General features: G+C 40.8%; 1 protein-coding gene across 1 annotated transcript; it reads left to right on the top strand.

Annotated features, from left to right (window-relative positions):
• The first annotated feature begins 34,318 nt into the window (after positions 1-34,318).
• TIMD4 (T cell immunoglobulin and mucin domain containing 4) lies at positions 34,319-67,870 on the top strand. The gene is made up of 8 exons (XM_065875343.1): positions 34,319-34,376; positions 40,049-40,387; positions 42,582-42,848; positions 44,391-44,471; positions 63,829-63,875; positions 65,353-65,446; positions 66,824-66,863; positions 67,798-67,870. Exons 1-8 carry the CDS (start codon positions 34,319-34,321, stop codon positions 67,868-67,870), a joined length of 999 nt encoding a protein of 332 aa, XP_065731415.1.
• Positions 67,871-72,089: the final 4,219 nt, after the last annotated feature.

Genomic DNA, 72,089 nt, shown 5'->3' with positions numbered 1-72,089 from the left:
TAGATTTGCACCTATTTCTCTTTTTTGAGCAATTTTAACTGGTATATTTTAAATTTTGGTGTCTCTGTGTTCCTTGCTAGTAAATAGAAATAAAATAGTGTATAGAAATAAAAACAATTTTTGTATATTTATCTTGTATCTTGCATCTTTGCTGAACTCACTTATGAGTTCTAGGAGTTCTAGGAGGTTTTTTTTTTTTAAGATTCCTTGCGATTTTCTACATAGGTAATCAATCATGTTATCTACAAATAGGGACAGGTTTTTTTTGTTTGTTTTTTTAACATCTTTATTGGAGTATAATTGTTTTACACTGTTGTGTTAGTTTCTACAGTATAACAAAATGAATCAGCTATATGTATACATATATCCCCATGTCCCCTCACTCTTGCATCTAACTCCCACCCTCCCTACCCCACCCCTCTAAATGGTCACAAAGCACCAAGCTGATTTCCCTGTGCTATGTGGCTGCTTCCCACTAGCTATCTGTTTTACATTTGGTAGTGTATATATGTCCATGCCACTCTCTCACTTCGTCCCAGCTTACCCTTCCCCCTCCCCGTGTCCTCAAGTCCATTCTCTACATCTGTGTCTTTATTCCCGTCCTGAGCCTAGGTTCTTCATGACCTTTTTTTTTTTTTTTAGATTCCATATATATGTGTTAGCATACAGTATTTGTTTTTCTCTTTCTGACTTACTTCACTCTGTATGACAGACTGTTTGTCCATCCACCTCACTACAAATAACTCAATTTCATTTCTTTTTATGGCTGAGTAACATTCCATTGTATATATGTGCCACATCTTCTTTATCCATTCATCTGTTGATGGACACTTAGGTTGTTTCCATGTCCTGGCTATTGTAAATAGTGCTGCAATGGACATTGTGGTACATGACTCTTTTTGAATTATGATTTTCTCAGGGTATATGCCCAGTAGTGGGATTGCTGGGTTGTATGGTAGTTCTATTTTTAGTTTTTTAAGGAACCTCCATACTGTTCTCCATAGTGGCTGTATCAATTTACATTCCTACCAACAGTGCAAGAGGGTTCTCAGGGACAGTTTTAATTCTCCCTTTCTGATCTGTATATCATTTGTTTCCTTGTCTTGCCTTATTGACCTGGATAGAACTTTAGGTCTATGTAGCATAAGTATGGAGAGAGTAGGCATTCTTCCCTCCCCCCCAATCTTAGTGGGGAAAATTCAGCCTTTTCCCTTTAGTATGACTCTATTTGTAGGGATTTTTTTTTCTTTTGTACATGCTTTTTATTAGTTGAGAAATTTCTCCTCTCTTCCTACACGTCTGAGAGCTTTATTCACACATGGGTGTTGAATTTTATCCAGTGCTTTTTCTGGATCAATTGATGTGATTTTATGAGTTTTTTTCTTTAGCCTATTGATATGGTAGATTACATTCATTGATTTTTTAATGTTGAATCAGACTTGCACCCTTGAAATTAACCCCATTTGGTAATAATGTGTAATTCCTTTTATATGTGGCTGAATTGTATTTTCTAATATTTTATGAAGGATTTGTGTATCTGTACTCTTGAGTGTGGTTTCCTTTTTGTAGTCATTACCTGGTTTTGGTATCAGGGTAATACCAGTTTCATGAAATGAATTGGGAATGTTCCCTCCTCTTTCATTTTTTGGAAGAGATCATGTAGAATTGATGTTAATTCTCTTCTAAGTGTTTGGTAGAATTCTCCAGTGAAATCATCTGTGCCTGGAAATCTTTTGTAGGTATTTGTTTTTTAATGGAATGCATTTCTTTTATTTATTTATTTATTTTATTTTACTTTTGGCTGTGTTGGGTCTTCGTTTCTGTGTGAGGGCTTTCTCCAGTTGTGGCAAGCGGGGGTCACTCTTCATTGCAGTGCGGGGGCCTCTCACTATTGCAGCATCTCTTGTTGTGGGGCACAGGCTCCAGACACGCAGGCTCAGTAGTTGTGGCTCATAGGCCTAGCTGCTCCATGGCATGTGGGATCTTCCCAGACCAGGGCTCGAACCCGTGTCCCCTGCATTAGCAGGCAGATTCTCAACCACTGCGCCACCAGGGAAGCCCGCATTTTTAAAATAAATAAATAAATATTTAATTAATTATTTATTTATTTTTGGCTGCGTTGGGTCTTCGTTGCTGCACGCAGGCTTTCTCTAGTTGTGGCGAGCAGGGGCTGCTCTTTATAGTGATATGCAGGCTTCTCATTGTGGTGGCTTCTCTTGTTGCGGAGCATGGGCTGTAGGGGCATGAGCTTCAGTAATTGTTGAACGTGGGCTCAGTAGTTGTGGCGCTCAGGCTTAGTTGCTCTGCAGCATGTGGGATCTTCCCAGACCAGGGATCGAACCCATGTCCTCTGCATTGGCAGGCAGATTCTTAACCACTGAGCCACCAGGGAAGTCCCTTGGAGGCATTTTAAAATTATGAATTCAATTTCCATAATAGTTGTAGAGTTATTCAAATTATCTATTCCAAATTGTGTGAGTTGTGATAGTTTGTGTTTTTTGAGGAATTTGTCCATTTCATTTAATGTCAAGTTTATCTGTTTATCTCTGTAAAGTTATTCTTAGTTTGTTCTTATTATCATTTTCGTGGCTACAGGGCCTATAGTGATAGCCCTTGTTTCATTTATGTTATTGGCAATTTGTTTCTTTTCTGTTATTTTTTTGGTTGGTCTTGCTAGAGGTTTTTCAATTTTGTTGACCTTTCAAAAAACCAGCTCTTTGTTTCCTTGATCTCCTCTATTGTTTTTCTGTTTTAAATTTCATTGATTTCAATTCCTATCTTTATTATTGTCTTCCTTCTTTTGGCTTGGGTTTCTTTTGCTTCCTTTGGGTTTCCTTTTCTCATCTTTTTCTACGTTCTTGAGTTTAGAGCTTAGATTACTAATTTGAGTTTTTTCCTGTTTTCTAACGTATGCATAAAATTTCTATAAATTTCCCTCTTCATGTTGCTTTAGCTGTGTCCCACAAATTCTGACATAATTTTTATTCAGCTCAATATATTTTTTAATTTCTTTGATGCTTCTTCTTTGATCCATGGTTTATTTAGAAGTCTGTTGTTTATTTTTGAAGTGGTTGAAAATTTTCCCGTTATCTTTTTATTATTGATTTCTGGTTTGATTCCACTGTGAGTAGAGAACATACTCTATATGATTTCCATTATTTTAAATGTGTTGAAGTTTGTTTTATGGCTTAAGATATAGTCTGTCTTGAAATGTGTTTTGTAGTAACTTGATGAGAATGTGTATTCTGCTATTTATGGGTTTTATAAATGTTGATTATATCCTGTTGGCTGATAGTGTTGTTGAATTCTTCTGTATCCTTGATGAGTTTATGTCTAGTTATTCTTTCAGTTATTGAGAGGTGGTGTTGAAGTCTCCAACTATAATTGTGAAATATTCTACTTCTTTATGTTCAGTCAGTTTTTGCTTCACATATTTTGCAGCTCTGCTGTTTGATGCATATGCATTTAGGATTACTGTGTCTTTCTGGGCTGGTCCTTTTATCTTTATATAATGTCTTTTTTTGTGTCTGGTAATATTCTTTGGTCTGAAGTCTACTTTATGTGATGGTGTTAAAACAACACATGCTCTCTTTGATTAATGTTTAGATTGGTATTTGCTTGGTGTCTATATTCGTTGGCTAGGGCTGCTAAAACAAAATATAGACTGGGGGGCTAAAAAAATAGAACTTTATTTTCTAACAATCCTGGAGGCTAGAAGTCTGGGACCCAGTAGTAGCATGTTTGTTTATTTCTGAGGCCTCTCTCTTTTGATTATAGATGGCTGCAAAATCTCACTGTGTCTTCACTTGGTCATCCATCTGTGTATTTTTGTGTTCTAACTCACTCTTCTTTAGGGACACCAGCCATATTGGATTAGGGCCAATCCAAATGATCCTCTTAACTTAGGTTTCTTTTTAAAGGCCCTATCTCCAAGTACTGTTATATTATGAGATACTGCAGATTAGAACATCAGCATTGACTTGGGGCAATATAATTCAGCCCATAACAGTGTATTTTTCTATCCTTTTATTTTCAAACTGCTTATATTTGTATATTTGAAGTGTAGACAACGTATAAATTGGTCATGTTTTTTAATCCACTCTTCCCATCTTTCTTCTTAAAAATATGTATTTAGACCGTTTTCACTTAATGTAATTATTGATACGTTAAAGCCTGTCTCCCTTTGCTTTCAAATTTTATTTTATTTATTTTTTATACAGCAGGTTCTTATTAGTTATCTATTTTATACATATTAGTGTATACATGTCAATCCCAATCTCCCAATTCGTCCCACCACCAACCCCCCTACCACCTACCCCCTACCCCATTGGTGTCCATACGTTTGTTCTCTACATCTGTGTCTCTATTTCTGCCCTGCAAACTGGTTCATCTCTAACATTGCTGTAGGTTCCACATATATGCATTAATATACGATATTTGTTTTTCTCTTTCTGACTTACTTCACTCTGTATGACAGTATCTAGATCCATCCACCTCTCAACAAATGACCCAATTTCGTTCCTTTTTATGGCTGAGTAATATTCCATTCTATATATGTACCACAGCTTCTTTATCCATTCATCTGTCGATGGGCATTTAGGTTGCTTCCATGACCTGGATATTGTAAATAGTGCTGCAATGAACATTGGGGTGCATGTGTCTTTTTGAATGATGGTTTTCTCTGGGTATATGCCCAGTATTGGGATTGCTGGGTCGTATGGTAATTCTATTTTTAATTTTTTAAGGAACCTCCATACTGTTCTCCATAGCGGCTGTATCAATTTACATTCCCACCTACAGTGCAAGAAGGTTCCCCTTTCTCCACACCCTCGCCAGCATTTGTTGTTTGTACATTTTCTGGTGATGCCCATTCTAACTGGTGTGAGGCGATACCTCATTGTAGTTTTGATTTGCAATTCTCCAATAATTAGTGATATTGAGCAGCTTTTCATGTGCTTCTTGGTCACCTGTATGTCTTCTTTGGAGAAATGTCTATTTAGGTCTTCTGCCCATTTTTGGATTGGGTTGTTTGTTTTTTTAATATTGAGCTGCATGAACTGTTTATATATTTTGGAGATTAATCCTTTGTCCATTGATTCGTTTGCAAATATTTTCTACCATTTTGAGGGTTGTCTTTTTGTCTTGATTGTAGTTTCCTTTGCTTTGCAAAAGTTTTAAGTTTCATTAGGTCCCATTTGTTTATTTTTGTTTTTATTTCCATTACTCTAGGAGGTGGATCAAAAAAGATCTTGCTGTGATTTATGTCAAAGAGTGTTCTTCCTATGTTTTCCTCTAAGAGTCTTATAGTGTCCAGTCTGATATTTAGGTCTCAAATCCATTTTGAGTTTATTTTTGTGTATGGTGTTAGGGAGTGTTCTAATTTCATTCTTTTACATGCAGCTGTCCAGTTTTCCCAGCACCACTTATTGAAGAGACTGTCTTTTCTCCATTGTATATCCTTGTCTCCTTTGTCATAGATTAGTTGACCATAGGTGCATGGGTTTATCTCTGGGCTTTCTATCCTGTTCCATTGATCTATATTTCTGTTTTTGTGCTAGTACCATATTGTTTTGATTACTGTAGCTTTGTAGTATCATCTTAAGTCAGGAAGTCTGATTCCTCCAGCTCCATTTTTTTCCCTCAAGACTGCTTTGGCTATTCAGGGTCTCTTGTGTCTCCATACAAAATTTAAGACTTTTTGTTCTAGTTCTGTACAAAATGCCACTGGTAATTTGATAGGGATTGCATTGAATCTGTAGATTGCTTTGGGTAGTATAGTCATTTTCACAATATTGATTCTTCCAGTCCAAGAACATGGTATATCTCTCCATCTGTTTGTGTCATCTTTGATTTCTTTCATATGTCTTATAATTTTCTGAGTACAGGTCTTTTACCTCCTTAGGTAGGTTTATTCCTAGGTATTTTATTCTTTTTGTTGCACTGGTGAATGAGATTGTTTCCTTAATTTCTCTTTCTGATCTTTCATTATTAGTGTATAGGAATACAAGAGATTTCTGTGCATTAATTTTGTATCCTGCAACTTTACCAAATACAATGATTAGCTCTAGTAGTTTTCTGGTGGCATTTTTAGGATTCTCTATGTATAGTATAATGTGATCTGCAAACATTGACAGTTTTACTTCTTTTCCAATTTGTATTCCTTTTATTTCTTTTTCTCCTCTGATTGTCCTGGCTATGACTTCCAAGATTATGTTGAATAATTGTGGCGAGAGTGGACATCCTTGTCTTGTTCCTTATCCTAGAGGAAAGGTTCCCTCTATGCCCACTTTCTGGAGAATTTTTATCTTAAATTGGTGTTGAATTTTGTCAAAAGCTTTTTCTCCATCTATTGAGATGATCGTATGGTTTTTATTCTTCAGTTTGTTAATATGGTGTGTCACATTGATTGATTTGCATATATTGTAGAATTCTTGCATCCTTGGGGCAAATTATACACTTGATCATGGTGTATGATCCTTTTAACGTGTTGTTGGATTCTGTTTGCTAGTATTTTTTTGAGGATTTTTGCATCTATATTCATCAGTGATATTGGTCTGTTCTTTTCTTTTTTTGTAGTGTCTTTGTCTGGTTTTGGTATCAGGATGATGGTGGCCTCATAGAGTGAGTTTGGGAATGTCCCTTCCTCTGCAATTTTTTTGGAAGAGTTTGATAAGGATGGGTGTTAGCTCTTCTCTAAATGTTTCATAGAATTCACCTGTGAAGTCATCTGGTCCTGGACTTTGCTTTGTTGGAAGATTTTTAATCACAGTTTCAATTTCAGTGCTTTTGATTGGTCTGTTCATATTTTCTATTTCTTCCTGGTTCAGTCATGGAAGGTTATACCTTTCTAAGTGTTTGTCCATTTCTTCCAGGTTGTCCATTTTATTGGCATAGAGTTGCTTGTAGTAGACTCATGATGCTTTGTATTCCTGCCATGTCTGTTGTAACTTCTCATTTTTCATTGCTGATTTTATTGATTTGAGTCCTCTCCCTCTTTTTCTTGATGAGTCTGGCTAAAGGTTTATCAATTTTGCTTATCTTCTCAAAGAGCCAGCTTTTAGTTTTATTGATCTTTGTTATTGTTTTCTTTGTTTCTATTTCATTATTTCTGCTCTGATTTTTATGATTTCTTTCCTTCTACTAACTTTGTGTTTTGTTTGTTCTCCTTTCTCTAGTTCCTTTAGGTGTAAGGTTAGATTGTTTATTTGGGATTTTTGTTTCTTAAGGTAGGATTGTATTGCTATAAATTTCCCTCATAGAACTGTTTTTTGCTGCATCCCATAGGTTTTGGATCATTGTGTTTTCATTGTCATTTGTCTCTAGGTATTTTTTGATTTCTTCTTTGATTTCTTCAGTGATCTCTTGGTTTTTTAGTAACGTGTTGTTTGGCCTCCATGTGTTTGTGTTTTTTACGTTTTTTTCCCTGCAATTGATTTCTAATCTCATAGTGTTGTTGTCGGAAAAGATGCTTGATATGATTTCAATTTTCTTAAATTTACCAAGGCTTGATTTCTGACCCAAGATGTGATCTATCCTGGAGAATGTTCCGTGTGCACTTGAGAAGAAAGTGTAATCTGCTGTTTTTGGATGGAATGTCCTATAAATATCAATTAAATCTATCTGGTCTATTGTGTCATTTAAAGCTTGTGTTTCGTTATTAATTTTCTGTCTGGATGATCTGTCCATTGGTGTAATTTATGTGTTAAAGTCCCCCACTATTACTGTGTTACTGTTGATCTTCTCTTTTAGAGCTGTTAGGAGTTGCCTTATGTATTGAGGTGCTCCTATGTTGGGTGCATATAGATTTGTAATTGTTATACTTCTTCTTGGATTGATCCCTTAATCATTATGTAGTGTCCTTCCATGTCTCTTGAAACATTCTTTATTTTAAATTCTATTTTATCAGATATGAGTATTGCTACTCCAGCCTTCTTTTGATTTCCATTTGCATGGAAGATCTTTTTCCATTCCCTCACTTTCAATTTGTATGTGTCCCTAGGTCTGAAGTGGGTCTCTTGTACACAGCATATATATAGGTCTTGTTTCTGTATCCATTCAGCAAGCCTGTGTCTTTTGGTTGAAGCATTTAATCCATTCATGTTTAAGGTAATTATCTATATGTATGTTCCTATGACGATTTTCTTAATTTTTATGGGTTTGCTTTGTAGATCATTTTCTTCTCTTGTGTTTCCCACTTAGAGAAGTTCCTTTAGCATTTATTGTAGAGCTGGTTTGGTGGTGCTGAATTCTCTTAGCTTTTGCTTGTCTATAAAGCTTTTGTTTTCTCTGGTGAAACTGAATGAGGTCCATGCCAGGTAGAGTAATCTTGGTTGTAGGTTCTTCCCTTTCATCACTTTAAATATGTCATGCTACTCCCTTCTTGCTTGCAGAGTTTATGTTGAGAAACCAGCTGTTAATCTTATGGGAGTTCTCTTGTATGTTATTTGCCATTTTTCCCTTGTGGCTTTTATAATTTTTCTTTGTCTTTATTTTTGTCAGTTTGATTACTATGTATCTCAGTATGGTTCTCCTTGTGTTTATCCTGCCTGGGACTCTCTGTGCTTCTTGGACTTGGGTGGCTATTTCCTTTCCCATGTTAGGGATATTTTCAACTATAATCTCTTGAAATATTTTCTCTGGTCTTTCTCTCTCTCTTCTCCTTCTGGGACCCCTATACTGTGAATGTTCTTGTGTTTAATGTTTTCCCAGAGGTCTCTTAGGCTATCTTCATTTCCTTTCATTCTTTTTTCTTTATTCTGTTACACAGCAGTGAATTCTGCCATTCTGTCTTCCACGTCACTTATCCGTTCTTCTGCCTCAGCTATTCTGCTATTGATTCATTCTAGTATAGTTTTCATTTCAGTAATTGTATTGTTCATCTCTGTTTGTTTGTTCTTTAATCCTTCTAGGTCTTTGTTAAACATTTCTTGCATCTTTGTGATCTTTGCCTCCACTCGTTTTCCGAGGTCCTGGATCATCTTCACTATCATTATTCTGAATTCTTTTTCTGGAAGGTTGCCTATCTCCACTTCATTTCGTTGTTTTTCTGGGGTTTTATCTTGTTCCTTCATCTGGTACAAAGTCCTCTGCCTTTTCATTTTGTCCATCTGTCTGTGAATGTGTTTTTCCTTCCACAGGCTACAAAACTGTGTAAGTCTCCCATTTTATATTTGTTTTCCAATTCTTTGTTTTTCTTTTTTTATTTTAATAAATTTATTTATTTTATTTTTGGCTGTGTTGGGTCTTGGTTGCTGGCTGTGGGCTTTCTCTAGTTGCAGCGACTGTGGGATACTCTCTGTTGTGGTGCACAGGGTTCTCATTGTGGTGGCTTCTCTTGTTGTGGAGCACGGGGTCTAAGCATGCGGGCTTCAGTAGTTGTGGCTCGTCAGCTCTAGAAAACAGGCTTAGTAGATGTGGCACACGGGCTTAGTTGCTCCGCAGCATGTGGGATCTTCCCGGACCAGGGCTCGAACCCGTGTCCCCTGCATTGGCAGGTGGATTCTTAACCACTGTGCCACCAAGAGAGCCCTCTTTCTATTTTCTTTTTCTTGCCTTCTGTGGCTTACTTGAACATTTTTTAGAATTGATTTATCTATAGTGTTTTTTTCTTTCTTTCTTTTTTTAACATCTTTATTGGAGTATAATTGCTTTACAATGTTGTGTTAGTTTCTACAGTATAACAAAGTGAATCAGCTATATGTGACTATATATCCCCATATGCCTTCCCCGTTGTGTCTCCCTCCTACCCTCCCTATCCCACCCTTCTAGGTGGTCACAAAGCACTGACCTGATTTCCCTGTGCTATGTGGCTGCTTCCCATTAGCTATCTATTTTACATTTGGTAGTGTATACATGTCCAAGCCACTCTCATTTCATCTCAGCTTGCCCTTCCCCCTCCCCATGTCCTCACATCCATTCTCTACATCTGCATCTTTAGTGCTGTCCTGCCCTTAGGTTCATGAGAACCATTTTTTTGTTTTCTCTTTCTGACTCTGTATGACAGACTCTAGGTCCATCCACCTCACTACAAATAACTCAATTTCGTCTCTTTGTATGGCTGACTAATATTCCATTGTATATATGTGCCACATCTTCTTTATCCATTCATCTGTCGATGAACATTGTGGTACATGACTCTTTCTGAATTATGGTTTTCTCAGGGAATATGCCTAGTAGTGGGATTCCTGAGTCATATGGCAATTCTATTTTTAGTTTTTGCAGGAACCTCCATACTGTTCTCCATAGTGACTATTAATTTACATTCCCACCAAAAGTGCAAGGGTATTCCCTTTTCTCCACACCTTCTCCAGCATTTATTGTTTGTAGATTTTTTGATGATGGCCATTCTGACTGCTGTGAGGTGATATCTCATTGTAGTTTTGATTTGCATTTCTCTAATGATTAGTGATGTTGAGCATCCTTTCATGTGTTTGTTGGCAATCTGTATATCTTCTTTGGAGAAATGCCTGCTTATGTCTTTTGCCTGTTCTTGGATTGGGTTTCTTGTTTTTTTGATATTGAGCTGCATGAGCTGCTTTTATATTTTGGAGATTAATCCTTTGTGCGTTGCTTCATTCACAAATATTTTCTCCCATTCTGAGGGCTCTCTTTTTGCTTTGTTTATGGTTTCGTTTGCTCTGCAAAAGCCTTGAAGTTTCATTAGGTCCCATTTGTTTATTTTTGTTTTTATTTCCATTTCTCTAGGAGGTGGGTCAAAACGTATATTGTTGGGATTTATGTCATAGAATGTTCTGCCTATGTTTTCCTCTAAGAGTTTTATAGTGTCTGGCCTTACATTTAGGTCTTTAATCCATTTTGAGTTTATTTTTGTGGATGGTGTTAGGAAGTTTTCTAATTTTAATGTTTTACGTGAACCTGTCCAGTTTTCCCAGCACCACTTATTGAAGAGGCTGTCTTTTCTCCGTTGTATATTCTTGCCCCCTTTATCAAAGATAAGGTGACCATATGTGCATTGGTGTTTCTCTGGGCATTCTATCCTGTTCCATTGACCTATATTTTTGTTTTTGTGCCAGTACCATACTGTCTTGATTACTGTAGCTTTGTAGTATAGTCTGAAGTCCAGGAGACTGATTCCTCCAACTTCGTTTTTCTTTCTCAAGATTGCTTTGGCTATTCGGCATCATTTGTGTTTCCATACAAAGTGAAATTTTTGTTCTCGTTTCGTACAAATTGCCATTTGTAATTTGATAGGGATTGCATTGAATCTGTAGATTGCTTTGGGTAGTATAGTCATTTTCACACTATTGATTCTTCCAATCCAAGAAAATGGTATATCTCTCCATCTGTTGGTATCATCTTTAGTTTCTTTCATCAGTGTCTTATAGTTTTCTGCATACAGGTCTTTTGTCTCCCTCAGTAGGTTTATTCCTAGGTGTTTTATTGTTTTTGTTGAAGTGGTAAATGGGAGTGTTTCCTTAATTTCTCTTTCTGATCTTTCATCATTAGTGTATAGGAATGCAAGAGATTTCTGTTCATTAATTTTGTATCCTGCTACTTTACCAAATTCATTGATTAGCTCTAGTAGTTTTCTGGTAGCATCTTTAGGATTCTCTGTCTATAGTATCATGTCATCTGCAAAGAGCGACAGTTTTACTTCTTCTTTTCTGATTTGGATTCCTTTTATTTCTTTTCTTCTCTGATTTCTGTGGCTACAACTTCCAAAACTATGTTGAATAATAGTGTTGAAAGTGGGCAACCTTGTTGCCTTGTTGCCCACTTGTTGAAAGTGGACAACCTTGTCTTGTTCCTGATCTTAGAGGAAATGATTTCAGTTTTTCATCAGTTGAGTATGATGTTTGCTGTGGGTTTGTCATATATGGTCTTTATTATGTTGAGGTAAATTCCCTCTATGCCTACTTTCTGGAGAGTTTTTATTGTAAATGGGTGTTGAATTTTTTGAAAGCTTTTTCTGCATCTATTGAGATTATCATATGGTTTTTATCCTTCAATTTGCTTATATGGTGTATCACATTGATTGATTTGCATATATTGAAGAATCATTGCATTCCTGGGATTAAACCCCACTTGATTATGGTGTATGATCCTTTTAATGTGCTGTTGAATTCTGTTTGCTAGTATTTTGTTGAGGATTTTTGTACCTGTGTTCATCAGTGATATTGGCCTATAGTTTTTTTCTTTTGTGACATCATTTTGTGGTTTTGGTATCAGGGTAATTGTGGCCTTTTAGAATGAGTTTGGGAGTGTTCCTACCTCTGCTGTGTTTTGGTAGATTTTGAGAAGTATGGGTGTTTGCTCTTCTCTAAATGTTTGATGGAATTCACCTGTGAAGCCATCTGGTCCTGGGCTTTTGTTTTGGAAGATTTTTAATCACAGATTCAATTTCAGTGCTTGTGATCATTCTGTTTATATTTTCTGTTTCTTCCTGGCTCGGTCTCAGAAGGTTGTGCTTTTCTAAGAATGTGTCCAATTCTTCCAGGTTATCCATTTTATTTGCACATAGTTACTTGTAGTAATCTCTCATGATCCTTTGTATTTCTGCAGTGTCAGTTGTTACTTTTTCGTTTCTAATTCTGTTGATTTGAGTCTTCTCTCTTTTTTTCTTGATGAGTCTGGCTAATGGTTTATTAATTTTTTTATCTTCTCAAAAACCAGCTTTTAGTTTTATTTATCTTTGCTGTTGTTTCCCACATTTCTTTTGTCACTTATTTCTGATCTGATCTTTTTGATTTCTTTCCTTCTGCTAACTTTAGGGGTTTTTTTTTGTTCTTCTTTCTCTAATTACCTTAGGTGTAAGGTTAGGTTGTTTGAGATTTTCTTGTTTCCTGAGGTAGGAATGTATTGCTATAAACTTCCTTCTTAGAACTGCTTTTGCTGCATCCCATAGGTTTTTGGTCATCGTGTTTTCATTGTCATTTGTTTCTAGGTATTTTTTGATTTCCTCTTTGATTTTTGCAGGGATCTCTTGGTTATTTATTAGTGTATTGTTTAGCCTCCATGTTTTTGTGTTTTTTACATTTTTTCCTGTAATTGATATCTATTCTCATAGTGTTTGTTCTGAAAAGATACTTGATATGATTTTAATTTTCTTAAATTTGCCAAGGCTCGATTTGTGACCCAAGATATGATCTATCCTAGAGAATGTTCCATGAGCACTTTTGAAGAAAGTGTATTCTGTTGTTTTGGATGGAATATCCTATAAATATCAGTTAAGTTTTTCTTGTCTAGTGTGTCATTTAAAGCTTGTGTTTCCTTATTTATTTTCATTTTGGATGATCTGTCCATTGGTGAAAGTGGGGCATTAAAGTCCCCTACTATTATGTTGGTACTGTTGATTTCCCCTTATATGGCTGTTAGGTTTTGCCTTATGTACTTTGTTGCTCCTATGTTGGGTCCATAAATATATACAATTGTTATATCTTCTTCTTGGATTGATCCCTTGATTATTATGTAGTGTCCATCTTTATCTCTTGTAATTGTGTTTATTTTCAAGTCTATTTTGTCTGATATGAGAATTGCTACTCCAGGTTTCTTTTGATTTCCATTTGCATGGAATATCTTTTTTCAACCCCTCACTTTCAGTCTGTATGTGTCCCTAGGTCTGAAGTAGGTCTCTTGTAGACAGCATATATACTGGTCTTGCTTTGGGATCCATTCAGCCAGTCTATGTCTTTTGGTTGTAAAATTTAATCCATTTATATTTAAGGTAATTATTGAAATGTATGTTCCTATTACCACTTTCCTAAATGTTTTTTTGTGTGTGTTATTGTAGGTCTTTTCCTTCTCTTATATTTCCTGCCTAGAGAAGTTCCTTTAGCATTTGTTTAAAAGCTGGTTTGGTGGTGCTGAATTCTCTTAGCTTTTGCTTGTGTGTAAAGGTTTTAATTTCTCCATTGAATCTGAATGAGATCCTTGTTGGGTACAGTAATCTTGGTTGTAGGTTTTCCCTTTCATCACTATAAATATGTCCTGCCACTCCCTTCTGGCTTGCAGAGTTTCTGCTGAAAGATCAGCTGTTAACATTATGGGGAGTCCCTTGCATGTTATTTTTCCCTTGCTGCTTTTAATATTTTTTATTTGTATTTAATTTTTGATAGTTTGACTGATATATGTCTTGTCATGTTGCTCCTTGGGTTTATCCTACCTGGGACTCTCTGTGCTTCCTGGACTTGCCTGACTATTTCTTTCCCATGTTAGGGAAATTGCAACTGTAATCTGTTCAAATACTTTCTCAGACATTTTCTTTTTCTCTTCTTCTTCTGGGACCCATATAATTCAAACGTTGATGTGTATAATGTTGTCCCAGAAGTCTCTGAGACTGTCCTCAATTCTTTTCATTCTTTTTTCTTTATTCCACTGTGCGGTAGTTATTTCCACTCTTTTATCTTCCAGGTCATTTATCTGTTCTTCTGCTTCAGTTATTCTGCTATTGATTCCTTCTAGAGAATTTTTAATTTCATTTATTGTGTTGTTCATCATTGCTTGTTTGCTCTTTAGTTCTTCTAGGTCCCTGTTAAACCTTTCTTGTATTTCTCCATTCCATTTCCAAGATTTTGTTTCATCTTTACTTTCATTACTCTGAATTCTGTTTCAGGTAGACTGCCTATTTCCTCTTCATTTGCTTGGTCTGGGGGGTTTTTACCTTTCCCCTTCATCTGCTACATAATTCTCTGTCTTCTCATTCCGTTTAACTTGATGTGTTTGGTGTCTCTTTTAAGCAGGCTGCAGGTTCCTAGTTCCCATTGTTTTTGGTGTCTGCCCCCAGTTGTTGAGGTTGGTTCAGTGGCTTGTGTAGGCTTCCTGGGCGAGGGGACTGGTGCCTGTGTTCTGGTGGGTGGGGCTGAATCTTGTCTTTCTGGTGGGCAGGGCTACATCCGGTGGTGTCTTTTGGGGTGTCTGTGAACTTAGTATGATTTTAGGCAGCCTCTCTGCTAGTTAGTGGCGTTGTGTTCCTGTCTCACTAATTGTTTAGCATGGGGCATCCAGCACTGGAGCTTGCTGGCCGTTGGGTGGAGCTCGTCTTAGCATTTAGATGGAGATCTCTGAGAGAGCTCTCACTGATTGATATTACATGGAGCCAGAAGGTGTCTGGTGATCCAATGTTCTGAACTCAGCTCTCCCACCTCGAAGGCTCAAGCTGGAGCACCAAGACCCTGTCAGCCACACAGCTCAGAAGGAAAGGGAGAAAAAAGAAGGAAAAAAATGAGTTAGAAAAAAATTTTTTTTATTTATTAAAAAAAAAATTAAAAAGAGAGCAACCAAACCAATAAACAAATCCACCAATGGTAACACATGCTAAAAACCAAACTATGAGAGACATAAAAATCAGAAAGAAATCAGTCACAGAGAGCAAACCCAAGTCTACTGTTGCTCCCAAAGTCCACTGCATCGATATTGGGATGATTCGTTGTCTATTCAGGTATTCCTCAGATGCAGGGTACATCAAGTTGACTGTGAAGATTTAATCTGCTGCTCCTGAGGCTGCTGGGAGAGATTTCCCTTTCTCGTCTTTGTTCACACGGCTCCTGAGGTTCAGCTTTGGTTTTGGCCCCGCCTCTGCATGTAGGTCTCCCACAGACGTGTGTTCCCCACCTAGACAAGAAGGGGTTAAAGCAGCGGCTGATTCGGGCACTCTTGCTCACTCAGGCCATGGGGAGGGAGGGGTTCAGTAGTGATAATTCTCTATAGTGTTTCTGAGTGTGTCTCTTTGTATAGCGTTTTAGTGATTTCTCTATGTATTGCATTATGCGTGCATAACTTATCACAGTCTACTTGTGTCATTATTTTACCAGTTTGAGTGAAGTGTACAAACTTGAACTTCCTTAACCTTCTTCTTTTCTAATATAATTGTCTGAAATATTTCCTCTATGTAAGTTAAGAACAACAGCAGATAGTGTTATAAATTTTGTTCAACCTTAAACATGATTTGTAAAACAACAGAAGAAGTGAAGCCTGTTGTATTCACCAGTATTTTTGCTTATCATCTTTCCTTTCTCTGATATTCTAATATACCTTCATTTATTACTTCCTTTTTGTTTAGACAACTTTGTAAGTTATCCTTTTAGGGTAGGTCTCCTAGCAACAGATTCTCTTTCATCTGAGACTGTCTTTATTTTCCCCCTTGGTCCTGGAAGTATTTTTGGCAGACACAGAATTCATGTTTGACAGCTGTTTTCTTTTATCACTTCAAAATATTGTACCACTTTTTTGGGCCTCCATGCTGTCAGATGATAAATTCTGTCACTAAAATTGGTGTTTCTCCATAAATAAACATCATACCTCTCTAGCTGCTTTCAAGATTTTTTTCTTTGTAATTTCAGAAATTTGACCATGATTTTTCTTGGTGTGGAATTATTTTTTAATTTCCCTTGTTTGAGGCTTTCTCAGATTCTTAGAGAATTATTTTTCAATCTATTTTCTCTCTGTTACTCAGATTGGGTAAATTAATCTGTCGTCAAGTTCTCTCCTTCTCTCCTCTGTTATCTCCACTCTAATATTGAGCCCATCCATCTAGGTTTTATTTCAGTTATTTTATTTGTCATATTTTTCAATCCCCTGATTGACATTTGACTCATTTTTGTAATTTCCATTTCTTTGCTCTTAGTTCTAGACATTTTTAGGGACAAGGATACTTTTTAAAATGATGACCATTTACTTATTAAGTATTTCAGTGTACATCTCTAAAATATAAAATAAACTTTGTGTGTAATTACCATTATTGCACCTAAGATATTAGTGGTAACTCTTTAAAATCAGTGCATATTTCTTTAATGATCTCTCTCAAGTACCTGTTTATAATTGAGTGATTCAAACCAATATATATTCAAGTAAGACCCTTAGGTTACATTTTGTTGTTTTGTCTTTTAAGTTTCTTGTCATCTAGAACAGTGACTTCTCCCTTTTTCATGCCTCTGACCTGTTGAAAAACTAGATGGCTTGTTCTGTGAGATGTCTCACATTGTGGGCTTTTCAGATTGTTTCATTCCCTATAAACTGGAAGTTAGAGCCAAATGCTTGATTAGATCCAATTTCAATATTTTTCTTAAAAAATAGGAAGGCAAATTGTATTATTTTGAGGGGCGTTTGAAGAAAATGGTAACTTTAACATTGCCATGGAAGACTATGTATGTAAATAGTACAAATAATTATTCTATTTATTAAAGTAAAAAATATACTTCATAAATCATGTTCTTAAAGTGCTATTTCTCATAGCTAAAAATTTGGAGGGATTACCTAACTATCCAGTAAAGGAGACTTATTTAAATGAATTATGACATATCCTTACAGTGTACAGCCAATCCTGAAGACATTAAAAAATATGCATAAAAGAGGGCTTAAATTAAAATTTGAGACTATGAAACATGTTCATGGTGTGGTAATTGATAAAAGCTGGTCACCAGGGCATATATATGCTCTGGATGATTATGATTGGCAGGATCTACAGCACAACACTATCAGTTAGTGGTGGGATCATAAGCTACTTGTCCTGTTCTCCTTTGTAGGAAATAAAGGAAAGAGAGATACCTAATGATCGCGCATTGCTTTGTAATAATGCTAATATTAAATTAATGCAAATTATCTTCAAAAAGCATCCCAGAAATAGAATGGTGTAAAGAGGATGTAAAACTCTGTGGCTTCCTCAGCTCCTTCATACCACCTTCTTCATAGATGGAACGCCTGGCCTGGGTTCAGTGTGTTTTTATATTAGAAGCCCAGAAACCTGGGAAAGGAGGCAAAAGGCACATTAGATACAACACGTAAAACAGCGTGTATCTGCTTCTTTTCAACCCAGAGATTCAGGGAGCCCTCAGCACATGAATGCCCACCCCGTGACTGAGACACACTGGACGGTCACCCTAGGCACAGTCCAGACTGTGTCATGAGGGTACCCTTCCCCCATGCCATGGTAAGGGGCATCAGAGGCCAGCTAGGCCACAGCTGTGAAAGAGGATGTGACTTCCAGCACCTTGCTATTTCCCCTTTGGGCTTCTTGTCCTTATGTAGCCACCCCACCTTTCCCACTTCTTATTTCCAAAGAACTTCCTCCTCCCAGACCTCTCACCATTCCCGCGTTGGCTCTTACTGTATTTTTATTGGGAGCGTTTGTTTGAGGTGAGGTGGTAACCCGGTGTCCAGGCTCTAACCCGCCAGTAAAGTCTAGCTCTACCACCTGTTGGCATGTGTCTTTAGGCAAGGAATGAACAATTCTCAGACTTAGTTTCTCCAAAGTATCATTAGAAACGCAAAGTGTGGACTTGAAGGTTTTCCAAATATTTCATATAGCTGTTTTGCTAGGTTTCCAATGGCAGGATTTGGGGCTGAAGCTGAGGAAGTTTTTTCCTACTCTCCTTTCTTCCCTCTACTTTCCAACTATGTATTTAGCAGAGAACAGTATTAAAGTAATTTATAGGATATATGTTTTCCCTTGAACTGTTATGTAAAGTTTAACACAGCTAAAAGAAATCAAAGGAACAGATAGCAATTCTTTTTTCTGTTTGCTTATACACACTCCGCCGTTTATCAAAGGGAAATTTTCATCAGCTGAATGCATTCCAACGTTGTTTCTTTGTACTTTGTTTAGTTTTAATAGAAGTGCCGTTAAGAAAAATTCCTTTATTTCTATAGAGGTTTACATTTCATAATAGATTTTCACATACTGTATTGGATAGTGTTTTTTCTTAAGTTCTGCTGTGTGCTTTATTGAGGTGTAATTTACATACAATAAGATGCACTCATCTTAAGCATATATCATATTGGCAACTGCATACAATTACGTAAACACCACCACATTCAAGATGCAGACACTTCCATCACACCAGTGAGTTCCCCTGTACCTCTGTGCAGGCAATACCTGTCCCCTCCCCATACTTCCAGCCTCAACTGATCAATTACTGATCTACTGATCTGCTGTCTCTGCTGTCTGTCACATGGTTTTTCTTTTTTTTCAGTCTAGATTTTTCACCGGGCATAATATTTTTGAGATTCATGTTGCACGTATTGGTAGTTTATTCTTTTTTATTTTATTGATGATTAGCATTTTAGAATTTTAGAATATATGAATATTTCCGTTTTTGGCTACTGAGAATAATGCTGTGGGCATTTATGCATAAGTCTTTGTGTGGACGTGTTTTCATTTCTCTTGGGTAAATACCTAAGAGTGGAATTGCTGAGCCTCACAGCAAACGTATGTTTAACTTATTACTAATTGTTTGTGGGAGGATGTTTTGATATCACAAAAACTCTGTGCCAGAGGAAGACAGCTCTTCCTACTTTACAGGTAAGGAAACTGAGGCATGAACAAAGTTTGGTGATTTACTCTGACTTTTCTATTAGGCTTGTGACATGCTGAGACTGGGCCATGTGTCTCCAGTACTCACTTGTCTTTGGTTTGTTTTCTTTCTTTTTGAATCTTTTGCTTTAATACAAGAATATAAGCTAATTGTTACACAAAATTTGAAAATATAGATTATGAAGGGAAAAGGAACCAAAAATCGCCTGTTCCCTCTGCTCAGAGGAGGGCATTGTTAACATCTTTTATATCACTTCAGGCTTGTGTCTCTGTATGTGTGTGTTTCTTCTTAGAAAATGGGTTAAGACTGTGCATAACCATTTGTATCTCCATTGTCACACTCAATCATGAGTCATTTTCCTCACTTCTATCATGGAGATCATTTTACATCAATAAGGATACACCTGTAACATTCCTGTAAATGGTTGCTGAATCTTTATGTGGATGATTCAGTCTAACTCTTCATTTCAATGGCATGTTCCACTCAGGTTATTTTCAGTTTTGTGTTATTACTAGCAATAGTCTTGCATTTGTTTTTAATAATTTATTTGTATCTCCACCTATTTCTAAACCATATTTTTGCATTTTGTGATGGTCATTTGATTTAAGATTTACTGTTCTTCAAAAGCATAACTTTGGTTTTTTTCCAAGTTACACTGGAGATGTTGGTAAGGGTATTGGACCTGCTGTATCGGTGGAGGCATGGAGCTCATCTAAGTGAAAAAATATACCTGTTATTCAAGATACTCCAGTGATGGGTTTTGTATTTTGTCACAAATATTTTTTTATTTGAATATGAAGGAAAAAAAAGTCTTACCTCACAAAAGAGGAACGTTGAGTAAAATTTTGGCAGGAAAGGGTCTGAAAGAACAAGCTTTCTTCAACAATGCAACTCCAGAGGTTTCACTTCTCCATCTGCCTCTTCTCTTCCCAAGCTAGAAAACTCTTAAAATACATAGACCCTGTTGAAAAGCGCTTCAGTATTAGAGTGGGGGTAGAGCTGATGAAAGGGAAGGAGCCAGTTCAGTAACCAGCCTCAATGACAGCAATAAAAATAATCCAGTTCTCTCCCCAAGCATCCATTCTCAAATTGTCTCTGTGCAGTCACATGTACTAAACTTATTCCTCTTGAGTTTCCCATAAAGAGTAACTCTTCTCAAAGGGAACCCTCTTGCACTGTTGGTGGGAATGTAAATTGATACAGCCACTATGGAGAACAGTATGGAGGTTCCTTAAAAAACTAAAAATAGAATTACCATATGATCCAGCAATCCCACTACTGGGCATATACCCAGAGAAAACCATAATTCAAAAAGACACATGTTGGGACTTCCCTGGTGGCCCAGGGGTTAAGGATCCACCTGCCAATGCAGGGGACATGGTTTCAAGCCCTAGTCTGGGAAGATCCCACATGCCACGGAGCAACTAAGCCTGTGTGCCACAACTACTGAAGCCCATGCACCTAGAGCCCGTACTCCGCAACAAGAGAAACCACTGCAACGAGAAGCCCACGCACCACAACGAAGACCCAACACAGCCAAAAATAAAAAAAGACACATGCACCCCAATGTTCATTGCAGCGCTACAATAGCCAGGTCGTGGAAGCAACCTAAATGCCCATCGACAGATGAATGGATAAAGAAGATGTGGTACATATATACAATGGAATATTACTCAGCCATAAAAAAGAACGAAATTGGGTCATTTGTTGAGACATGGATGGATCTAGAGACTGTCATACAGAGTGAAGTAAGTCAGAAAGAGAAAAACAGATATCATATATTAACACATATATGTGGAACCTAGAAAAACGGTACAGAGAAACCAGTTTGCAGGGCAGAAATTGAGACACAGATGTAGAGAACAAGCGTATGGACACCAAAGGGGGAAAGTGGCGGGGGGGTGGGGGTGGGGGTGTGATGAATTGGGTGATTAGGATTGACATGTATACACTGATGTGTATAAAATTGATGACTAGTGAGAACCTGCTGTATAAAAAAAGAAATAAAATTAAATTAAAAAAAAAGAAAGAATAACTCTTCTCAAAGTCTCTTTGCCAGAAAAAACAATAGAATAGGAAAGTCAATTGAGGAGATTAATTTGCACTTAAAATTATTTTTTCACTCCCAAGTTTCATTTTCTGAAAGGAATATTTTCAGAGACTTGAAGTAGAAGGAAGTTTGGATATCATTTAGTACAGTCTCCTCGTTTTATAGATGAGGAGGTAGGTGAAGATGTATTGTTTAGGTTTCATTCTGATCTTAGTTTTCTTTTTTGCTGTAAAGTTTCAGTTGTTCAGTTCTTGTATTATGCAACTCTTCTTGAAAAGGGTTGTTGCCCCAGTAACTCCTTGATACACAATGACTGACCTGGGTTTTTCTAACAGAAAGGTATTTTCTTTCTTCAAGGGATGAAGTTCGAACCCATCAGGATTATTTCTATTTGAGGAATGAACTAATCAACTTCCCTCAATTAATCCACTACATTTCCCTATTTCTTTGACCTTTCTTGTGTCACTCTTCCTGATATAGAAGAAGAAATAGCCTTATTCCTACAAAGCCATACTTTTCATGTGTGTTCTTTTTCCCCCTTTTGTTTCATAAATTAAAAAAAAGTAAACCATGTTAATTGAATGCAAAATAGAAAGTAGCTAAGATGCCAACAGCAATTCCTATCTCAGCAATAATTGTCTAGAAAATATAAGATATAAATCACATTAGGTATATAAAGTATAATGTAGTCATTAACCTAATCAAGGATGCACAAAACCTGTATGAAGAAAAATTTTAAACTCTGTCGTGGAACACAAGAAAACCTGATGTACTACGTTCATGGACTGAATGACTTAATATTTATTAAGATATCATTTCTTCCTTAATCAATCAGGTCATTCAAGCTTATCAATAAAACTCTAACAGGATCTTTTTTTCCTCCAATTTTATTGGGATACAATTAACAGATAGTATTGTATTAGTTTTAAATGTACAACATGATGATTAGATATTTGTATATATCGTGAAATGGTTACCACAATAAGTTAAGTTAATATGCATCACCTTGCATTGTTAGAATTTATTTCTTGTGATGAGAACTCTTAAGATTTACTCTTTTAGCAACTTTCAGCTATACAATATTGTTAAATTTGGTCACCATGTTGTGCATTACATCCTCAGAACTGATTTATCTTATACCTGGAAGTTTGGACTTCTGACCACTTTTACCCATTTTGCCCACCACCCACCTTAACAGGATCATTTTTAGTACTCAACCATTGAATCTAGAATTTTCATGGAAGTATAAAATATAAAATAGTTAAAAAAATTTTTTTAATAAGACCGAAGGAAGTGGGAGAGTTTAGAGTCACCCTTCTTAATATTAAGTCCTGATACAAAGCTGATATAAAAAAGAATGTACAACACCACCAACAACAAGAACAAGAAACCCCAGTGCATCAGAGTAAACAGCATAGAACACAAACACATTCACACATATTTACCTATTTGTCTAATATTCTACATAGCTTATGATAGAGATGGCATCACCAATCATTGAAGAAAGAATGGACATTTAGCAGAAGTAGTGAGAAAACTAGCTTACTATATAGAAAAGATAATGTTGAATCCCTACCTCATACCATATATATGGTGAACTCCAGAGGAATTAAAGACCAATTTCAAACGTAAAACTATACAGTTAATAGAAAAAATATATAGGCAAATATTATAGTAATTTTAGAGTGGAAAAAGAACTCTTAAATAAGACCTTCTCAAGGTAGAAGCCATGAGGATAAAGCTTGATGGGTTTTAATATCTCATTATTAAGGTTTTCAGTTCAATGACATATTCAGTCGACAAAGTTGGCAGAGGGATGATGGAGCAGAAGGAATCACTTGTAATGTTCAAAGATGACAATGCGCGCGCGCGCACACACACACACACACACACACACACACACACACACACACACTGAGAGAGAGAGAAAGGAAACAATTAGAAAAATGGGCAAAGATAAGAGAAGTCAGCACACTGAAGGGGAAACACAGTTACAGTAAGTGAAGAGATGGTTAAACTCACTAGTAATCAAAGAAATCCAAAGGGAACAAAGTAGCACATTACATCTATCAGCATGGAAAAATTATAGAAGGATTGTATTGTTAGCACAGATGTGGGGAAACAAAATTCACATGCACATCTGGTAGGAGTAAAACTGCAGTTGTGCTGGAGAGAGGTTTGGCAGTATGTGTTGAAATTAAGTGTGCGACTAGCCTATAATTTAACAATCCCTTGTCTGGATACCTACCCCTAAAAAACTCTTTCTCAGGTCCATGTCAGTACATGTATGAGGTTGTTCATTGAAATGTTTTTAGTGTTAGCCGGGAGTTGGAGGTAAACTAGGTGTTCATCATTAAGAGAACGGATGACTATAATAGGGGATATGCCTACAGTGGTATATTATGCAGCAGTTAGAAACTATAAGATAAATGTACATATGGTAACACAGAGCTCAAGAATACAGGGTTGAGTAAACAAGGAAGCAGAATGAGATCTATAACAAAACATTTTGTGAGTTTGAAACAAAGTATACAAAGCAATACTATGCATCTTTCAAGGATACTTATATATCCAATGACACACAATACATTAAAGAAAAATTGGGGTAAATGTGGAGATATAAGGGAAAATATGAGAAGGCTTAACAGACCTGAGATGATATTGTGCCTTAAACTGTACAATGAACTCAACTCTGCACCTGTGAAAAAATATACATATTCACTCACACAGAGAAGTACCTATTGAGCACCTGCTGGAAGAGAAAAAAATATCACCCAAACCTCACCACATAGAAATAACCATTTTTGCCATTTTGTAGACCTGTGCTCTTTTCTCCTCCTCCTTCTCATATTTCTGAATCCTTGACTAACAAAAATTATACTTTTCTGTTGAAACACACTTTTCCTTTTAAAAGATATCATTCCCAATGCTACAAAATTGACTTTTTCCCCTTCCTAAAAGTGACCCATTCTCTTGACCACCATCATCTGCCTTTCTATTTCTCTTGACAAGACAACATCATCAAATAACTTTTAACATTCACTTCTCAATTTAGAACGGTTGTCATTTCTTCCAAATTCTATTAAAGCTGTTTTCTCAGAGGTTGCCATTCGTTTCTTAGTTTTAGTCAAGTGGTATTTTCTCTGTTTAAGTAAATAAGCATTTATTGCATATATACCTTGATATATAGCATGATGCCAGGATCTAGGTGTTGGGGCTACAGGAAGATTTTAGTACAGTCCCTGTGTTCTGGGAGGTCACACTCTGTTTGGAAAGTAGATGTGGAAATGGATAATCTTATGTGATGTTCTAATTACAGAGATCACATGTGCCCAGGTTGCTACTGGAGCTCAAGTGGGAACTTTGGATTCAGGAAGACTTTTTGGAGAAGATTCAGTCTGAGTGTTAAAGGGTGAACCAGTTAAATAACATTAAGGAATTCTAGACAAGTAGCTCTCTAACCTAGCTGTGCATTTGGCTTAAAAAAATACCGATGCTTAGCCACCACCCCCCCAGACCAATGAAATCACAATGTCTGGTGTAGAACCTGGATATGTATTTGAAATTCCTCCTGTGATTTGAAGGTGCAGCCAGATCTGAGAACCACCAATCTAGGCTGATAGACGAACGTGAGCAAGGCTAAGGGGGTGTAGAGAGTTAGGCCATGGGACTAGTAAGTGTCAGTGCCTCCAATCCTGGACTGGCTCACTTCAAAGAATGTTTTTAACCCCTCCTTGTTGCTGTTTCCATACCACTGCGGTGGCCTTAGGGTACATGACATTATGCTGCAGTGAGAAAATTTAGTGGTTTAGAACAATACCGTCTTGTTTCTGCTTGCTTCCATGGAGGGTCATTGGGGGAGGGGTTCCTGCTTGATGTGATTCTCGCCCTGGGACTCAGGCTTGTGGAGCTTTCACTGTTTGGAGCCAGTTGCCCTTTCAGGCGAGGGAAAGTAGTGAATTGTACACCAATTCTTATAGGCTTCCACCTGCAGGTGACCCATGACACTTCTGCCCACACACACTGGCCAAATCAAGTCTGGTGGCGGAATCTGACACCATGACGTGGGGCGTGCTCCTTCAGCATGTGCCTGAAGTTAGCTGAAATATTTGTAAAAACAACTACCTCTAAGCTCTATGGAATCAAATGGAGCTCAGTTGCCACAGGCAGCCAGCTATATGCATCTGTGGTTCCACAACGCAGTGTAACCTGGAAGTAGTGATTTCACTAGATTTGGACCAACTAGGAAATCCCCGGGGGAGCTGGATGCTGTACTTTTTCTTTCTTACATCTAATGTGCCCACTTTCAATTTCTCAACCCAAGTTCTGGACTTGCCAGAAAATAAGCGTTGGGTTTCCAACATACAAGCACTTCCCATATTATTCAGATGGAAACCATCTTTCATCTTCAGAGGGCAAAATCAACGTAACAATGACTTTTTGAAGTGATCAGAATGAGTACCCAGCCAGGCTCCATTTCTCCTTTTCTATTTGTGGAGGTCTCCCTTGTAAGAATGATTTCTAAGTCCTGTTGACTCGGGCCAGTTTCCTCCTATCTTTGTTTCCGTTGCTTGTAAGTTGAAACAATATTTCCTAATTCTTTATGATTTCAAACAACTTACCCATAAGTAGTCTCATTTCATCCCCAAATCAACTTTATGGTGAATGGATTATTCAATCTTATTTTACAGATGAAGAAGTTGAGGTTCAGAGAGGTGAGACAAGGTCTCACAGAGATTTTTGAAATATTTGTATCTCCTGACAGCCACTATGGTCTTCTTTCTACTTTGTATGAGTTTCTCTCTTTCATGAGTCAAAATATTCATTCATTCATTCATTCATTTATTCATTGACTCAAAAAGAACATGTTATCTACTGGAAGCAATGGGCCAGCTGCAGGGGCTGCATATACAGGTCTCTTGTCATGGAGGAGTGTTCTGTTAGAGAAGTTGCTGTTCGTTGCTCAACTAACAGCCTTTCCTTTTCCTAATAGAACTCTACTACTTTTTCAGGAAATGAGCATACTGTGTCCCTTGATCTCAGAGACCCTAAGTCCCTACCCCAGGCTCAGGGGATGTCCCTGATTTGTCTAAACCAGGCATACACTTCTCATAGGTTGGATTTGAGAACTGGTTGGTAGCCTTGTTCTGGATAATACGTTATAAGAGGAAGACTGCTTAGAAGGTCTTTCCTTCCTCAATGAAAGTCACGGAACAATGACGTGAGAACCCTCTGACTCTCCTTTCCCCTTCCCAAAAATGAACCTGACGTTCAGCGGCATGTCAACTCTACTGTGACCATGTTGTGACAGATGAATAAGAGAGAACAGAAAGAAAAGAGCCTGGGTCCTTGATAATTTTGAATCTGTGGGTTGCCTACACCCAGATGTCTTGTTATGAGAGGAAAAAACAAACCCTTTAAGTTTAGGCTTCTGTGAATTGGATTCTCTGTTGCCCACATTTGAATGAATTCCTAAGTGATTCAGCTGACTATTTTGGTGACAAACATACGAATTCTTATCTGTGTTAGAGTTCTTAGTCATTGCTGCTTCACCCCAGCCAGTTCTGAGGGACTGTATCCCATTCATAGCCCTCATCGCTCAAATTGCAAATGGAATGATTGTATTCTGCACAGTGGGGTCTTTCTTCTCATGATCCTAGGGTGCCAACCACAGACCTGCCAGTGAACTACAACCTAAGGCCTGTCATGGGAAATGAGAAATGGAGGAACTGGAGTTCTCTTTCAGGGCTATGGAATTTATAACGGAGAGAATGAGTCAACCAACTCAGAGAGCTGAACTGAGGGTCGCAGAGAGGGCTTGGGTCTGGGGTGTGTGATGTGGACCAGGAACAAGCTGAAGTCATGAGGAAACTGGTCATGGGGAGAGGTTCAGAGTTGAGCAGAAAGAGACACCTGAGAGAAGAGCAGAGCAGGTGATGTCTTGGAGGTTCTTGATAGGGTAGGCATTCCAGACCATGAGTGCCCTTGTCAGGAGTCCCCTCTTCTCTGGGGTAATATGAGTGACCCTCTGTCCTTGTCCTCAAAGAAGCTCTAGCTAATATACTAGACAACAAAAGCTATATTGTGAGTTAATTTTTTAACGTTTCCTATCTCTCTTTCCTTGCATAAGTAGTGTAAAAGATAATACTTCTTTACAGGTTTGTGGTTGGGAATATATGTGAACAGCGCAGTACTTAGCACATAGCTGCAGTTTAATGAATGTTAATTCCTTTCCATTTTCCTAATAACTAGGGCTGTATGGAGGTAGAATGGACTACTTGGAAGCAAGTAGGCAAGCAGACGCTTGACCACATGTATCAGGCTTTGAAAGGATGGTAAATTAGTGATCTTTCGCTTGCCTTTCTTTTCCAAGATTCATGAATCTCCACATCTCTGATTGAATTAGCTCCTCAAGGTAAACTGGTCTATTTTCTTTGCCTTGTACTAGTCCCTACAAAGCAGTGGGTTAAAATGATTGGCTATACCCACCCACTCAGATGCTGGACTGGATCCACACAAATTGAGGAATGGTTGGTTCTGCAAAGGAAGGGTTGGTTCCACAAAGGAAGGGATGATTCTACAAAGGAAGGGATGTTGAGCAGGCAATGACAAGATATCCACTGCAACAGGTCATTCTGCCTTCTGTGCTCCTTCAACACTACCTGAATAGCAGCTACTTGTATAATTAACATTTGTTGGGTGTTCATTATTTGCCTGGTACGCTGCTAAATGCTTTCCATGGACCATCTCATTTAGTACTCAACAGCAATCCAACATGTAGGTACTATTAACTCCATTTTATAGAGGGGTAATTGTGCACAGAGAGGTTAAGTAAATTGCTCATAGCCACACAGCTGGTATGTGGTCAAGATGAAATCCAGGCAGCCTGATTTCCCATCCCACAGGAAATCATAGATAGTAAGGAAGCTGATGCAAGGGTCACTGGGTGAGAGGAAGCTTGCTGAGTGGATCCTCATGGTTGACAATAAGCAGGAGAGGCTACCCTTCTCCTACTAAAAGAACCCATAAAATAGTCCCCTTCTCAGGCTAAAGCCATTTCCTGATCTCAAGAATCATAAGCTGTACAAGCTGGAGGATATTTAAAGATCTTACAACTAGTCAGTTCTTGAAAATGCTCCCAATTGTAAAATTCTTTTTTTTTAATAAGTTTTACTTTCAGGTTCAATTATCATACACAAAAGATAGCAATCAGCTATACTTCAATTTAAAAGAAAAAAAGAGAAAAAGATGGGTTCCTTTTTGCCCTCAGGATGGTGCCCATACTCCTTCATGTAGCTTTTCAGGCCCTTGGTGATCTGACCCCAGCCTGTGTTCCAGCCTCCTCACTTGGCACTTCCATTTCTTCCTCCTGATTTCAAGTCCAGCCATATTGAAATCCACATACACACACACACACACACACACACACACACACACACACACGCACCAATCAAAATCCTTGGATCCCTACAAGGTCTCATTGTTAGTCTACACATAGCCCTGTTTTATTTTTTTAACTTTTTTTTTTGGAGAGAACATTTAAGTTCTGCTTTTATTTTTAAATACTATAATATACACTTTTAAATAGTTTTAATAATGTAATAAACACCTGAAAAGCTGAAATTCTTCAGTTAGTCTGAAATGCCTTGCGGCTATCACCAATGAATTTTATAGGCTCCTCCCTCTGCCTGAAATTCTTTCTACCCCACCCCAATCCTCTCCAATGTCCTTTAGGTCTAGACTTAGAGAGTGTCCTTGACTCTTTTCTTCCACCTTTAAGACTGGGCTAGGAATCTTTTCCTAACACTCCCATAGTGTTCCATCCTTTCCCTGTCACATCTTATCAAAATGTGTTTTATTGCCTGTTAACTTGCTTGTCTCTCACTAGGAAACACTAGCCCATGAGCTTATTGAGGACAAGAATGGCTGGTGTAACACTGCAGCCTGGCACATTGCAAGAACTCAATATATAGTTCAGAGGCTGACAATATTTTATTGTTAAGACCAGATAGTAAACATTTTTGGCTGTGTGGACCATACAGTATCTGTTGCATCTACTCAACTCTGCCATTGCTGTGTGAAAGCAGCCATAGACAAGAAGTAAACAAATGGGCATGGCTGTGTTGCCATAAGACTTTATTTATAAAAATGGATAATGGGCCATAGTTTGCTGACCCCTGCTATAATGATGACGAAATGAAGAAATAATGATGAATGAGTGGGATTATAGTTAACCAGAGAGGAATTACTGGCTACCAGAAAGACCCCTTTATCAGGAAACATGTATTCTATTTTCTTTCTATTACTTAAAAGACTTTTATCCTCTGTGGTCTTATCTGTAGAATGGGACCTGATAATAGCGCCTCTGCCTAAAGATGAACCTATCAGGTCCTTAAGGGTAAAATCTATGAACCTATCAGGTCCTTAAGGGTAAAATCTATGAACCTATCAGGTCCTTAAGGGTAAGACAAATCTTATTTGTCTTTACTCCCAGAGCCCAGAGCCTAGCAGAGTTCCCACATGCCTAGGGTATAATAGGTGGCAGACACTAGCTGGGGTGAAGTGTTTGGTGAGGCACGTGGTTGGATCAGATAATAGTGTAAACTCTTAAGACTGGGAAAACTTTAGTCATCCAGCCAAATTACCACTATGTAGAGGTCCTTCTAGGTTTAGACTTGGGGTCTTTTGATTCCAAATGACAAAAGACTCAACACAAATTGCTGAAGCCCTAAAGGGAATTTACTGGCACATTGATGTGCCTTGATTCAGGGACTCAAATCATGGTTTCTCTATGTCTCCACTTGCCTTCTGCCTGATTGGTTCTCTTATCAGGCAGCCTTCACCCATTGGCTGTACGATGAGTAACATTGGCTTCAGGCTCATGTCCTCACAGTTCAAAGACCAGCGGAAAACAGGGAGAGTCCCTATTTCTCAAAAGTTCTAGTAAATGTGACAAGACTGTGTATCCTTGGCTTTGTTTGGGTCACCTGTCCATCCTTGAGCCAATCACCACAAATAAAATCAATGCCAACTGCACTTTGTTGACTGGGAAAGAGGGAGAGCAGCTTCTCCAGAGGCAAACGCCATACATAGAAAAAAAAGGTGGCAACCACATGGAGAATCTAGGAATGCTATTGCCCCTCCCTGAAGAATACTATGCTTTAATACAATGATACAAATTAACCATCCAATATTAGGATGTTTGTGAATTCCCTGAAGCCTGTCCACTGATCCCATCTTAGGAAGAGAAGACAGCAAAGCTTAGTCTCTTTTTTCCAGTGTGTGACCCCTTCCAGATACCAAATTACTAGTAGCATTTTCATTTCTAAAATAAACATATATGTACTTCTTTAATAATAAACTTTATGTATTTTAGAACAGGCTTAGATTTATAGAAAAATTGTTTTGCTAATACAGAGAGTTCCCATATAACCAATACCTAGTTTTCCCCATTGTTAACATCTTCCATTAGTGTGGTGTATTTGTTACAATTAGTGAATGAACATTGATAATTATTATTAATCAAAGTCCAAAAGTTTCCTTAGTTTTTACCTAATGGCCTTTTTGTCTTCCAGGATCCCATTCAGGATACCACATTGCATTTAGTTACCATGTCTCCATAGGCTCCTCTTAGCTGTAAGTTTTTTAGACCTTTCTTATTTTTGATGACCTTGAAGTTTTGAGAAAACACTCGGCAGATACTTTGTAGAACGCCCCTCAGTTGGGCTGTGTCTGATGTTTTTCTCATAAGTAGACTTAGGTTGTGGGTTCTTGGGAGGAGACTGCAGAGGTAAAGCGCCGTTTATCTCACATCTTGCATCCTATCAACGTGACTTATCTCTGTTGACGATGATCTTGATTGCCTGCCTGAGGCAGTGTTTGCCAGGGTTCTCCACTGTTAAGTTGGTCTTTTTTTCTCCCTCTCCGTACTGTATTTTTTTGGGAGAAAATCACTGTGTCCAGCCCACACTTGAGGAAGGGAGTTTTGCTTCACCTCCTTGAGGAGGGTGTATCTACATACATGACTTGGAATTCTTCTGTGAAGAAGATTTGTCTCTTCTCCCCCACGTATGTATTGATTCCATTATGTATTATATCAGTATGGAGTCATAGATACCTTATCTACTTTGGGTTATAATCCGGTACTACTTTATTTATGTTGTTGTTAAGATTGTTCTAGCTCCGGTCATTAGGAACTCTTTCAGTTGTCTCCTTTGTCCCTTTAACAGCTTTAAATTGTAGATCGCCCCCCGCCTCCCGTCCCCAGCACTTCCCTACTTCCTAGCACTGCAAGATGCTCCAGACAAATCTTAAATATTTCCTGCCTCGGTCCTAGAATCGGTCATTTTCCCAAGGAGCTGTAGTTCCTTTTGTTGGAGAGTAGTGTTGGAAACTAAGATCTGAGTGCTAGGTGTGCTCAGTATGTGCATTTAAAAAATAAATGTAAATAACAAATAAATTCTTCTAAGTTATTTAAAATAATCTAGTTATTTTAAAAAGCTTCTTACTAAAAATATAGTGAATTCCTTTCCTACTTCTTTCCATAAAATTCGAACCCCATGGGGTTTTCTTCAGTTTTTTACATCCATATTACTAATAATGGGCTTCTGCTGGTATTGTTTGATCAGTTTGGACATTCACTATCGACCTCCTGTAATGGCAAGTAGGGTTTGACTCTAGCGCCACCACCCTACTTTCTGTCTGCCCATCTTCCCAAGGAAGTCGTATTTCAATTTTGTGTTAAACCAGTAGCCAGAGTTCCTATTATTATGATATGACCATCATTTTCCCCTGTGAGTTTTGAAAGCATTCCTGCATTATTTTCTAGCTTGGCTATTTAGAAGACCAATGCAATTCTGATCCTAAATCCTTTCAATGCAATATGTTTTTGCTTGTTTTCCCTCTGGAGCTTTTTAATATCTTCTCCGTATGCCTAATATTCTTATATTTCATGATAATATACTATTTCTGTGGGGATCTTTTTATTCATGAAGTTTAGCCTTTGGCCCTACCAATCTGGAGACTCATGTTTTTGAGTTATGAGAATTTAGAAAAATATTTCTTTAATAATTTCCTCCTCTCAATTTTCTGTTTTAATATTCTGAAACACCCCTAGCTATTAGACTTCATAGATAGGTTATATTTTCTAGAAAATTTCCTTAACTTTATTTTTCAAATCTTCCATAAAATTTGGGGGTAAGTATAATCTTTTAAATTTCTAGGAGCTCTTACTTTTTTCTCTGATTTTTCTTTTTTATAGTTTCTCTGTTTCTTTTTTTCTTGGAAGATATTAGTTTTGGGGGTTTTGTTTGTTTGTTTATTTGTTTGCTTGTTTTATTCTGCTCTCTCTGTTGTCTTTCCATCTTTTTCATACAGAAGACTTTCCTGAAATGTCGAGATTCTTGGTTGTTTATTCATATCTTAAAGTGACACCCTAAAAACTGATCAGCAGTGCTGCACGCATGACTGAGACTCATGCACTGGTGACTTTATTGAAGGGGGATTGGGTGATATTGTTGGGGGACACCCAAATATCAGTATCTTTGAGTGTTTCATTTGGGCCGTCAGTTTATTGAGAGATTAAATCACCCAGTTTCCTGGGAATAAGGTGGGAAAAGGATTCACAGTTTAGTGGACATACAGTGGAAAAACTTTCTTTGAATGCCTCTATTTTCATCCCTTCCCCCCTGTTTTCTGGGTTCTCTGATTCCAGAACCTCAACCAAGATTTGTATTTTCACTAATCCTTCAGTGTGAGAAATTTGAAGGTTTAAGGTTCATTTGGCTGGTGACAATCAAATGAAAATTTCTAAAACAATCTAGAACATCTGTGCATCCTTAAATTCCCTCTCTGGGGCTAGGTAGGAGTTGGCCACTGGTATGCTTGGTCTCATGGTGCAATGCCATAAGCGTCACAGATCAAAGGACGGTGTAGTGATTAAGATCACGGACTTTGGGATCAATCAGAAAGTCTTGGCTTAAGTTCTGTTTCTACAGTATTTTTGCTGTGAATGTCATTTACTTAGCTCCCTTAAGTTTCAGTTTCCTCATCCGTTAAAATAGAAAAAAATTTTCTATTTCTTAGGGTGTGAGAATTCAATAATACAGCTCTATTATGTAGCAGAGTGCCTGGCATATAATTAAGCACTCAATAACTAATGATGATGATTTAGAAAACACATCTGGTTGGTGAGCATTGATTTGATTCCTCCTCTAAATGATTCTGTGGCTCTGGATATACTGTTGAATCCATAGCGTGCAGAGGGGCCATAAGTATCATCTAGTTCAAGCCCTGAAATCTAGTTCATGAATTGTCTTGCGTGCTCCTCTCCATCAAGTGGTTTCACTAGCAAGTGGTAGAATTGGGCCCAGACCTTGAGCCTGTTTCTTACCTGAGCCTGTCTGGTAACTGTCACCATATGCTTCCTCTAGTGAACCTCTTTCCTTGCCCAGTAAACTCTAATGGTGTTTTTGGCTTATGTGACAGTTGATGGCAGCCCTGCTTTTGTTTCTCTATTATCAGGGCAAGGGGTACAGGGGCTGGGTGAGGGAGAACCCAGAATGGAAGCAGAGCCAAATTCCCATCTAACTTGCCTCTGGCTCACATGAGGAGTCTGTGTGTAAACCACCGCCAGAGGGGAGAGTTAACTGCATTTTATTGTAAGCTGCATGGTAGCTAGGAGGATGAGTGCACATACACACAAGCATAGATGCTCATGTACGTGTAGGAAATCCCCCTATATGAGTGGACGGTGGAGTACATGCATGCCCACACCATCACTCCACGTGTTTGCACACACACTAATGGGCAGGAGAAACGTGCTCAGCACATTTTATTATACATCGCAGATTGAGGAAGACCATTCAGGAGGGGGAAAGGGAAGATTATGAGGCAAAACGAGAAATGAAACCCAAAGATCCCGCCCTGTCAGCATTAACTGGAGTATAAGAAATGGAATTTGGACAGACAGACAGACTCCTGGGGCCTGCCAACAACCAAAATGTCCAAAGGGCCTCTGATTCTCTGGCTGGTGATTGAGCTCGAGCGGCTTTATCTGAGTAAGTGTTCTCAGACCTTCCATCCAGGAGTCCCTGGAGGCTTGGCACCTCCCGGATTTCCATGGCTGATCTATAAAGGTGAAGTCCATTTCATTCCTGCATCCACTCAGCTTCTCTTGTTTGGAAGGTCTCTCCCTTTCGTTGTGACACAGGGTTTATCTTGAGAGTGGTTTGGGAGTTTTAGGGTGGGGGTATTTATGTTCATACCAGGAATGGTGATTTAAGAAGAGACACAGAGATAAGGGGTCAGATAACATGGGGAAAAGAAATGTCCTTTGCAGGTTTTACTAGCACAATCAGAGCCAGGGGAATTTGTTCTGCTAAGACGCCTTATTATAATCCTTATTTTTCTCTTTATTTTTAGGAGTTTTTGTTTGCTTCTTGGTTTGTTTTATTTTGCTGGGGGTCAGGCGTCCAGGTGAGGTTTACCTTTTCTGCATATTGTTTCCAGGTTTCGGATGATGCAAATGTACACACACTAGGTGTGGACCAGTATAGACCTTCACATCCTGCTGCTATACAGGTGGAATGCACTGGGCTGAGCTGAAGTTGTATCTTGGTCATTAACTTTTGACACTGGCGAGTATGGCCCTTCCATGGAAGAAATGAGGGACTTGGAAAAGACCAGTTTTAACAATCCATGATTCTAGAACTAGACAATATCTAATGTCCCTTGCAGTTTTAACAGTTCATAGTTTCTGCACGTGAATCTTTCAAATGTGCTGCGTGAGAAAACACCTACATTCCATGAAAAACAAGCCTTTGTCATACTGTTCTTCGTGCCTTTCTTTCCTCTAGAACTCCATAAACCCTCAGGTCTCCACCTAAGTCAAGCTTTTCCTGACTACCCATAGCCTCCAAACTGGTTTAACTGTTTCTGCTGTGAGTTCCTGTCCTCCCTGGAGTCCCACCATTAGAGAACTTGTCGCCCTGTAGTAGTTGCTCATTTAACTGTCTCTCTCCCCAGATACCCTTTGGGAGTTAGTGGAATGAAAGCAGTTCCTTTCCCTTTCTTTATCATTGTTTTTGCCTGGTCTTTACCTTGTCCTGGGACCTGGAGGTGTGGAGGGTTTGGTGATGCTGAAAGTTGCTCTGACCACCTTTCCGGCTACTGGCTGGACACTGACTGAGTGGGCTTCTCCAACCCTACCTGAAGAAGGCAGCACCTGGTGGATGATCTCTTTGTTTTTCATTTGTGCCTTTTCTAAAATGACCACTTTAGAAGGCAGTGACTGCTCAGACTCATTGGTGATCAGAACTGAATGTGCTCTTAAAAGATGCCAGATCAAACCCTTCACTCTGTAGATGATGAAATTGAGACCCAGACTGGGGAAAGGCCTTGTTTAAGGTCACCAGCTAGAGAAGAAACCAAGCTGGCACCAGAACCTAGGTTGTACCCACCGTCCTGGGTAATCCCCCAAAAGAGAAATTGCTTTAATACCAATGATTCCTTTGCTTCAGATAATTTTGCAGCTGGAAAGAAACAGTTTCTTATCCTATCTCTAAGATTAGAAATGCTTCGTTATTTGTACTAATAATTTATTAATTTCATGTGGCATTTAATACTCCATCTCTTGTGAACTTGAGAACTATTTTTTTTTTTTTTTTTTGCGGTACGCGGGCCTGTCACTGTTGTGGCCTCTCCCGTTGCGGAGCACAGGCTCCGGATGCGCAGGCTCAGCGGCCATGGCTCACGGGCCCAGCCGCTCTGCGGCACGTGGGATCTTCCCGGAATAGGGCATGAACCCGTGTCCCCTGCATCGGCAGGCGGACTCTCAACCACTGCGCCACCAGGGAAGCCCTTGAGAACTATTTCTGAGGCGAGTATTATCTTCCCCCTTTGCCTTATGAGGATAATGAGGTCAGGATTAGTGTGGCTTTCCTCCAAAGAACACAAAAGCAGTAACTGGCAGAATGAGGTTCTCAATGTAAGCCTGATGGGTGTTTTTCTGTCACACCTGCTTCCTTTTTTTTAACATTAATTTTTAATCCAATAAGTAATACAGAGACACCCTTGGTGGAACAATTAAAATGTTATAAAGTTAAATCCCTTTTGATTACTGCCCTCAACCCCAGTCCCTTTCCTCTGATCATGGAGCTGCTGACACAGTGAGTTGGGTGTATGTCCCACCAGCCACTTTTCTCTACGTTTACTTTCATATGTCTGTGCCCACAAAACCTGCCAACTGGTTTATTTATTTTTTAAAATGGTTTTGTATTTTATGTGTCATTTTGAAACTTCTCCTTTTCATACGTTGATAAGGCTTGGAGTTTTCATGCCGATGGATATACATCTGTCTAATTCTATTAATCTTGTACATTGTGGTTCCACGGAAGGACTGTGCCATAGGTTAGCCACTCCCCATACACACACTGTTCATTTCATTCACACACATATGACACTGCAGTAAACATTTGCAAATAGGCTTCCTTGTGCACCTGTGCTTTTCTAGAGCAAATAACAAACCATGAAATTGCCCAGGCTTAGCTAGGTCACTTGCATGTTGAGTATTAACCAAAACTGCCGAATTTCCCCAGAGTGTGGCTGTACCAATTCACACCCCATTTCACTCCAGTTTACTCCAGTAGGCTAAGTCATTTCCCAGCTCCCAGTCTAGCCAACACTTCATATCATCAGCATTCTAATTTTTGCCAGTCTAATAGTTGAAGTTTACTGATCACTCATATTTCCTTGTCTATGAATTGCCTGTTTTGTCCTTTGCCAGTTTTTCTTTTCTTTTTTTTTATTGGAGTATACTTGCTTTACAATGGTGTGTTAGTTTCTGCTTTATAACAAAATGAATCAGTTATACATATATCCCCATATCTCTTCCCTCTTGAGTCTCCTTCCCTCCCACCCTTCTAGCTGGTCACAAAGCACCGAGCTGATCTCCCTGTGCTATGTGACTGCTTCCAACTAGCTATACATTTTATGTTTGGTAGTGTATATATGTCCATGCCACTCTCTCGCTTTGTCACAGCTTACCCTTCCCCCTCCCCGTGTCCTCAAGTCCATTCTCTAGTAGGTCTGTGTCTTTATTCCTGTCTTGCCCCTAGGTTCTTCATAACCATTTCTTTTTTTTTTTTTAGATTCCATATATATGTGTTAGCATACGGTATTTGTCTTTCTGACTTACTTCACTCTGTATGACAGACTCTAGGTCCATCCACTTTACTACAAATAACTCAATTTTATTTCTTTTTATGGCTGAGTAATATTTCATTGTATATATGTGCCACATCTTCTTTATCCATTCATCTGTTGATGGACACTTAGGTTGCTTCCATGTCCTGGCTATTGTAAATAGAGCTGCAATGAACATTGTGGTACATGACTCTTTTTGAATTATGGTTTTCTCAGGATATATGCCCAGTAGTGGGATTGCTGGGTCGTATGGTAGTTCTATTTTCAGTTTTGTAAGGAACCTCCATACTGTTCTCCATAGTGGCTGTACCAATGTACATTCCCATCAACAGTGTATGAGGGTTGACTTTTCTCCACACCCCCTCCAGCATTTATTGTTTGTAATGATGGCCATTCTGACCGATGTGAGACGATATCGCATTGTAGTTTTGATTTGCATTTCTCTAATGATTAATGATGTCGAGCATCCTTTCACGTGTTTTTTGCCTTTGCCGGTTTTTCTATCTAGTCTTTCCGTATTGAGTAGTAGGATGCCTCTTTCTATACTGCGATACTTGGGATAATAAACTGCTGGATCTCCAGTAGAAATAATTCTGTCCCACACTTTTTATTAATTTACCAAATATTCATAGGAACAAGCTCATATTTAGAAGTCATTGATTTTTGGTGCATGTGTTCTGCATTGCTATCACAGCTGAGGTTGAAGACAATTTTATTTTTTTCCCTGGCTTCATGGGAGGCAAAATGGGCTTCCACAGCATGTACAATCTGTGAAACATCTCCATTGTGGCAAAGTAAAGAGACGATGAGTTTAGGGAAGGCTCCAGGCGGGTCTGAATTTGGAATGACCTTTCATCATGAGAGCAAACTTTACAAAACCCAGCAAGTACCTCATCTGGCTTACTACCTGGGCAACTGCTAGGGCTCAAGCTCACCTTCTCCCAGAGAAGGATAGCTGGAAGTTGCTGCCGCCTAGGGTCAGGGAGGAATACGGTGCTACTGGCCATGTCTTACACAACTTAGCCAACGGGGTTAACAGAGTTAGTGAACGGAGAGTCTTACAGGAGGGTACCTTGAAGAAAACAATGAGCAAAGAGATATGGGGATATATGTATATGTATAGCTGATTCACTTTGTTATACAGCAGAAACTAACACACCATTGTAAAGCAATTATACTCCAATAAAGATGTTAAAAAAATTTTTTAAATATAAAAGGGATCTAGGTACTCAAGAAGGAGCAGGATGTCATCCTGACACTGGAGCTATAGCCTGCCTGGCTCTCCTGTCAATAGTATGGTTTGATTGAGAACAATCACTGATGCTCAATTAAATCAGAGGGCTTAACATTTGCAGCAGTGAAAAACTTTCATGGACTCTCAGAGATGGAAGTTATCTTAGAAGAGGCTGTCCAGTGGTCCTCAAACAGAGTGGGTGGTCAGTGACATCAGGAGGACCTGGAGGCCTCGGTTATGTACATTTCCATGGGCTTTGGCCTCTTAGATTCTGACTCAGGGTTGGGTAAGAAACTAGGTATTTTTAGCAAGCTCCCCAGGCCATGCTGGTGAGCAGCTGAAGTTGGGAAACACAGATACTTCATTTTAAAAATGGTGCTATGTTCTATTTCATATAGCTACCATGGTCAACCTCATCACCAGCATCTTTATGTCACAGCTGCCATTCCAAAGAATTCCTGTGATTCCTTTCCAGTTCTAACATTAAAAAAAAAAAAAATCCACAAACTCCACGTAAGTTCACGTTCTCTAACAACAAACAAATGGTCCAGAGCAATTAATTTCTACCTCCAGTACTAAAAGGAGAAGAGGACAATGGGATATAGTTCCACAGCCTGTCTCCCCGCCATAGCAACACTCTGGGGTGGAAGACAGACAGAGACCCATTTGAGGCATTCAGGTCAGTGGTAGGTGATCACTGCCTATTAAGATACACTGGGTAGACTGCAGTTTTGGACCTGTTTATATGAGTTAGTGGCATTGGATTAAAGGGTCAGGATTTTCCATGGAGAATTTATTGTTTTATTGAATGGTACTTAAGGTCACAGTTTTTTTTGTTTTTTGTTTGTTTGTTTTGCGTTACGCGGGCCTTTCACTGTTGTGGCCTCTCCCGTTGCGGAGCGCAGGCTCAGCGGCCATGGCTCACGGGCCCAGCCGCTCCGTGGCATGTGGGATCCTCCCGGACTGGGGAACGAACCCGCGTCCCCTGCATCGGCAGGCGGACTCTCAACCACTGTGCCACCGGAGAAGCGCCGGTCAGGGTTTTTTTAATCAGCAAATCTGCTGTGGAGATGTGAGCAGACTCAGGCGGTCAGCTGTTTCCACTTGAGGGATGGAGGGGTGTGGAGTTAGGAGCTTAGCAGCAGCTAAGGGCAGGCCAGAATTTGGGCTAAAGAAACATATACACTACGACCCTCTTCATCTTCCCGGAAGCATCTATCTGCACAATCCCTGTAGAGCATATTTGAGAGATTTCAGTACCTTACAGCCTAGTTTTCTCATCTTTCCTCACAGCTCCAGCTGCATCAGAGAGTGTCGTGAGAGCGTTTTGGGGTCAGTCGGTGACTTTGCCCTGTACGTACTCATCCTGGTCTCCTAAGAGCAACAGCATGTGCTGGGGCAAAGGCCAGTGTCCCAACTCCAAATGCAATGATGAGCTTCTCTACACCGATGGGACAAGGGTGGTCTCGAGGAAGTTGCCAAAATACCAACTTCTGGGGAATATCCGGAGAGGGGATGTCTCCTTGACCATCTTCAACACCAACGAAGGTGACAGTGGTGTGTACTGCTGCCGCATAGAGGTGCCTGGCTGGTTCAACGATGTGAAGAGGAACATCCGTCTGGAGCTGAGAGGTGAGCACACAGGGGCTGTGTCTGTGGATGGAGAGGCTCACGAGTCATGGGTCATAGAGTCAGTGCATGGTGGTGGAGAGGCCGAAGCTGCTTAAGCAATGAGTGGGCAGATTAAATCTGAGACATGTTGATGACTAGAGGAGCCACAGTCTGGAGCAGATGCCTGTGGGAGCCAAAAATCCCACAGAAATGAGTGAGGGGTAGAGGGTGGGAGGTAGGGAACCAGTGAAACTCAGGGTCACTCTGAAGAGGGCAGCTGCTTCTTCTCTAGGGAATTGCAGAAATTTGGGCCCAGTGCTTTCAGATCTCCCACTTATCATGTGAAGTATATTGAATTTTGCACGTTGGCAAAGATTTCACAATTAAAAAAAATATTGGATGAATGAGATAAAATGTGTTGTTCATGGATCAGCTTCAGCCCATAAGCCCAACTTCCAGCAGAGGGGAAATTGCAGGGGATTTGGAGATAGTCATAGCAGTTTTCAGGTGATCTTTCCTTCTGTTACCGTCAGTTGCTTTCGATGAAATTTGAAATACGGTGGAACTCGTAACGATTTGAGCTGCATGGAGTACAGCCTATGGTTGAATTATGTGAACAATAACCACTGTTCCTGCTGGTCTGGAATGGAGCCTCTCAAATTCAGCTCTGTGTTCAGCCTGCACCGAGGACTGAGGATTCTTGGGCTCTGTTCCTAACTGGACTGGCGTCTTGGAAGGCAGGTTCTGGCTAGCCATGCAAGTAATAAGCTTCTCCGATGACTCTCATGTGCTCTAAAATTGAGAACAACTGATGGGGATGCTTCTAATTAGGGAACTTTCACGAGCACATATGAAAGTATACTTTTTATATACTGAATATATATATCTAGTATACTTTTCTCTCAAAGCAACTTTGTGAGATAGAGGTATCATTAGGATTTGTTGAAGTTAAATGATGCCAATCCAAGTCTTTGCTTTTCAAGCCTGATATAACCAGCTCTTACTCTATAAAATATTGGTTGACATCAGCACCCTATGAGGACATTTCTAAGTTCACTTGAAACTAATGATGTCCTTCTGGTCCATTAGAGTTAGTGGAAATTTGGCATATTTAAGAGAGGGTGGTATCTGTAGAATAACTGTTGCTAATGAACTCAGATTCAGATGTTTAGTGGGTGAGTGGTTTGGGCATGAACCAATCTTTAATATCTGAAAGAGACTACATTTTCACCCTATGTTACACTCTTTGGACTCGCTCTTTTTAGATTTTAATTTTTATTGTAGAAAGAACACCTAGCATGAGTTCTACCCTCTTCATGAATCTTCAAGTGTACAATATACTATTGTTAACTATGGGTACAATGTGTGCAGCAACTTTCTAGAGTTTATTCATCTTGCTTGACTGAAATGTTATGTTTGGGCTCACTTTTGGTGGGATCATTCATTTACTCATTCATGCATGTTTTTGGAACACCTACTATGTACCAGACATTGTGGTAGGTATTAGATTTGTAGCAGAGAACAAAATAAATACCAGCCATTCCCTCGTGGAGCTTACAGTGTACTAGGAGAAACAGACATTCCATAACAATCAACAAATAAATGTGTAGTTAGGAAATGCAACAAATGCTATGAAGGTCAAGTATGAGTGTGCAAAAAACATTGTTATTGTCGAATGCGGATGACCTCCTTGCAGAAGCGTCCTTTTAGCTGAGACATGAGGGTTAAGGAGGAGTCCATCTAAGGAAGAGAGAGTCTAGGAAGCAGTAGGTACAAAGTCCCTCAGATGGAAGGTCACTAATACTGTGGAAGAACTGAAGAAAGGCCAGTGGGCTGGGGAAAAGTGAGGACAATAGAGTGGAGGCCCGAGATGGGAAAGAAAGAGCAGATCAGGTGGGGCCCTGAGGGTGAGGTTGGGGGTTGGGTCTTCATCTTAAGGGCAAGGAGAACCCAGTAAAAAAGTGTAGGTAGGGGACTGACATAATTAGATTTGTCATTTTCAAAGATTACTCTGGCCACTGTGTGAAGAACAGGTTGGAAAGGCCAGGACTAGAGTTAAGACACCCAGTTTTCATGGGCATTTTAGTGGTCCAGGCTCGTGGGCCAGCTGAGGCAGCAGAAAGGCAGAGAAATGGACGGATGCCGGCTACATCTGTAGTGTTTCTGTCTTCCTCCGTCTCCACTTGGCACCAGACGTATCTTCTATTGGGTACAGGCCCCACGACCACGCGCTCAACAACCACCCATCGCCCAACCACCGCCACCACCGCCGCCGTGACGACAACCACAGCTGTGCTTCCAACAACCACAGTCGTGCCTACACCTGACCTGCCAGGCACACCACCGCTTCAGATGAGAACCGCTGCTGCACTCACCACCACGGCAGCCACATGCCCTCTGACAACACGGGAGTCCCTTCGTGAGGAAGACACGATACTTCTGACCCTTGAGCCTTCCACAGAAGGGCCCATCCTCACTGCAGGTGCCTGGTTCAACGGGCCATTCTTTCCCTTCTTCTGGTCAGATGTACCTTGGATCCCTTGGAAGAGGGTTCTCCTGCTGAATGGGGCAGCCCAGCAACTTGCTCTTAGGTCTATGTGTGTGTGTGTCTGTGTATGAGTTTGCCAGGGCTGTCATAACAAATTCCACAGACTGGGTGGCTTAAACAACAAAAGTTTACTTTCTCACAATTCCGGAGGCTAGAAGTCTGAGATCAAGGTGTCAGCAGGGTTGGTTTCTTCCAAGGCCTTTCTCCTTGACTTCTAGATGGCCGTCCTCTCCCTGTGTCCTCACATGGTCTTCCTCCTTTGTGTGTTTGTGTTCTAATGTCCTCTTTTTGTAAGAACACCAGTGATATTCTATCAGGACCCATCCATGTAACATCATTTTTACCTTAATTACCACTTTAAAGGCACTATCTCCAAATACAGTCACATTCCAAGCTACTTGGGCTTAGGGCTTCAATGTATGAATTTTCGAGTAGGGCTGGGGCGGGGGTGGGAGGGGACCACACAATTCATCCCAAAACTGTGTGTGTGTGTATAGTTTCATTAAATTGTTCCTTTTCATTGTTTTATGATTTCCTTTTTTGTTGCTTTTTTTTTTTCCTTTGTGCTTTTGAAAAGTCAGCATTTTTGGTTCTCCAGTTGACCTCCCAGGAGTCTTGGGGACACTTAGTAAAGAACCAGGAAATGTGAACCTGGGTCAGACACCAGTTCCATCCTGCCGGGGCTTAAGTCCCTACTCAGGCATTAGAGATTGGCTGAGGAAAGGCCTCCGGATGCCTTAAAATATCCCTTGATGAACTGGTTCTACCTTTTCTTTCTTCCTTTCTTTTCTTTCTTTCTTTCTTTCTTTCTTTCTTTCTTTCTTTCTTTCTTTCTTTCTTTCTTTCTTTCTCTCTCTCTCTCTCTCTCTCTCTCTCTCTCTCTCCCCCCTTCCCTCCCTCCCTCCCTTCCTTCCTTCCTTCCTTCCTTTCTCTCTCTTTCTCTCTCTCTCTAGCTCCCTCCCTCCTTTCCTTCCTTCCTTCATCCTGAATCCTTCTTGATCCTACATCTTGGAACTCTCACTGAACTACTAGCTCCACTAATTATGGGGGCTTATCAAAGCTCCCACCACGTTTCAACCTCTGATTCTGAGGTAAGAATATTAGAAAAGAATCATGAGATAGCTTGAAAGCTTAGGCGTTTCAGCTGCCTCAATAAGGCCTGGATTAATTTAAACAACTTTACAGTATCGAATTGGCTAATTCCATTATACTCTGTGTAGTCACCTAAGGTCCATGAACCCTAAGCCAATTTTTATATGTAACTTTTTATTCATTTGGTCTTTAAAATAATCATCTTAGAATACTACGTTTGCAGTTTTTCCCCTAGATTCTAAAAATTACTTACAATCCTTGGAAGAAAAACTGGAATAAACATAGAAAAGTACAAAGACAACTATAAAAATAGCCCCAAATCCCACCACTCAGCACAAACACCTATTTTTAGCTGCCTTTTACCAAACGTTTTTTCTCTTCCAGACTCAGAAACTGTCCTCCCTAGGACCTCTCAGAGAAGCACTGAGGCGACTTCTGCAGATACTGCCTTACTCACATCCAAAGGTATGTGGCCGGGGTTCTCTCTTTTTCTTTCCTCACCGCTTAGCCTGAGGGAAATACTGAATAGCGTGTCACCAAGTCAGATGACTAGAGATGACTGTTGGGTCCTGTGTGCCATGAAGTCCACCTGGGACAAATTGGTATCAATACCGCATTTGTGGCTCATTCCTCCCTATGGATTTGAGAGTGTGAGAGAGACCCATTGACCTTGATTTGTTTGTGCAGTTCTCCACGGTAGCACATCTCTAGAATATCTGCCTTTCCACTCTAGGTTGGGTGGCACTCGGCTATCTCATCCCCCAATTCCAAGCATACTGGTCTTCTGTGTTGAAACCCCGGAGGGTGTACTCACTTGACTCCTTGGCTGTTTATAGTGGAGGGAGAGTTCTTTCATTCATTTGTCCTTTCATCCATCCAGCCAGACTTCTTTAGGTATTTACTAGTGCCCAGGGGCAGAGAACACCCTGAAGATAATTCACAGCCTTGCAGGTGCTAGAGGGGGCTACCTGGGCTTGGTTATCAGTTGTACTACTTTCCCCTGGGGGTCTCTGCCCTCCATTGTGTAACTTCATGCATATAAAATTTGGACGAGTGCCTGGCCTGTTAGTAAGCGTGCAAAAGGTAGCTGTTACCTTAGTGGAGTTTATAATCAAGCAGAGGAAAACAGACATCTATGAGGTAAATAAATCAACGCTTGTGATAATAGAGTATAGGGGGGCCGTAAAATAGAGTGGTTCATGTGTGCGTTCTGGTGTCACACTGCCTGGGTACAAATCGTGCCTCTTCTCTGCTGTGTGACTTTGGGAATGTTCCTTAATCTCTCTGGGCCTTGGCTTCCTAACTGGTCAAATGGGAATAATGAAGCACTTACCCTGTGTCTCTTTCTGAGGATTAAGTGAGAGAATGCAGGTAGGTGACTTAGAACAGCATCTGGAATGTACTAAATGCTCAGTAAACATTAGCCTTTTTTTTTTTTTTTCTTGCGGTACACGGGCCTCTCACTGTTGTGGCCCCTCCCGCTGCGGAGCACAGGCTCCGGACGCGCAGGCTCAGTGGCCATGGCTCACGGGCCCAGCCGCTCCGCGGCACGTGGGATCTTCCCGGACCCGGGCACGAACCCGTGCCCACTGCATCGGCAGGCGGACTCTCAACCCCTGCGCCACCAGGGAAGCCCCAGCCCTTTTTTTTAATGACAGAAGTCAGTTTAGGGGAAGAGTGCCCCCCCACCCCACCACCTCCCAACAAAATGGGAAGACAGGCATCTACCTAAGTTTGTTTTCTCCTTTCCTTTGTATATTTTCCAGGGTCTAAAAGTTGGGTTCTCCAGTCAACACGCCAGGCATTGATGTGGGAAGCGAGTGACTCGGTGGTTTCTCAGCCAAGAGGTAGGGGGGTTGTTCTCCTGTGAGTGGTTTGCCTTTGGACTTGGGAACAATCTGACATCATCTGCCTGCTTGTCTTGGAATTCTGCTCTTTTGATTGCACTGTCGTCACATCCTACATCCTCCCGCCAGCTGGGATGAAAGTGAAACTTGCTAAAAGCATCAGTGTTGGCTCCATCCCTTCTCTGCCTCATTTCTGAAAACCCTCTGTTGGGATCTGAAGCTAGGAATGCTAGTAGGAAAAGCAACCATTCATCTTTCAAAACATTACTAATTTATTTTAAATTATGCAAATTGTACACCAGTGTAGTTTTGTTAGGGATACATTTTTTTAAAGCTATTTAGTTATTTATTTTTATTTATTATTTGGTTGCTCTGGGTCTTAGGTGCAGCAGGTATACTCCTTAGTTGCAGCTCACCGCCTCCTTAGTTGCGGCATGCATGTAGGATCTAGTTCCCTGACAAGGGATGGAACCCAGGCTCTCTGCCCTGGGACCGTGGAGTCTTAACCACTGTGCCGCCAGGGAAGTCCCTAGGGATACATTGTTTTGTAATATCACTGATATTAGTTGAAGCTGATCATTCTTCAGACCTTTTTCTATTCCCTTATGAGTGGGTATAGATATAGAAATATACAGTTGTGTTTTGTGTGTGGATTTAAAAAAAATGCAATCCTATTGTGTGCTGCCTTCTGCATTTTTATTCACCTAACATTACACATTGGACCACTTTCTTTTTTGGTCCATGTTGATCTCCATCACTGTGTTAAATTGCTGTATAGTATTTTCTACTATGGGTACTTATAGTATCCATTCCGCATTGAGGGGCACTAAGGTTGTTCCAAAGCGTCACATCATAAATATTCTGCAGTGAGGATCCTTATAGGTGTCTCCTTAGTGTTCATGCAAGCGTTTCTTTAGCTAGGGTGGTGACCAAGAAGGAGAAATGCTAGGTTCAAAGAACTGTGTGCTTTTATTTTTTTTTTTAATTTATTTATATTTTATTTTTGGCTACGTTGGGTCTTCATTGCTGCACACGAGCTTTCTCTAGTCGCGGTGAGCAGGGTCTACTCTTTGTAGCGGTGTGCAGGCTTCTCATTGCGGTGGCTACTCTGGTTGCAGAGCACATGCTCTAGGCACGCAGGCTTCAGTAGTTGTGGCACGTGGGCTCAGTAGCTGTGGCTCGCGGGCTCTAGAGTGCAGGCTCAGTAGTTGTGGCATACGGGCTTATTTGCTCTGCGGCACGTGGGATCTTCCCAGACCGGGGCTTGAACCTGTATCCCCTGCATTGGCAGGTGGATTCTTAACCACTGCGCCACCAGGGAACTCTGAAATGTGTGCTTCTAAGTTTTATAGCTATTACAAAATTGTCCTCTGGAAAGGCTGTGCTAATTTATCTTCCCACCCACAGAGTATCTGCTTTCCCATATCCTCCCCACACTCAATATAACCATTTGTTTAATTTTTTTCAATCTCCCGAGAAGAAAATGTCATCTCATTCTTCTGTTGTTCTGATTAACAGAGAGTTGGAGTGTCTTCCTCTATGTTTATTAGCCAGAAAACAGCCATCCTTTAACTCTGTGAAGGAGGCAATGTAGCATCACTGACAAAGGCTCGGAAGATGGAATTGGAGGGTCCTGACAAGAGTGAGCGGAAGGGAGATAGGTTTTGAAGGAAGACTCTATCTAAATCAAGATGAAACGCAAGGGCGATCTCATGTTGAAAAGCTTTGGCATGCACTAACTCACACAGTGGGAGGACGGGAAACCTGGACTGGTTGTTGATAACAAGGTGCCAGTGATCCAAACCTTCTTTGTCCGTGGGATGTGGTAGGGTGGGGGCCTATTTTCTGGCAGAAGAGAAGGTAGCAACTAGAAAAGTGACAAAGGATGGTCAACAAGTTTGCAAAATGTTTCATTTATTCCACTTAAATCTTGGACTATTTTACACTGAATTGCAAGGGAACAGAAGGTCATCTGATGTTTTACTATCTTTTATAATATCCCTGATCATTTCATTTCACTGCTGCTTGATAAATCCTGGGAGAGAGAACACTTGTGCCCATACCCATAGGCGGCACTGCTGAAGAGGAGCTGGTTATAGGAAGGTCTGTCAGTCTCTGTGTAACATCTGTTCGTTGTGGAAGAAGCCAGGGTTTATTGAGCACATATCATGTGCCGGCATGGGGTCAACTGTTCTCCTGGGCCACTTAATTCAATCCCTCTTACCAGATGCTCCAATCTCTATTTGTCATAGCTTTTTCAAGCCCACACAGCTGTTGGGTGCCAGATCCAGGAAGTCTAGCTCTGATTCCATACTCTTAGGTATTAGTTTATTTTGCCTTACCTTCCAGTCTGAAATAAAGTATCATGTTCTTGTCATCTACCATCCTTTTTTTCCATCGGTTTTTGTAATGAAACATTTATAATACATACTGAGGATTTAGCTAGGTGTTAGGTGCTGTATAAGGGTTTTAACTTATATTGTTTTATTTAAATCTAACAATGACCTTCTAGCCAGGTATAGGTATTATCCCCATTTTACAGATAAAGAAATGGAGGGTCAGGGAGTTTATTATAGAAGCTAACACCTACTGAGGTCTGTCTTTGTTTCAACGCTCTGCATTTTACATGCATTGCCTCATTTGATTTTTCACAAAATCCTATGAGATAGATACCATTATCACCTCCATTTTAGAGTCCGTGAATGTTATATATCTTGTCTGGTAGATGATGGACCTGGACTTAACCCTTCTCTGCTCAACTCTGATGCCATTCTGACCCCATGGTAGGCTGCCCCCGCCCCATCTACCCTCTGGAAGCACTTAGAGAATAAAACTACTTCTTCATTTGCATAAAAATGCTTTCAACCCATTTCAGAGAACCTACATGCTTCTGTGGGCTTTTTCTTACCTTGGCTAAATATTCCCAATTCCTTCCTCATGTCTTCATGTAATTTTTGGATGGCCAGGCTTCCATGGTTGAGGACTGCTTTAAATTGTTCAGGTGGATATTGCTACAATTATTATTCCCTAAAATTAGCATTACCTGGAATGGCAATTCTTTACTTCCTCTCTTTGGCTGCCTGGAACAGAGTTCAGAGATGTGGAGTGATTTGCCCAAGATCACACAACACAGTAGTGCAGAGAGAGAGGTGGGATCACACCCGGTTTCCAGGGGTATTATTAAAATGTGTACATGGACTCCTAAATGGAGTTGTCTGTGGATGAACTTGGCAGGGGGACAAGAACCCCCCTGAAATTTTATATATATATATATATATATATATATATGTGTATATATATATATATATATATATATATATATATATATATATATATAGTTGTGTTTGTATATGTACACACACATTTTCCTGGGGAAAAAAGTATAGAACTTTTATTAGATTCTCCAAGAATTCTGCAAAGCTCCAAATGATTAGGAACCATAATTCAAACAAACAACAATAAAAATTCTCATAGGTTTCTTCCCCCCAGCTAAAGGCAGCCTGTTAGGGGAATACGAACTCTTATGCCTCTAGGTAGCTGGAAACTCAAGTCAGTCCCTCTAGCCTGAGGATTAATTTCATTTCTTGCTTGGCCACAGGAATGTGTGAAATGGTCCCAAATTGCTCCATAGTGACCCAACATCTCTATTGGGTAAAGACTCTGAAGCTAAGGTGAGGAGACCCACATCACCATGTCATTTCCTAAATAAAATCGGGTGGCTTGGGATTAAATCCTCTGCAGATTATGCCTCAGCCTCACTTTTAGTGCCTCAATAACATCCCAAATCCTTTTTTTCTAGTCCTTTCTCCTCACATTCTTCTCGGTAGCCTGAGGTGGGGGTTAAAAGACCTCGTTTGGGGAATGTGAAGGCTCAGGGTTATATACCAGCTCTAACGTTTTATGCTTTATTTTTTTCTTTTAGAATATCAGGTTCTTGTTCTAGGCTTTTTGAAATCTCAGTTTCCTCAAAATGTACAATGGAGATAATAGTACATGGTTCATAGGGCTGTTAAGTGAGGAAATGCATGAGAAAAATGTCTGGTCCATAATTACTGACTAGTAAATGACAGTCCTCGTGACAGATTCTGATGCCCTCTGCTCACTGGATCTCTGCTGATCTTCCTACTCACACATCTTCATTCTCTGGCCAGGCCGGCTGGGGAGCAAGAGGCCACATCTACCAGCTCCCAGCTGACTCACTTCCTTCCAAATACAGAGACACTTTTTTTTCCCCCTGATTTCAAAACATATTAAAGAGCTACAGTAATCAAAACAGTATGGCACTGGCACAAAGACAGACATACAGACCAATGAATACCATAGAGAATAAACCCTCACATACACGGCAGAGACACTTTTTAGTTTTATGATTTTTTTTAACTGCTAATTGCTCCAGGAAAAGAGCTGATGAGTGGCAAAATTGCAAACTTGGGGAAGTGACGAAAGCTTTTTAAAAAATCTCATGGCAGTCATTCTCGACTCACTATTAAAATAAATCTGATTCTGAAAGCTTTTCACTGGCTGCTTATTACATGGCTCTATGGAACTATCAGTTATGGGTTTTGTTCCTCTGGTGCACATCTTTAATCTTCTGATGCCTCTCAGTTGTTTTGTCCTTCTCACATCACTCAATCTAGGGAGGCTTCACTCTATAATTTAGGCTCAGAAATCAAGTTTTGCTTGAAAAAGAGCTGTGGTCAAGTTTGCCATGCAAGGGCTTCCTGATTTGTATTATTTATTTGATTAGACACCTCCAAGTATGTATCTCCTGCTCCGGTGCCTTCCTCTGCATTGAAGGTGTTTGGTCTGCAGACATCATCTGAAGAAGCCCTAGTCAGGGTGTCAAATCCTTACCTCCACTCTGTGGCTGCCTAGAAATAGAATTCAGAGATGTGGAATGACTTTCCTGAGATCACACAGTGAGGCAGAGGGAGAGCTGAGACTCTTACCCAGGTTTCAGAGGTTTGAAATTTGGGCCCACGAACTCCTCGGGAGGTGTTGTCAGTGGAAAACAGATGGGAAATTGAGGCCCAGCAAAGGCCAGTGAGTTGAGAGAGGGCTTGCAGTGATAGGGAGGCTGCTGAGACCAGAGGCCAGTTCTCCTGATCCCACGTACAGTTAACCTTTGTCCCAAGACTGGCAGCCACTGTCTCTCAACAGAGCTTCCCTGAGGGCAGATTTTCCTATTTGCTCCTCAAGTATTAGGATTCACTTTTTCTCAGCCCCCAGGTAGATCATTATACTCATCAACAGTATGAAGTCCAAGCTGTGAAATAATTTCAAATTTAATGCCCCCAAATATGCATGAGGGCTTGGCTGTCAACCCAGGAAAACTGGGGAAAAATGAACATTCCTCTGGCAATAGTCATAATTTCCTTTTCTGAGATTCTTACAGTAGTGTTTTCTCCATCCCAGGGTTGGATGGTGGGGGAGTGGGGATGGGGTGCTTTTAGGAGTTCTTGTTCTCTTACTGTATCTTTCTGTTTTACAAAACCAGCCCAAGCTTCATGGTCCAGGGCAAGCTGGCCTTGCCATGGAATCAAAGGATTCTCAGAGGGAAAAGTGGTTAGAGATGAGATTTTATATCTTTACCTTGGCATTTGGTTTGGATATATGGAAATAGGTCACGTGATATTTGGTAAAGGCCTTTCAAATCTGTCATTCATTAAGCATGGCTTCCCTGGGCGCTTCCCTGTGCAGGACCCAGAACATATAAAAATGAGGAAGTCTTGACCTCTGTTCTTAAAGGGGTGGGACAGACAGGCTTGTGTAGAGCAAACAATTATCCAGTGAGTTTGGTTTTGGGATAGAAGTATGAAAAGGTGCCCTGGGGACCCAAAGAAGGGAGAGAAGGATTCTAACTTGGAAAGAAAGGCCAGGATGATTTCACTCAGTGATCCTTGAATTGGTTCTTTATGGATGAGAACATCTCATTGAGCAGAGAAGGGTGAACAGGCAGGGAGAACAGCATAAGCAGAAATAGGGGGACTTATAATAGCACGAAATCTTTGGCGATTGTTTAAGAGTCTAGTTTAATCTAATGGAGACAGGAAGCTAGGAGTGGCCTGGGTTCTTAAAGGACTTGATTGATGGGCTGAAGAATTTAGATTTCATTCCGGGGTCACACAGGTCCAGTCATGTTTTTGGAGTCGGGAATGGCATTTTCAGCTCCGTTTTAGGAAAAATTGCTCTGGCAAGAGTGTGGAAGATGTATTCGAGGGGAGTAAGGCTGGAGGCAGAGAGCCTCCTGCAATAACTCAGGCAGGAGGTGAGTGTCTTGACTAGGATGTTGACAGCAGTGACAGCAGCGAAGGGACAGAGTCAGAGCCATTTAGGACTTTGAACTGAGAGGACTTGGTGACTGGAGTAAGAAGGAAGGATGACTGATTCTCCGCACTTGGGAGATCAGCTTGATGTGATGGATTCACTGGTAAAGGAACCCCAGGAGGAAGAGTGAAATTTATTTGGGCGATCTTGACTTTGAAGTGCCCCTGGGAAATGTCTAACAGGCCGTTGGAAACGTGGGGCTGGGCGGACTTACGGATACCTCGGTGGGGATTGGGTGTCTGATGATTGGCACCTCCTGTGATCAAAGAATCATTACTGTGCTGAATAAGGAGTTGCCCCTATGTCAAAACTTTCATACGTACTATCTCTTGAGGGAGAGTTCAGGCCTATCGATATGATATGACAGTTACTGAGTGCTTGTCATAGGACAGGGCTGGGCTCCATGCTTTCAGTGCACTATCTCATCACGAGGCATCGTCCAGATCTGTGAGGAAGATTCTATTATTGCATTCATTGTAAAGGAGAAGAAACAGGTTTGCAGAGGTGAAGACATTTGCCAGAGTTGGAACCCCAGGTCTCTTTACTCTTGAAAATTAGCTCTTAAATACTTGATTCTATTGTCTCATTAACAGAGGGCGTCATTGAAGCTCCTGTGGCATTGTCTGAAGATATTGTGGGAGAGGAAGGGTGGGATGAAGGCAGACACCCCACCTCCTTACAGGAACGACTCCATTGGGAGAGGGTGTAGTAGAGGCAGAAAAGCTGGCCCAGGCGGCCAGTTAGAGAGACAGCAGAGGTAGGAAGTGGTCCAGGAGACAAAGATTATGGGGTGTGTACTTAAATATGAGGGAATTCTAAATACCGGTCAGATGTGGCATCTAGACAGGTGGCTGTGAACTGTGGCAGGAGGACCGCTAAGCGAACAGGGTGAGCACTGTGGATGGACACCCTGAAGTCCAACGCTGAGCCATTGTGAGAGAATAAATGCTAGGCGTTCTTTCAAGGAGTTAGAGGGTGAATATTTAGAGGGGAGGCAGGGTAGAGGGAGGAGGCTTGTACTGTTATAGGAGGAGGGGAGGCCATCAAAAATGGGAGAGGAAGGGTTTGGTCTAGAAATGGAGATAGGAGACAGAGGAGTTAGGTTGGCATCAATGAAGGTGAGAGAGCAATCAGATCTCATGCAGACCTCCCAGGGAGGTAGGAGACGACTGGGGAACCAAGACCTTGAATTCTGAGATCATCCAGCCTGTCTATGCCAGACCTGGCCATGGTCTGGAACCACAGAGAGCTTAGTCAAAGTGTAGATGGCTCTACTCTATCCAAGACTTGCAGAATGAGGACCTCTGGGGTGGGTCCAAGAAACTGAAGCCCAGCCCTAGCCCCAAGAAGGCATTTAGGAATTGCTGGTGTAGTCGACTCTCCTTATTCTACACGGAAGGAAACTGAAGCACAGAAGCATGAAAAAATTTCAAGGAAATAAGTCCTACGTAGGACTCTCTTCTGGGTCCCAAATCAGAGCTCTTTCCTCTGCACTGCACTATTTCAATGACTATTTCATTGAAGTCAAAGTTGAGTCCTGTCAGAACTTGACACTTCCTGGGTCCTCAGTTGATCAAGGGCCTAAAGAACTTGTAGGAGGAGTTGCCATTCTCAGTGCAAGTTCAGCAGAAGGAACAGAGGAAGGCAGGGGAATGAAGCAAAGCTCATTTTCACTCACAAATGCCGTTGTTAGGAGGAAAGAAATTGGATGCAGTAGATTTCAAAGTCAACATCTTTCGCGAGGCAGTAGCCTGTTTGTGTTATCTTTCATGCCCAGTGCTGTTCGCAGGCTGGAATCAGTTGGTAGGCTGGCAGTCTGGGGATGAAGGAAAAGGACAAAAAGTGGATTCTTATGATGCTTCTCACAATAGTCTTACATCTATCAACTGTACGAATGTTTTTTTTTTTTTTTCCATTAAAGTTGGGATTGAATCTGTGTAATTCTAGCATCTAACAGCTCACCTTCAGAAAGGTCAACCAAATAAGACGAAAGAAAGTTGCCAGGCTTTAGGAGAGGCATGTCCATGGTAAGGTGAACAGAAAGTGAAAGTGAAGTAAGGTACCATCCACTGAAAATAGAACTCGGAGCTGGCCCTAAGATGGGTCCTCACTAACAGTTACCCAGGTGAGCTGGGTGACCGCTCTGCAGACCAAAATGTCCCTCGGACACCAAGTCAGGTGCTGGAGACATCTCCAGTTTCACAGGAGGGTAGGATCAATAGATAAACCTCAGTGAGCTCTGTGATGAGGTGAGGTAGCTGTTCTCCCCACTACGAACAAATCAATGAATAAAGGTACCAATGCCCTTTGGCAAGAACCTACCCACACTTGTGGACTATTAACTCCTGTGATGCCCAGAAGCAGAAGAGGGAAACAGAAGTGAAATTTGGAATCTGACATCATTGCTCTACCATTTACTAGCAATCAGCACCAGCTCTGCAGCCTTGGGCAAGACACGAGACCTCTCTGGGCTTCAGTTTCCTCCCCTCTCAATCATTCTGCCCAAGTTTATTTACCTCATAGATTCATTTTGAAGTTCAAATGTGATAATAAATGTGAAAGTACTCTGTGCATTTTTAGCTGCTTCCATTAGGCTTAACATTGTCATCAATAATAATAATTTTCAGAATGTCTTTTCAGAAACTGCACCCACCTAGGCAGTGGATGGCTAGGGTTCCATTCCAACAGGACCACTTCCCACTGTGCCATGAAACAGCATGGTCATGCACCCTCCAGCACTGATCTTTTCAGAGCAAGTGTATGTGAGCTCTTGCTACACTTCCCAAAGGCCATAGAGCCCAGAGGATAAGAGCTTGGGCTCTACGGATAGGTAATCCCGCCTCTGAGGTTTGCTCTCTCCCTTGCTATCTATGTCACTTGAGCCAGTTGCCTGACATCTCTAGGCCACAGGACTCCCGCTGTGAGATGAGGACAGTAATGGTACCTAGTGCAGAATGCTCTGAGATCAAACATGGAGAACACTTTGCACTGTGCTGGGCATGGAGTAAGTGCTCGGTACATGGTATCCATTTATTATTGTTGTTGTCGATAATCCAGAGGTTCTTTGTGAAATGTGCACCTTGCCCCCTCCCTCAATTAAAACGCAGGGATCGGCTGGTGTGTGCAGAGCAGTGCTAGGCATTGCCCCTCAGAGAGGAGTCCGGTGGGGAAGGATTAGGGATGAGGTCGTGTCTGTGCTTCACCGAGACGCGCAGAGATTGGCACGCGGGAGAAGTAGCCTGAGGTGGTGACTCTGAGCTCTCACAATGATGAGGACATTTGTGCTGCTGGGCATCTTTGGAGGCAGTGGAAGGCTGAGACACAGTTTAGAACTGGGTGACTCTCAAACAATGGTGTTCTGAGTCTGTGGTTTCCTTCTGTTACCTCACCTGTGTAAGACTGCAGTCATCGCATCATTCCTCCCCCTTTATGAACCACTTTGGGTGCCAACACAATTTGCTCTCTGGTTCCTTTCAAAATTAAATGGACCCTACCCAATTTTCTCTTGGAGCTAAGGAACACCTGATTCGTGTATGTAATGTTCTCTTGATTGATTGATTGAAGTGCATCGTACTCTTTTTTTTTTAAAAAAACTTTTTTTTAAAAATATATGATCCAATTTATTTTTATTTAACTTTATTTATTTATTTATTTTTGGCTGTGTTGGGTCTTCGTTTCTGTGCGTGGGCTTTCTCTAGTTGCAGCGAGCAGGGGCCACTCTTCATCGCGGTGCGTGGGCCTCTCACTGTCACAGCTTCTCTCGTTGCAGAGCACAGGCTCCAGATGCGCAGGCTCAGTAGTTGTGGCTCACGGGCCCGGTTGCTCTGCGGCATGTGGGATCTTCCCAGACCAGGGCTCAAACCCGTGTCCCCTGCATTGGCAGGCAGATTCTTAACCACTGCGCCACCAGGGAAGCCCCATCGTACTCTTTTCGATCGTTCCACATATCAAAAACATGCAGGGGTCTCCAAAATTTAAAGGAAGTATGTGAATCCAGTAAATGCCTGTTTCTATTTTCAAAAGGTATTTTGAAGTTCCAGAACTTGCGTTAGTGCTGCTAGGTGAGGTCAGGAAGTATGGGTTCTGGTCACTTCCTTTGTTACTTATTACTGTGAAACCTTGAGCAAATGAAACTGTCTCTCTAGATTTTAATTTTTCTCTTGATTAAAAAAAGGGCATCAGAGGAGATAATTTCGAATTCCTTTCAAATCTAAAACATTCAGACTTTTGGATCGTTTTCTGTTCTTTGGATTTTTAAGACCATACCACAAGTAAGCCACAAGGGGACAGCATAAGCCAACTGCTACCTAGGAAAGGAAAGAAACTTCTCTGAAGTCTCGAAGTTCTGACTTTTAAAATTCTAGGTTGTGTTAAGATTGTATCATTGAATTGACTTATTTCAAAACTAAATTTGTTTTAGAAGTAGAGACCGATGAGTCCCAGTGTCTATGAATTCAGTGATGAGTCAACATATGTAATATGAGTGTTTAAATGTACCCACTGATAGTGCTCTTATTTCCAGGTGATTTCTGGCATGAAACCCATTGGTTAGAGAGTTAACGTTTTCAAATAGGATTTTAATATGCTCTTTTTCTTTTCTCTCGGAGAGGTTACCATCATGATTTTTTGAGTCATTCCGAGTTGAGTTGAGTTCAAATTTCCTTTTATTGTCTGTGTTACCCTGGATGAGTGATTTAAACTTTCAGCCTCAGTTTATACATCTGTAAAATGGGTTTTGTAAGCATTAAAGTGAAATAATTTACACGAAGTGCTCATCACTATGCTAGGCACGTGATAATGCTCAGTAAACTGATTCTGAGAGGGAGGTTCTAGGAGTTTTGAAGCACGTTTCTGTTAATGGGCTGGAAACGGGCAATATTCAAAACGGATTCTTAAAAGATTTTCTACCCTAAAAATTCAGTGCCATTTCAGAATTGCACAAAGCACATGGTTTTATTTGGGTAAGAGAATGAGGTCCAGTCTACTCCCTCATCACCCTAGGGTGTGAAGGTCTGAAGGTTTTCAAAATTGTACTCAGATAGAACACATTTAATTCCCTGACTCCATGGGCATTGTTTCTGCATGTAGACTCACTTACCAGTAGTCAGCAAACGTTTTCTGTGAAGGGCCAGATAATACATCTTCAGGCCTTACAAGCTGTGCTGTCTCTGTCATAGCTACTCAACCCTGCCCTAACACTGCAGGAGCAGCCAGAGATAACACACATGCAAATGGTGTCTCTAGGCTTCAATAACACTGTACTGATGGACAATGAAATATAAAGTACCTGCAGTTTTTATGTGTTATGAGTTCTGCTTCTTTTGATTTTTTCCCAACCATTTAAAAATCTAAAAAGGATTCTTGGCTCTGAGGCTGTGCAAAAACAGGCCAAGGCTGGATTTGGCCCCTAGGCTGTCATTTGCAGCCCTTGATCTATACCATCCAGATACTGGATGCGTTCCTTAGAAAGGGCAGGTGTGAATTTATTTGGATAGGTTTGTTTTCCTGAGTGTACACTGAACATTGCCCCCTACCCTACTAGATGAGAAGTCCTCTGAAGGGAAAGATGGTGTTTTCATGCCGTGCTGTTAACATTTAAACTTTAGTTTTCATGTTATGAAATAAATAGATGCTCTTGTAAAATAAAAAGTTAAAACACTATAAAGTTGAAGTTCCTTGTATTCCAAACATTCCACCCAGCCCCCGCCCCAGATGATTGAGGTGAAGAGATAATACTGTAACAGTTTGGGCTATATCCTCTCAGGTCATTTTTTGTTGTTAATAGCATAGTCACATCTATTATTTTTTTTCATAAAAATGTTCAAATTGTTTACAAAATCATTCTCTCTATAGTCTTTTAAAACTTGCTTTAAAGTTCATTCAACATTTTTGTTCAACAAGTCTTTACTGCAAAGCTACTACGTGTCATGCATAGATTAGATTGAACTATATGAAATGGCTGATATTTAAACTAATTTTTAAAAACTTTCTATTTTGAAATAATTGTAGACGTCCCCAAACTTGCAAAAATAGTACAGAGAGAGCTACACATTCCTCCAGCTTCCCTCAGTGGCAACATCTTACACTATTACCGTACATTATCAAAATGAAGAAATTTACATCAGTACAATACAATTAACTAGACTACAAATTCTACTTGGATTTCACCAGTTTTTATATGCACTCATTATATTAAAAAAAAAACGTTTTTGACCTTTAAAAATGACTAATATATATATCCTGTTACATCATTATACCTCAGTACTCTTAGATCATAGGAGGTGCCTTTTTCTAATAGCACCACAAAACCCTTCTTTGGCTGTGGGTTAATGAGTTTCTAACAGCTATCTTCACAGTTTCACTTAGAATGTCACTGTGGCCTTGCTTCAGAGAAATGACACACCCTTAACAGTTTGCCCTTGACTAAGTCATCCTGCAGAGTTTTCAGTAATTAACACATGATACACGGAATATTTTACAGTTAAAGTTTTCACATTTGAGAAAATTAGACATCATGCAAAAGTATTAATAAAAAAAAATTGAATTGCCTACAATATTTCCACTCAAAGTCAGGTGCATTTAGCCTGGATTTCTTTTTAATTTTCTTTGGGGAACAAGAGGTATGCATGTGTTTGTATATATAGTTTGAAGTATTTACATGTTCATTCCCTACACTAAGTATAGCTTTATATCCTTAAAAAAATTACTATGTAATGATAATTTTCTCAGGTCCTTCAAATACTTTGTAAAAAGTTATCCAGAGATATAAAGGTTAAAAAAGACATAGGAGATCAGCTGGTGAAATAACAGCATTTTCAGACGAATAAACTGTGGCTCAGAGAGAGGAAATGTCTTGCCCAAGGTCACAGAGCCAGGAAGTCTGGGGGAAATACTTAGTGGTGGTAAAGCATGAGGGAGGCCGACTGGCAGCCTCACTGTGCTCTGAGGTCTGAGGTTAATTTTTTCCAGAAATTCCATTTTTCAGAGTACCCATGTATACCCAGAACTCAAGAGCCTAAAATTAAACCAGCAAGCCAATTTACTAATTTACAGTGTGAACCCTAACTGCTAAGGTGTCCCTATTTTGGTTTTTTTTTTTTTTTAATGTAAATACATTCTCACCTTGTAGGAAAATCTGATATTCATCAGAAGCATTGGTGAGTACGTGGACCTGGGAAAAGCATGGTTAATCTTAAGATTCTTTTGTTGTTGTTCTTGCAATTTAACTAATTTTTAAAAGATAGATACTACACCTGCATGACAAAACTACAAAGCGTACAAAAAACTTTTAAATAGAAAGTCAATCTGCCTTTCATCCCATGTGCCCATCCCCAGAGCCACTGTTGTCTTGGAGGCTAGTGTCTCTGTGTTAGTTTTCTGTTGCTGTTCTTACAAATTACCTGAATGGTAGTGTCTTAAAATAGCACAGATTAATCTTATAGTTCTGGAGGTCAGAAGTCCTAAAATCAAGGGGTTGGTGGGGCTGTATTCCTTCCGAATTGTCTGGGGGGGAATCAATTTCCTTGCCTTTTCCAGCGTTTCCGTGTCACTTGCTTTCTTTGGTTTTCAGCCCATTACCTCCATCTGTAAGTCAGCAATATAAGATCTTCAAATCTCTCTTTCTCTCTGGCCTCTTCTTCCATCCTCACCTATCCCAGCTTTGACATTTTGGCCTCCCTCTTATAAGGATCCTTGTGATTGCATTGGGCCCACTGGGTAATGCAGGATAATCTTCCCATCTCAAGAGCCTTCACTTGATCACATTGCAAAGTCTCTTTTGCCATACATATACATATCACAAATTCTGAAGATTAGACACAGACACCTTTGGGTTTCATTAATTTGTCTACCATAGTCTCCAAGTGACTCATTCTTCCTCTCTTGACCAGGCCAAAAATGTATTATTAGTGGTAAAACGCTTATTGGTAATTTGTTCAAATACACCTCCATACTAACATGTATATGTTGGAATATATCCCTCCCGAATAAATGTTGCAAGGATTCAATTTAATTAAATGTAAACAGAAGCTCTCGTTTTCCCCACTCCCAGTGGATGGCCTTGCACAGTCAAGGTGAGCGCTGAGCCCTCTCTGGAGACCACGGCTCTGGACCATCACTTTTCTAGATTCAATGCAAATCATTATACCCATTTAGTCATCTTATGTGTGCTCAGCACCCATTTCCTTTTTCTTTCTTAGGCTGGTTTCCTCCATGGAAGGCCACTCTCATTCTTCATATGTCAATTTCCTTTAATACCTATATCTGTTTCCCAGGGCTGCGGTAACAATTATCACAAACAAGGTGGCTTAAAACAACAGAAAGTTATTCTCTCACAGTTCTGGAGGCTAGCAGTCTGAAATCCAGGTATCAGCACAGCCTTACTCTCTCTGAAGGCTCTAGAGGAGAATATTTCCTTGCCTCTTCCAGCTTCTGGTGCCGCAGGGATTCCTTGATTTATGGCAGCAGCACTCTCATCTCTGCCTGCGTGTTCACATGACCTTCTCTGTGTGTGGCTCTGTGTGTCCTCTTCTCTTCCTGTAAAGGTAACGGCCATTGGATTTAGGGCCTATCCTAAATCTAGGATGATTTCATCTTAAGGTCCTTAACTAATTACATCTGTAAAGACCCTATTTCTAAAGAAGGTTGCAATCTGAGGTTCTACTTGGACATGATTTGCGGCGGGTGGGCATGGGGACGATATTCAACCCACTACAATTCCTCTCTCACAGAATTGCTTTTCTTGCAAGTTCTGGGAGTCTCTGCCTCTGCCTGAACGTGCTCGTGGCAGCGTTCAGGGCCTTGAGAATGTAATGGCCAGCAGAACACAGAGGACACGAAAACCAATAGCCTGGACTTGTCTAACTCCTATCCCCCAGCCGCAGACATTGCTACTCTTCACAAGGAAGAAGAGCCAACCACCAGTGTGTACTTCTTGTTGCTCTTTGGTGTATAACACTGCAGCCCTATGAGTACTTCCATTTGGGCTTCTGGCATGTTCAGAAGGGAGAAGGAGAAGAAGGAGGAGAAACAGTCCTGTCTGGTATCACTCAGCAGTGTTTGTGTTTGCAAAATGTGTCTCCCTTTAGACACCTCCAATTTAAAATACAGATTAGCTCTGACAAAAATGACCCAGGCTGGCTTTTCTCTTTGATGGTTTCAATTTCAGGCTTACCCATCACAAATGATTTCAGCAGGATTTTGACAGAACAGGGTAGGAATTTTGAATACTTACATGCAGTTTCCGGCTCTAGGGGATAATAGCTGAAAGAAAAACAACATTAACTAAGTTGTAGGATATGAAAACATGCTGAATATCCCCCTCTGAGTTTTATGCTCCTAGGCATTCAACAAGTCACTTTCCCTGTAGAACGAATAAGCTCTCTTGTACCAGATTATGAACCTTACAAAACCTGTAACGTTTCTCCTTTTGCCTTGAGTGCAGAGAAGCTTGGGGGAAACAGCGATCAATTTCAATAATTATTACCCTATTGTTACATTCGGGCCTCCTCTGTGTGTGGCTTTGTGTTCTGCTTCTATGGGAAGGTTTTATTGCACATACGACTTTGCAGCCCTCCTGGACATTCTCCCCTGCCCTGGCCCCGGGACACTGCTCTCACTCGCTGGCCCCTGCCCCCTGTTTCTTCTTCCTTCTCCTCCACCTCCTCTCCCTACCCTTTTTTTTTTTTTTTTTTTTTTTTTGCGGTACGCGGGCCTCTCACTGTTGTGGCCTCTCCCGTTGTGGAGCACAGGCTCCGGACGCACAGGCTCAGTGGCCATGGCTCACAGGCCCAGGCGCTCCGCGGCATGTGGGATCTTCCCGGACCGGGGCCCCGAACCCGTGTCCGCTGCATCGGCAGGCGAACTCTCAACAACTACACCACCAACGAAGCCCCTCCTCTGCCTACCTTTTAAGTGCTAGGATTTCTCAGGATTCCTGCTCCCCTGTTTTTCTGGACATGTAGCCCTTGGGTTTCTTATACACTCTGAGGTTTTTATCTGCTGCCTGGATCCTGATGTCTCCTAAATCAGTATCTCCGGCTCCAACCTTTTCCCGACTTTGATTCAGATTCAAATCAGTCAACTGCTTATTATGCAAATAGTGTTTGCAGTGTCCCTCTGGTAGCTTACACTCAGCGACTCTAAATCTGAGCTCCCTGCCTTTCTCCCACTGCCTTGCTGCTGCTTCTTTTCCCAATCCTAGGGGACAGTTCAGGCAATGGCCCACTTTCTCAAGGAGGAAACTTTGACTCAGCTCTTTCTCACCCCCCATTCAATGTCCGTATCCTCTTGATCTCCCTCCTAAGCATTTCTGGAATCTGTCTCTCTCCCTTCACCTCTAGCTCTGAATTTCAGACCTGGAAGCAGGTAGATAGTAATCTCTTGGCTGTTCTCTTATCCTCCTAACTGGATCATAACCTGCTTGAAACGTTTCTGTGGTTTCCCACTGCTTACAGAACTGAAGGGAGACTTAGCAGCATGAAACAAAAGGCCTTCCGTGACTGGTTCCTGCCCATCTCCATGCCATCCCCTGCCACCCCCGCACTTCTCATTTTACACCTGCACAGACGCTTGCCAGTTGAACGGGAACCATCCTGCTTCATGTTTCCATAGCTTTGCTGATATTCTACCTAAAATGCCTTTACCATCTTGCTTCGTTAATTGTTACACAACCTTAACTCAGTTCAGGTGTTAACTCATTCAACAAACATTTATTGAGCACCAAGTATGTGTCAGGCAGTGTTGGAGTCCCACTGTTGAGCGGGCACAGAGGGACAGTGTCTTCACGGAGCTTAATTCTGATAGCACTCGCTGAACTACCATGGGGCTAAGTGCCTCTCCCTCTGCCCACCCTCCCCAGCGGCCTGTCCATCCTGCATCCTTACCTTTGGCCTGTTAGGCTGAAATAAGCTTCTGGTCTCCCTCCTCTAGTGTACTGTAAATTTCATGAGGGTGGGACCATGCCATATTCATCTCTGCATTCTTGGTGCCCAGAACTGTGCTTAGTACTTGGTAGATTCTCAGTATGGTTCCCTTGTTGAACTCAGCTATCAGTTATAAATCCATGACTCCATGTCTCAGCTTAAATTTCACATTTTCAAGGATGTGACCCTCTAGAACCGGTCAGCCATCCTTCTGATATACCTCGGACACCTTATACTATTTCTTCCCAGAATTTTTTACAATTGCTTTTTTAGAACTATTGACATTACTTGTTTAAATTGGGTTTTCTGTACTAAGTTGTAAACTCCATCGAGAAGTACAGCTAGATGGTACAGCTAGAATAGTGCATGGCCTATAATAAATGCTTAATAAATATTTGTTAACTGATAGACTGACAGGTTTTCTTGCTGGAGAAAAGTCCTGAATGCATTACTGGGGCTTAAAGAAAATTTAGATTCAATTGCCTCCTGGCCTAATGCCTCACTCTACCCATCTATAAAATGAAGATTCTCCTGTGGGATAATACTGGACAGCAGATGAGCTTTAGATAAAAACATACCAAAACAAATGTGCATAAATAAATTATGCAAAAAAAGGAAAGCTGGGATTGAAAGATTAAACACATCAACTGAAGGGTCTATTTCAGGGTGTTGCATTTTATTCTCCTACAGGAAATATAAACATTATCTTCTCTTTCTCCTTCCCAGCATCTGAGATGCCATTTCTTGTGCAAAATGGATTTGAATCAGAACAGGTAAAAATTTTTGCGAAGTATTTTGAAGTATATGACCTACAGTTTTAAAATCCACAATAAAGTTTTGTGGAAATGGACTGGGAGAGCAGATCTATCTAAGGGCAAAATACATTGCAACTGTTATGAAACAGTGAAGGAATTTGTAGACTTGTACTCTTGGCAGAAATAATGTTGATATCGTTACTTCTATATGTGCAGACGCCTTGAAAAGAAAAAAGAAGTATAAACAAAAACATTGAAATTATTATGTGGTCCCTCTGCTGCCCCAGAATTAGTGACATTCTACAGAATCAACACCTGTCTCTAGCGTTCCTCTTATTTTCTGAGCTTATCCTTCATTCATTTGTATTATTGTGAAAGTGATTCACGCTGCTTCATGTAAAACCTTCAGGGAGTATAGACAACCTATAAGGGAAACGTGAAGGTCTCATTCATTCTTCCTTCTTCCCCTTCTCTCTCCTCAGAGAGAGATTATTGCCCTGCCTCTGCTGCCTTGTAAGAGAAGGGACAGGAAGCTGAGGGGATGGAGCCTGGCCTGGCCAATGGGAGATGGTGTAGCCCCCAGGGAACTAGATGCTGCCTGTAGAGCGGTGATTCTCAGACTGTTTGGTGTCAGGACCCCTTTATATTCATAAAAATTAAAACTGAGAAGTTAAAAACAATATGAATTCATTTAAAAAAGTATAACAAACCCATTACATGTTAACATAAATAATACTTTATGAAAAATAACTACATTTTCCTGAATGAAAAAATATTAGGGAGAAAAGTGGCATTGGTTTACATTTTGCAAGTCTCATTAATGTCTGGCTCATTAGAAGATAGAGGTTCTCGTATCTTGCATATTATGTTATCAGAGCACTGACACCTTCACATCAAATGTCACATAACTGTAACCTCTGGGAAACTTCACTGTACATCTCATGAAAGAATGACAGTAAAAATGGCGAATAATGTGTCCTGAAAATCATTTTGATCTCATGGGGGGGGGTCCCCTGGCTACACTTTGCGAACCACCAATGCAGAAAATTTGAAATTGAGTTCCACCTTCTCTTTCATCTTATTGCCTCTAAAAGTCTAAGTCAGCCAGGAAAAGAACTAACACACAGGTGTAGGTAGAGCTGAAAGGATATAGGCGATGGCCAGTAAAGAGATCTGACAGTGGAGGGCACAGCTTATAGGACAGTTATTTTTTTGATCTTCACACCCCACAACCCAACTGCCTGGTGTTTAAGACTTAGGAAAATTTGAGGGAAGGGTCTGGGTAAAATGTTTCAGATTTTCCACTTTTTTTTAGATTTTTTTTAAAGTCTAATTCATAAGGCTGGCTTTGTTTTGATCTTGAGACACATTGGGCAAAAGGTGGTGAGCTGCAGTGAAGCTGCCGGTCACTGGATGGTGTGCTAGTGATGGGAAACTCACGGGAGGATGCTGTTCGGAAATGAGTGACCCAATCGCCTTCCCTGTGTCTCACCAGATAAAAATGACCAACAACTACAACCTGCTCATGATCGTTGCTCCCTCCCTGGGATTTGTGCTGTTGGCGTTGCTTCTGGCATATTTCCTTCGAGGTAAGGAGGGCAGGACCAGGTGAGATGAAGCCCTTCAGAGCTTTGGAAACTCCAGGGGGAACTGGGAGTGGATGGATTCTGCTTCCTGCCTGTTTTCCCCATTCCTTAGAGTCCCACTTCTATCATTGCCCTCATCATCCCCGTCAAGGAGGCTAGAGGTAAACTCATGTTCCCCAAGATGCTAAAGGCTTTGAGCATCATGCCCCTGATAGAGTTTACATTTGGGGAAATAACAGCATTTATTGGACACTTATTCTGTGCCAGTCCTGATGCTATATTCTTGACATATCTAACTCGTTTCATGCTCCTGACTGCCTTAAGTGGGAAGTACTATTCTTATCACTGTCTTGGGGTGGAGGAAACCCTGACCCAGCCTCTTCCTCTGGCTAGGAATGCCCCAGGAAGAGAGCCGTGAATCACCCTGGTCTTCTTATTTGTTCCCTTAAAGTAAAACTTCTTAACCTAGGGTCCACAGATGGACCTCAGGGGACCAGTGAATCCCTTAAAATCGTGTGGAAAAGCACTTGTACATTCATATCTGCAGTTTTCAGAGGACAGGGTCCGTAGCTGTCATTAGATTCTTGAGCTGGTCCATGACCTTGTGGCTGCCCTCCCCTGCTTTCAAAAAAAAAAAAGTTTTAAAACATTGCAAAATGAAATCATGAACCGGGGTTTAAAGTTTTCATGCCAAGTATAGGCACGTAGCACCTGGTCCTGTAAAAATGGGGAAAAAATTGTTCTGTAGTCATTAACAGAAACTGGTAGTAAGTGAGGAGCTCTGACTAGTAGTAACCATCTCAGCCTGTTTGAGCAAGAACAGGGAAACTCGTGTGTCTCCACATCTATCCCTAGTGAACACTACAAAAGGAAATGTGGAGCTTAGTGGAAGTTTGTCATTAACCTTCATACAAAGGCATGTTACAGTTTGGGAAATTATGGGTACATGTCCTAAGGAAGTGTTTTAAAACCCAAGTGAGTACTTGAATTCAAATAACTCAAGAATAAAGCAGCTTAGGGAATTCCCTGGCTCTCCAGTCGCCCTCCCTTTCACTGCCGGGGCCTGGGTTCAATCCCTGGTTGGGGAACTAAGATTCCTCAAGCCTCATAGCCCGGCCAAAAACAAAAAAAACAAAAGAATAAAGCAGCTTAACACCATTGCCCACAATGTTGGAACAACTCTGTGATTGATGAGCAGTAACTAGGGGCCTAAAGAAGCAATCATCTGATCTGGGGAAAGGAGTGGCTTTCTCTACCAAATCCAGTTCCTAAGTTCCCACCTTTGGACCACCTCAGCTCTTCATAATGTTGCTCTGTCCCTCCCCCAGCATTTCACATAAGCACATCTACTCTGCTTCTAACCTGGCCTTGTCTTTTCAGGGAAAGTCATGAAAACCAATTGCGTCCAGAAACACACCAGGTAATTCATCTTGCACGACTGACTGTTGTAATGATTGTACAAGCTGTTACAAATGATTAGATACTACTCAGTGGTTTAATGACTTGTGTTTGTATTCGGATTAAATACACGGTTGGAGAGATGTGGCATTAGAGGTGGAAAAGATGTGGGGATTCAGCTCACGTTAACCTCTGTCTTGGTTAACACTGTGATATTTGTCCAAAATGCAAATACAGTGGCAGGTTGCATTAACAGAAGTATGACATGCAAAAGAATGAAGGTGATATGTCATTCTACTCATTAGTTGTTCCACTCTGGGTGACTCACTTTAAAAGGTCATTGTTAAACTGGAGTTCACTGAGAGGAGAGTTGGCAGTGTGGAAAATGAAAAAACATGTATAGTATCATTCCTGGGATTTCATTCCTCTGGCAAATTAGACCATGGGAGCAGTTTTTTGTTTTGTTTTTTAAATAATTTGAAGAGTCTCTGGAAAGGGATTTTGGATATCTGTCCTGTTAAATAGCTTTTTGGTAAAGAAATGAAAAGATTTGGTGTAAACTGTGATGAAGACCTTGCTTTCACTTAATAGTTGCATCAATACCACAATATCTATATTAACAAGTAAATATTAACAAGTAGGGAAACTAAAGGTTAGCAAGGTAACTTTTCAAAGTCATACTTGGAGATCCTCTTGGTAAATAAACACATTTAGATCATGATTTTATACTTTGCTAATACAGAAACTTTAAATCCCCTTATTATAATAGATTGGCAAAAGCCCTTTATCCCCTGTGGCCTCAGTTTTCCCATCTGTGAAATGTGAGGCTTGGACTGGATGGACTCTGAGCCCTTTTAACTCTAACAGCCCTTGATTAGGTGTTTTATAATCTACCAGCATCCATTCATTCCTGGTCTTGGTGTTTCTCATCATCAGCCTCTCTTCTCTCTTTACAGGCTAGACAGTGTTGGAGAAAGTAAAAATGTACTCGACGAAAGAGAAAATGAAGATGGTCTTTTCACACTCTAACGTGCCCCTTTCTCTTAGGATTGAGGATGAGGATATGATGTGTGAATTATCAAAATAAGTCTTAGAATTTTTTTTTTTTAAAAACCATCTGTTGCCTTGGTGTCACTGATCCAGTCTTGCCTTTGTTTCACAAGTGAAAGTTACCTTAGAGACCACACCTTCTCATGGTTTAATCTCTGTAGCATCACTGCTAAGTGATCTTCCACAGTATAATTGAACACCTTCAGTGATGGTGAACTCACTATCACACCCAAGGAAGTCCATTCAATCTCAGGGCACTTCTGAGACTTGGAAACATTTAGAACAAAGTCTGTGTCCAGATAGCATCTGCCTGCTGGTCCTAGTTGAACTTGTGCTTACACAGAACAGGTCTAAACTCTCTTCTACCTGGTAGCAGTGCTCCAGATACTGAAAGGAGAACCTCATGTTTCTCTAAATTGCCTTGTTTCTGGAACATGATTTCTGGTCCCTTCCCTATCCTAGTTGCCTTTGCCTTGCATGCATTTGTATCTCTCCTTTTATGCCCAGCTTTAAGAATTCAGGGCCCCACTCTGGGTATGGTATGAACATCCTTGCATTATTGATTGTCATCAATAACATATTGATGATATATTATGTATTGATTGTCATCAATAATGCAGGAAACGACATGGAATCACACCATCATCTTGACTCCCCTCTAAAATGTCTAGGTTTTCTATTATTTTCTGTTCACACCTGAGTATCTTTAGAGGTGACCATAGTGTCACATCTTAATTCTTGCTTGGGGAATTTAATGTTGGAAACAGCCAAGAGTTCATCAGAGTAAACTGTGGTGAATGACATGGATGTTCAAGCAGGGCGGGCACATGGATGTGACAGTGAGTTGGTCCAGATCAGTTTCTCTAAATAAAGTTCATGGGAATTGACTCCTCAATAAGAATAGGTTTATTTAAACTTACTTTGAGAGCTAGTAGCATGAGGAACCATGGGAGAGAGGTTAAAACAAGCAGTTGATGACTGAATGGAAAGAATGTGCACCTGAGTGAGAGGCCTCTGGTTGGGCAGGAATGTGGAGCGTCAGCCAGAGCTGAAAGAAATTTGTCTGAAATACTTCCTGGTATGTTTGGGGCAGTAACCGCCTTAATGAAATAAGTGCACAGTCTTTCCAGGTAACCATACTTTATATTTCGACTCTCTTGACATTACTTTTAAGAGAGGGGGAAAAAAGCAGTCTTATGACTTGACTGCTACAGCCTCTAGATTCCTCGAACTGTTAGTTCACACGGATCCAGCAGTTAATAAAAACATCCCCCTCTTACCTGAGCACTTGGAGAACGACCTGCCCAGGGCAGCATGCCTTCTGCCTCACTCTTTCGGTGCCGAGGTGAGTGGCAGGTTTGGACTAAGTGAAGGAAATAATTAGCAGCACACTGGTTGCTTCTTTATTGAGCTTGACTTTCTCCTCTGTGTTAACTGAAAATACTGGAAATGACTTGACCAGCCTGTTACATTCAAATTTAGAAACTGGGGGTGGGTGGGTGTGGGGCAGTAGAGGCAGGTGCAGGGCTCCAGTGTCCCCATCTGGAAAATGGAGTGGGACTAGGTGAGCTTGTACAAACAGGTTTTAATATTTCATGGGTCACCGAGACTCCCCATCCTAACTTAGCTCATGCTACCTACCCACCTTCCCAAACGACCACCCCCAGTGCCATGACCAACTCGGGTCTGCCTAGAAAAGCCGACAGCAAATACCATACCCCCCAAACAGAACATCTCAGCTCAATGAGTATCTTTGTGTTTTGCAAGGGGCCATCTTCAGTCTTTTCCCAACTTTATTTCTGCAGCTCCTTGGTCAGATTCAGAAACATTTAAATGAGTAGTTGTAGTATTTTAAAACTGGTAATGGCCTCCAGGACCCTCTAGCCTAGTAGCTCTCAACCTTAGCTGAACACTGCAGTTATCTGGGGAATATTTTAAAATGTCAATTCCTGAGTCCTACCCTTTAGAAGATTCTTTTGTAATTGGTCTAGGGTGTGGCCTGGGCATCTGATTTTTTTTTTTTTTTAATGCTCCAAGGGGCTGTAATGTGCGGCCAGGGCTGAGAACCACTGCTGTTGCTGCCTGGTTCTCAAACGGGGCACGTCAGACCAGCAGCCTGAGTATCACCTGGACCTTGCTAGTCATACACATTCTCATCCCCACACCACACCTACTGACTCAGAAACTCCCAAGTGGAGCCCCGTGATCTGTAGTTGAACAAGTCTTCCAGGTGATTATGATGCACCTTAGAGTTTGAGAACTATGGAAGCATAATAACCCCTAACAGGAGGATGGAGATTGTAAGAAAATACTCTCCTGTGACCAGGGCTCTGTGCTGGTGGGTGTGGCCATCGGGGGGGGCGGGGCGCAGGGCAGTGGGAGTTTCCAGCAGCCAGTGCCCAAGGTCTGGGTGGGCTCCTTGTCAGCCCTCGGTTAAGCTAGCATTACTTCCTGCCTGGACTCTTAGGGTAGCTTCTAACCACGCTCACCAACTTCACTCCTTTCCGTCTCCAATTTGTTCTCCATGCTGTGACAGAGGAATCTCCCCAATGCAGATGTGAGATTCCTATCTCCTGATTTCCACCCAAGGGGGCATAGAAGAAGCACCCTTAGGCTCTGCCCAAGGCTGGGGTGGCAAACTCAGGACGGGCAGCTGATGTGGAGGAGTGAAGCAGAGGGAAGTGATGTGGCCTCTACTGAAATGGAAGCTTGTGTGTCCACTTACAGGCACTAACGCTCACACTTAGTATTAAAATAATGTCCTAGGGCTTCCCTGGTGGCGCAGTGGTTGAGAGTCCGCTTGCCGATGCAGGGGACATGGGTTCGTGCCCCGGTCCGGGAAGATTCCACATGCCGCGGAGCGGCCGGGCCCGAGAGCCATGGCCGCTGAGCCTGCGCGTCCGGAGCCTGTGCTCCGCAACGGGAGAGGCCACAACAGTGAGAGGCCCGCGTACGGCAAAAAAATAAAAAATAATGTCCTAGGCAAGCAGAACATGGCCAGGAACTAGAACAAGGCAGCTAGTTTGAGACTCAGAGGTTTAGGGGGTGGGGAGTGGAAGTCACAGAATGATGAATTAATAAATATATAATTCTTATACTGAGACTCTTTTTTACATCTTTATTGGAGCATAATTGCTTTACAATGGTGTGTTAGTTTCTGCTTTATAACAAAGTGAATCAGTCATACATATGTTCCCATATCTCTTCCCTGTTGCGTCTCCCTCCCTCCCACCCTCCCTATCCCACCCCTCCAGGCGGTCACAAAACATCGAACTGACCTCCCTGTGCTATGCGGCTGCTTCCCACTAGCTATCTACCTTATGTTTGGTAGTGTATATATGTCCATGCCTCTCTCTCACTTTGTCACAGCTTACCCTTCCCACTCCCCATATCAAGTCCATTCTCTAGTAGGTCTGTGTCTTTATTCCTGTCTTACCCCTAAGTTCTTCATGACATTTTTTTTCTTAAATTCCATATATATGTGTTAGCATACGGTATTTGTCTTTCTCTTTCTGACTTACTTCACTCTGTATGACAGACTCTAGGTCCATCCACCTCATTACAAATAACTCAATTTCGTTTCTTTTTATGGCTGAGTAATATTCCATTGTATATATGTGCCACATCTTCTTTATCCATTCATCCGATGATGGACACTTAGGTTGTTTCCACCTCCGGGCTATTGTAAATAGAGCTGCAATGAACATTTTGGTACATGACTCTTTTTGAATTATGGTTTTCTATACTGAGACTCCTTGATCCGCGGAGTTTGCTGGGGCACTTGTTCCTCTTTCCCTCTCTGTGCAATCAGGATGAGTTGGTAGCAGTCTACAAACAACTCCCTAGTATCTATTGCGTAGGGGGCCCAGAAGAGAGAATCACTTCCCTTAAGGAGCCTAAAAATCTAAATGAGACAAAACCCACCAGGGGAATGCAGTAGAAGGTAATCAGAGTCGTGTTTTTATTACCACAAGGAAGGACTTTGATGGCGACAGGGCTCTTACAGTTGATGTTTACATGGTGGGACCACAGTCAAACCTTGAGGATTTAAAGCAACCTAATTCTGCAACCTCCACCTTGGCCTTTCTAGACTAAAAGAAATGGATAACATCCCATCCTTAAAGAGCGTTTGCTGTGTTCTGGGTGCTCCTCTACCAAGTACATCAAGGCAGTTTCTCATTGAATCCTCACAGCTGCC

This window comes from Phocoena phocoena, chromosome 3, assembly GCF_963924675.1.
Source record: "Phocoena phocoena chromosome 3, mPhoPho1.1, whole genome shotgun sequence".
Taxonomy (NCBI): Eukaryota; Metazoa; Chordata; class Mammalia; order Artiodactyla; family Phocoenidae; genus Phocoena; species Phocoena phocoena.
The sequence above is the reverse complement of the archived record's forward strand: the minus strand, read 5'-3'. Positions and strand labels throughout refer to the sequence as shown.

Excerpts from the sequence above, each read along its gene's own strand:
- TIMD4 (XM_065875343.1), top strand. The coding sequence starts at position 34,319 with ATGTCCAAAGGGCCTCTGATTCTCTGGCTGGTGATTGAGCTCGAGCGG. Across the intron at positions 40,388-42,581 it reads CATCCGTCTGGAGCTGAGAG|GCCCCACGACCACGCGCTCA; the intron begins GTGAGCACACAG and ends TATTGGGTACAG. Across the intron at positions 66,864-67,797 it reads TGCGTCCAGAAACACACCAG|GCTAGACAGTGTTGGAGAAA; the intron begins GTAATTCATCTT and ends CTCTCTTTACAG.